Source organism: Pimephales promelas, chromosome 18 (genome assembly GCF_988280905.1).
Source record: "Pimephales promelas chromosome 18, fPimPro1.hap1.1, whole genome shotgun sequence".
Taxonomy (NCBI): Eukaryota; Metazoa; Chordata; class Actinopteri; order Cypriniformes; family Leuciscidae; genus Pimephales; species Pimephales promelas.
This window is the reverse complement of record NC_142786.1, coordinates 28,994,674-29,055,621: the sequence shown is the minus strand read 5'-3', so window position 1 is coordinate 29,055,621 and position 60,948 is coordinate 28,994,674. Positions and strand designations below refer to the sequence as shown.

Below are 60,948 nucleotides of genomic sequence, written 5' to 3'. Positions count from 1 at the left end.
AGCATAATCTTAACCTCGACACCTTATTTTAACCTTATCATATGTGCCTATGCTGTGGACTGAGTGAAGTGAAGAAATCTGAGCATGATTTCAAATAGACCGTCAATACACATGTCCATACACAGGCCAATGCATTGATTCACAAAAGCTTAACATAAGCATTAACACACCGTATCACTTGTACTCAAGGCTGTTTGTTCCTCATCATGGCAGCGCTAAAAGAAATGGTAACTAACGTGGGGCCTATTTTTGTTTCTGATTTTAAACCGGGACTGAACTTTTTATGATGAACTATTTATTCTCAGTCTTCAAAGACGCTTGTGATGCTTCAAATGTAAATTTGAAGAGAGATTGTTCACCCAAAAATGATGAAAGAATTATGGCTTTCATTCTTATGCAAAACATAAATATTTAGATTTTGAGGTAAAATATGAATCTGGCAGGTTATTAAATAGGTTAGGGAGAAAGTCCCCAAAATATATTGTCTGTGTTCTGCAGAAAAAAGGAAGCCATTTGAGTAAATGATGAGACAAGTTTTTAATTTTGAGGTGAAATTTCTCTTGAAGACATTTGCTACAACTTTTGCTCCCTTTGTTCACAAGAGTCTGTGAATCAAATGGATGATTTTAATAACCTTGTAAACTTATACTTAAACAAAAATATACTTGATTGATTTGTATCTGTCAGCTAGTAAATCCTGACCAATAAACTTTCTACTCCACAATAAGAGAAATATATTAAGCTATATATTTAGCATTTAGAGTATACCAGCTATGCTGTTATTGAATATAATTGGTTCTTGAAGTGATAGTTCACCCAAAAATGTCAATTATTTATTTAATTAACAGACTCTTGCTGATTCAAACCCTATGACATTCTTTCTTGTTTAGAAAAACAACAAAAAGACCTAGCAGAATATCCAAGCTGCTTGTTTCCATACATTCCCCATCCTCTTTAATTATTTTGAAAAGGCAGTTAGGAAATTCTGATAATTTTTATTTTCAACTAATATGGGTTTGGAACTAAATAAGGGTGAGTAAATGATGGCATAATTTGAACTATCCCCTTGAAAGTACATGTCAAGCATCTCGGATTAGCTGAGCTGTTTGTGTGTTTTAGTCGACGTCATTAGACGAGAATCAGAAGCCCGTCCAGCTTTTCTAACTGATGACACAAGCACAGGACCACAGAATGTGATTACATTTCCTAAATCTCTCCAACTGTGCAGCCTGCAAAAGCTCTCCCAAGTGTCACTAACTGGAGAATTATTCTCTTCAATGAGTAGCAAATGAGCTGCCTCTCTTACGTCTAGACGTTTACTCTCCTTCTATGGAGATTTCTCTTTGAAAGGGCTAGGGCTTTAGAGGTAAAGAATAGGATAAGCTTGGATTGCGGGAGGGGAATACATTGCTCATTCTGAAATCATTTCAAACTGCTCGTGTGAAATGTGGATCCTGATCATATGACACTGTCATAAGAGTCGACTGCTGGCTTTCATATGTAAGCTGATTTGTATGATTATGGCTGTGTTCAGAAGAGCATGTTGATTTTCGGAAGATTTTGAAGGTCATTATTCACCCGAAAATCATTCGAAATACATATGAAATAAGAAATGAATCTTTCATGGCCGTCAAGATTTCCTTCCAGCTCAAAATTCTGATTCTGATCCCAATTACTTCCTGATGTATTATAATTTTAATTTAACATAGGAATAATTAATTAATAATTAAAGGCAGTATAAAAGATACTACCATTATTTACACTACCATTCAAAAGTTTAGGTTGGTAAGATTTTTAAAAAATATTTTTAATGAAGTCAGTTAAAACTGTACAGACAAAAATACAGTTAAACTGTAATATTGTCAAATATTACAAATGAAAAAAAAACATTATTTGAATGTATTTTAAAAATGTAATATAGTGCTGATTTGCCGCTCAAAAAGAAACATTTCTTCTATTATCAATGTTGAAAACGGTTGTGCTGCTTCATATTTTTGTAGAAACCAAAACCAAGTTTTTTTGTTTTTTTTTTGTTTTGTTTTGTTTTAAATCTTCCTAACACTTAATATTGAACGGTAGCATACAATTTATTTTTTTGTAATTCGTTCATTTTATTCACATTTGGGGGTAAATGTGCTTAATTTAAAGGAAACCCTTTTAAAAATAGGTTAAATATTTCTTTCTTTAGATTTCGTGGGTAAAATACAACCCAGACATGTTCAACACAGTGTAAACACTGCAAGGAAAAAAATAATTGATCTTCCATTTCCAGTGTGACGAATGAACCGAATGTGATTTTTAACATCTCATTCTTCACTATTTGAAACAGACATATTTTCCATAAATTGGAAAGCAAGCAGTAAGTGCAGTAAGCAGTACACTAGAATTCCCTTCTAAACACAGCCCACATCTGTTCATTGTGGAACTTGTCTATTTCGCGTGAAATTATCATTATAATCTGAATGAAAGTGCTGCCAGTTAATACAGGACACAAAACCTCAGTACGTGTCTGAACAGAAAACACGTTGCCGGTCCTCGCTGGTTTAAGCCAGTCCTCACACCCAACCTTCTGTTCTTCTGCGTAAGCCGCTCAGACAGAATATTGATATGAGCCATTTTTCACCCAGCAGTCTGCCTGAGCTCTCTTCCCCATGGCCAAGGTTAATTAGCAGTCATTAAAGAAGAAATATATGCTTTCCTCCTCTGGCCGGAATGAAAAACGAAGGTGCGAATGACTCGTAGATGGCTGTGGAGTGAGAGGACAGTCTGTTAGGCTGTCACCATGGTGACAGAGATGAGGAGGTAATGGTCACCAATGCGGAATTTTTTAATTGTTCCGAGTTACCTTCAGGTGGCTTTCAACTTGATTAATGGTGCAATCCATCCCAACATTGAGAGCTTCTGAATATGAGTGGCGAGCCAACCAGGAGCCTCATGTTCTCAGAGTATTAGAAGTCTTAACTTTGCTTTTACATTCTTCTGTGCGTTTGAAAAATGAGATGGGTCCGTTTCAATACCACTGCTCATTGTGTACCCACATAGGTTGGTTTTAAGAATAACACGGGAGGTTTTGTTCTTCAGATCAGATACTAACAGTCTAATTCACGTCCTTGAAAAATGCATACTGTCAGTAACCTCATTAAAGTCGAACTGTTGCAGTGTCATTGTATTGAACTCGGATCATGTAGAATCCCAAATGACCGATGGCTGAGGGAATCGATGTTTTCTAGACCTCTGAACTCCATTCCCACTCTTCATTCCTGACACACGAGGACTTGTTTAGTTTAGACTAGCCAATAAAGACGATATAGACCATCAGACAAATCTGGTCTTGCTTATAGTTTGCTTAAACTGTCAGAAAGAACACTTCTTATAATTCTAGATTAGAAGGAATTTAAAGTCAACATGAAACAGGGCCATGTTACTTTTTTTTAAAGTGACCTCTGTTGATGAAAATGACATGAAAACTGCTGCAGAATTTTACCAATGCACTAATAATGATTTTGGAGGGGAAAAAATCAACTCTGTAATGTTGGTGAGTGAACAACTTGATCTGTGTGAGTGAAAGGGGTAAACTGAAACTTGGTTGGCTTTGTATCTAACAATTCTGACTTTTTTTTCTTTTTTTCCTTTTTTTGCTGAATTGCGAGATATTAACTTGAAATTGCGAGTAATAGTCAAAATTGTTGAATATAAACTTGCAATTGCGAGTTATAAAGTTATAATTGGAACTTTTATTTTTTGGAAATTGGAATAAAAAACCTGGATCAACAACAAAAAAAAAATATATATATATATATATATATATATATATATTTTAGAGTACTGAATATTACGTGGAAGAAGATAAAAGATATGGTAGTGATGAATTAAGAACTCATTTCCACAAAATAAATTAATTTGTGGGCATATTATACTAATTTGTTCCCTTTGTCTTTATTTAATTAAACTGTGAACATGATTGAACTAAAAGCAAGGAAACTAATTAATAATTTAATTAAATTTAATTCATGGCCAGTACTGTACATCTTTTCCCCTCTCATGTAATGTGCGACGCTACATAAAAATTTACATTGAAGGCGACATGTTAAAGAAGATATTGAACCCGAGGAAAAAATGAAGGATGGGACAATCTGAATTGGTTGCAAAATCAATGGTCTTCATTTATAACTTGTTTCTTCTTCCCTGTTTGAATAATAGAGGAATCATTCATGATAAAACATAAGAAAGATGTAGTATGAAAGTAAATAGGGTCAATTTTAATTTCATGTTGACTTTAAGACTAAAACTTTTGAAAGGGACGGTAATCCAGAAAAGCCTGTGGGGAAAAAGGCACCCAACTCTATATCTTAGCGGCACGTAAAAGCGGTAAATAGCCGAACTCATGCCGAATATGCTATTGAATGTAATGTGAAGACTAAAATAGCCATCGCTGTACAGTAATGTGCTCATTAGAGACGACAAGCTGTTGATTTACTTGAGACAAACAAGCGATTAAATAGGTTTTCTATCACTATTATAATATGGAGCTCTTCATCAATCTCTGATGTGCAGTTCGGTCTGAACATTGTGAGCCGCAGGTGGGTGAATCTGATCTGGTCCATCGTTTTCCCATGGATGTTTTCCTGAATGCCCTGAGAGCAAGAGTGCTGAGAAGAAAGATCCTACCGCACCAATTACACCACATCAAATTAGACGGTGCGTGATTGGCTGCTGGAAGGCGGATAGTGGAGAAAAGAAAACAAAACAAATCTAGGTGTGAAAAGAAAGAACCAAATACAAGAGATAGTGACAAGTATGGAGAGATAGTGAAGTGAAATATCCTGGTTCAGAGCTGATGATGATGGTGAGACCGTGAAAAAGAAGGAAGAGCATTTTTCAAACACAGCTTCCTGGTTTATTTAAGGTTTATACGTGGTGGCAGGTTTCTCCTCGTCTCTGTGAGCCTACACAGGAGCCAAAGACACTCCTAGTGGCACGACGTCTCTGGTCTTCCAGCTCACAGCAGGGTTTGAGTCCTTTAGTTGAGGCAGCTGTAGATCGAAACTCAACAACTCGCTTCAAACGGCTGAAACTTCCAGCATTGTAGTTCTGGAACCATCCTGTCCATTTCATCCTCAAGTTTGTCTCAATGTCCCAAACAGACAAGCACCAAAGAGTTCATGTTGGTCGATGGGAATACTTAAAGGTTGTTTGATTGAGGATGAGAGGTGGGCTTCACAACTTTGTGATTTGATGGCTTACTTGTTTTGTCTCGGAGCACTTTTGGGAAGATGAAACAAAATGAGAGTTAAAAGACACAAAGATTTGCATTTCCTCAAGGAATTACTACTAGTGCTTGCAAGGCAGCAAAATAACAATGTTCAAGTTTTAGGCTACAAACAGGAATCAATACGCACACTCTGTCCCAAAATCTAGTAAACTGCCTACACAGCCTGCATTTTAAGGCACCATACACTTGAAACTAAAGGTTCAAAAGGTGATTTTCGCTGTAAAACAACAATTTTGTTGTTTTGTGAAGAACAATTTAATTATCTAAAGAACCTTTTCCCATTAGTACTTGTGGAAATGAAAGGTTTAATGGATGTTAAAGATTCATCATGGAACAATCAATGTTGGTCTACGCAAATGTAGTTCTAAAAGGTATAGGTAAAAGGTAACATAATTATATTAGCATTGCATGTAGCATTTGTAAAGAAGGCAATCCCATAATGCTTTGTGACTGATGAGTAGTCCTACAAATCCAAAATGCCAAACAAAGTGAGAGTAATGTCAATTAAATATATATATATATATATATATTCAAAATTAACTATTTATTTAATTAATTATTTAATTTAATCCTATTTATTTATTCTTACTAGATTATAATGCCGTTAGTTTAGCAACATGCTAACATCAAATTCTACTGAATTCAATTGTGATGCTACATACCACTTCGCCTACTTATACTTCACCCTAGAAGTATGTACATGTAATGGATGTAGGCCAGTAAGATCTGTGCGCAGTGTTGTAGTACTCGAGACTCGGACTCGTCTCGGACTCGGTCTCGAGACCATATTTTAATGGTCTTGGTCTTGTCATGGACTCGTGTGCATTTGGACTCGGAATTGACTCGGACTCGAACATTTTTTTTTTAGGACTCGGACTTATTCCCGAGTCCACTCGAGTTCAATTCAAAATATTTTTCATGATTATTAATGTATGTTAATTAGGGCTGTCGCGGTAACCGCAATATTGTAGTAGCTACCGCGCTTTTGACAAGACAACCGCAGAGGATTGCACGTAACCGCAGCAACCGCGATATTCAATTTTTTTTTATAAGGCTATACCCTTCTTGTTTTGAACGTAATGCATGTGTATTGAATGTTAAACCAGTTCATAATGATAACAAGACTGTTTATCATGGTGATGTGTAGCCTACAGGCTACACACAGATAGTGAATGAGAGAGATCGGCAGAGCGCGTGCAATTACCTCTGTCTTTGAAGTCGTGAAAAGCTTGTCGTATCAAAGGGAAGCGAAATATTTGTTGCATCATCATTTTAACGTTCTCTTCACGTGTATTTTCCCATAAATGCGCGTCAGCAGCAGCGCTGTTCAACATCCCACAGCACAAGGAAGCCGAAATAAAATCAGTGAGTCACGCATTGAATCAATGGGTCTCTAATAAGTGAAGCATCAGCTTCAGCGTTGCCTATGCGACGCATTGCTGCTCAGCTGAGCCTCGAAAAGTTGAACATCAATGTTAGAAATAATTAACATATTGTTTCTTTACATCTCTTTTAATGAATCAGCTTTTTTAAACGTGTTCGTTGAATGAACGGTTCAATGACTCGCTCAAAGTCCGTTGTCATAACAATATGCGCGCTGAGTGAAAGTTTTTCAATGCGCATATGTAGACGCTGTTTAGTTTCTTTTACAATGCTTACTGAAAATGTCCTCGTTTTTGTCCACATCGTAAACTTTATTTATATAGCAACAAAAACATATAAATTAAATAAATAAATGGCGGTAATACCGCATATCGCGCTATTGAGCCACTCAATATTACCGCAAGGGAAATTCCATTACCGCGACAGCCCTAATGTTAATAAAATATTTCTTTAAATTGATTGACACATCCAGTGATTGGTGATTTTCTAGTGCGCAACTGCGCATGACAAATTGTAATAAAATTACTTTTAACACCTACTATGTGGCCCTTTTACCCTAAACTGATCAAGTAAATTCAGTAAAAAAAAAAAAAAAAAAAAAAAGGATTTCTCTAAGTAAATAAAAGTAAATTAGGTAATCAACCCTCAGTGGTCTCGGTCTTGACTCGGACTCGACCGTCTCTGGTCTCGGACTCGACTCGGACTCGACTCTCTATGGACTCGGTCTTGACTCGGACTCGACTCTCTCTGGTCTCGGTCTGGACTCGGACTCGAGTGAGGTGGTCTCGACTACAACACTGTCTGTGCGTGTAAACCTCATTCCCCTGGCCTCAAGAGGTCTCCCTCCTTCCACATCTTCCATGTTTGTAGTTTTTATATTCGTGTTTGTAGTTTTGGACTGAATCTTCCTCCAAATCACAATGGGTTGTGGGCAATATTAGCCATTAGAGTGTGCATGGATCCACACTTTGAAAATCTACCATAAATTGTAGACCTGGATCTGGAAAATATTGCCACACTCTTTTCAACATGCCATGCTTTATGGCACATTTATTTTAGTCTTGCATACTATTTAGGATGTCACATTGTGACAGGTATAGTCAAGTTTCTTATGTGCGTCACATGAGAATTGCTATTTGAATTACTTACAGATTTGCTGTCTATGAAGAAAGGTCACTTATTAGGTAGCATTTCAGTTAGCATGCTGCTATAAAATGTATAGGCAGCGAGGAAGCTAACTAGCTTTTGGAACAGAGCCACTTTGCTAAAATAAATAGTAAGTTCAAAAATTGCAATTCATAATGGAAATAGATGTGAGGAAGATGACCACTTACAGTTAGGTATGCAAATGTTTATGACATCATCATTGTTGGTAACATTTTCAATGGGAGTTTTTCAAACTTGAATTCTAAACTAAAACTAAAATTCTAAACTAAAAACGTATATATTAATTATAGTAAATTAACGCATACACTACATTTAAAAGTTTGTTTTAAGTAAATTATTTTATAACAAGTCTCTTATGCTCACCAAAGATGCATTTTGTTTAAGTATGAATGGTTTATGGTAAAAACAGTCATATTTAAAATATTATAACATTTTAAAATAAATGTTTTCTTTTTGATTATATTTTAAAATGTAATTAATTCCTGTGTTTTTCAGTATCCTTACCTCCGGTTTTCAATGTCATTTTAGAAATCATTCAAATATGCTGATTTGGTGCTCAAGAAACATTTTCTATTATTACTAGTTTCTTTGGAAACCATAATACATTTGTTTCAGGATTATTTTATGTATAACAGTTCAGCATTTATTTAAAACAGAAATCGTTTGTAACATAATAAACATCTTTTTTTTAAAAAAAAAAAACTCTTACTAACCTTTTAAATGGTAGTGTACATTGTAGAATATATTTTTTAGAAAAAAAACTAATAAAAAAGGATGGCACATATGAGACTGAATGTACAGTATCCGGTGTTTGGTTTAGCGGATTAGAACACACCTGAACTAGATTGAGAAATGTCAATACAGCGCTGCCTTGCAAGTACTTAACATTTTCCCATGTGTTTTTAACCATTAGAAAAGCAAACAATGAAACCTATCTTAAATACTACGAAAACAACAAAAGACGATAATGCGATATGTTACACTTTTGATTAAGTCAAGCAAACAATCAACCAACATACCTGTCCTGAGGCTAAAGCCTATTATTGCCGCCAGGGGAAGGCTAAATTAGACCTTGCTGCGCAGTAGTCCCCCCGTAGGGTGCTCTGGGGTACTGCACTCTGAAGAGTTCTTGGCTTTGTCCTTGTTATTGTTGGGCTCGTTGTCTTTGATGATGTCATACTGGCGGCAGAACAGAGCTATCACACCTGTGCACAAATAAAAGAGGATTTGGAGAGTTGAGGACAGGACAGAAGAGTGGAGGTGATGGATGAGACATTGTCGAAAGAAGGAAAGGAAAAAATTAAATGATGGATTGCAGCATGATTCTACCCAAAATAATAACATACAAATTATAGCTGGACTAGAACAGGATGATGAGCTGCACTGCGGCCTCGAGATGAAATTGTGCTAGTACTGTCCTGTCTGATGATTTATTCCCTCTTCTTCTAAAATACTTGATGTGGATTATAAAAAGATAAGGAAAACCTCTATAAGACCTAATCATAACTTTATATAAGCTCTTGTCTTTTCTCCACTCTAGCATGGACCACATTTATGACCACAGACTAGAGATCTTAAACATTTAATGACAATTTTATCAAAACCCATTATTTGCAAATGTAGACGTGAAGAGTTAGAAATGTCATTAACTAAATTTAAATGTTTTATATACACACACTCACGCATACAATATTTAAAAGTTATTCAACTTTATTCTAATATATATATATATATATAGTTACAAACTTGTATTGATATCTGAATGTTTATGAACTACTGATACGTAAAGCATTATATAATCTTAATGACTTTAACATTAATGTCTTCTTAAGAATAAGTGTAAGAAAGTAATTATAAGTGTTACTGTGACTTAAATCAAATGGGAATCACAAAAACATTCCTCACTTTGATCATAAAAAAAACCCATAGGACCAAGAACTTTAAAAAAAAAACTTGGTAATGGTAATATTTATAGTTTTTATAATTTTTAATTATAGAATTAATAATTTCAGAATATTTGTTAGAATATTATTTGAATATATTTATATTAAATATATTAAAAATATCTAATATATATATATATATATATATATATATATATATATATATATATATATATATATATAATATCTAATATAAAGTATATAATAAAGCTTTCTAAAAGCATGTAATATATACAGTATATACAGTGATGCTTGAAAATATGTGAACCCCTTCCAGAAAATGTGAATAATTTTAACAAATAGGAGGGATCATACAAAATGCATGTTATTTTTATTAGTTCTGTCCTGAATAAGATAATTTACATAAAATAGGCTACATATAGTCTACAAGAAATAGCTGAATTTATAAAAATGAACCCGTTCAACAGTTTATTTTAACAAAATAGCAGGGATCATACAAAATGCATGTTATTTTTATTAGTTCTGTCCAGAATAAGATAATTTACATAAAATAGGCTACATATAGTCTACAAGAAATAGCTGAATTTATAAAAATGAACCCGTTCAACAGTTTACACTTCATTCTTAATACTCATTATCTGGATGATCCACAACTGTTTTTTTTTTTTTTTTCGTTTTTGTTTTTTTGAGATGGTTGTTCTTGAGTCTTTTGTTTGTCCTGAGCAGTTAAACTGCCCAATGTTCATCAGAAAAAATCATTTTGGTCCTCCAAATTCTTCAGTTGTCCGGCATCTTTTGTATATCCGAACCCTTTCCAGCAGTGACTGTGTGATTTTGAGATCCATCTTTTCACACTGAGGACAATTGAGGAAATCAAACACAACTATAAAAAAAAGGTTTATACATTCACTGATGCTCCAGAAGGAAACACGATGCATGGAAACTTTCTGAATTTGAAGACCAAGATAAATTATACTTAATTTGCCTTCCGAGAAACATGCAAGTATCTTTTGTTGCTTCTGAAGGGCCACACAAATAAAAAATAAAAAAACTTAATAAGAAAAATGAATAAATCCTATCCTGTTTTTATAGTAATACAAATTATTTTATTGCCTTGTGGACTATACTGTATGTAAACATATTTTATGTAAAATATTGTAATAAGGATAGAACTAAATAAAAAATAGCCTGCATTTTGTATGATCCCTCTTATTTTGTTAAAATTATTCACATTTTCACAGATTCTGCAGGTTCACAAATTTTCAAGTATCACTATTTATAGAAATGGGAGACTAGAAATTCACATTGACTTTTCCACATTTGTGTGAATGTAGCCAATGTGAATTTGTCTAGTCAACATTTGGTCAAACTGTTTGATCACTGGTCACATTCTGACCTGCCCACATGACGAGAACCACCACAATGATAATGATCTCTCCAGCCCTGAGCTGGGCGGCCTGGCCAACCTCCTCCATGGTCACTTCATCTGTGTGGATTCAAACAAACACAGTTCATTGACTCATATAGTCAGAAAACAAGCACACTTCTGCAGTTATCAAAGTGACAACACGCAAAACCACAGTAGAAAACCATTTTCAAGGGTTCTTTTCTTTAATTAGCCTCAAGAGGATATAAGCAAACCATATTCTCTGCCTCAGATATATTTATTATTTGTTTCATCTCAAAAAAAAAATCCCAATTCAATTGATAAAAACCCAGTCAAAGCGGATGACTGTGAGGATCACTTTAGGGTTGAGCTCTCCTCTCACTGGGAGAAGACCTCAGGGGTCACTTTCTTAGCTGGAGATTTAAAGTGTCTTCTAATTAAAGCTTGTTATGTAAAAGAAACTGTATAGGGCCGCTCTGGTCTGTGTTCACTGATTAACCGCAGAGGGAAAAGCCAAGTTCTTCAACGTCCAGCTTATCTAAAGGAGTTGTGCTTCATAATGACTGCAGGCAGAAGTTACACTCGTCTCTTTGTGCGCCTCTTCTTTCTTTGAAGAAAAACTCGATACCCTTTAGGTGAAACTGAATGTTATTGGATGTCTCAGGCGTTTGAGTGCATTGGAAAGGTTGAGGCATTTTTCAGCTCACCATCAACATCAATACATGTCGTGAGTCCAGTAGAATAAAAAAAAACGCGAAAGCCACCCTGAAGCGATGGAGAGGGGAGCCCAGCGGAGAGAAAGATTTAACTGTCTGTGTTTATTAGCTCTGGTATTTAGTGAAGTGTGATGGTGATCACTTAATTAGAGTGTAACATGAGCACTAATGCCTGATGATTAAACTGTTTTTTGCAAATGCTCTTGCTGTCTAACTGACACATGCGTCAGCTAAAAATTAGCCATCTGTAAATTCTGTGCTGCGTGCGCCTAGGCACATTTCTACCCCTGATCCATCACAAATGGCATTAGTGCAGAGTTAACAGATTTAAGATGGATCCTGAAAAAGAGAACTTTAAACCTTAATGAATATGACACTAGAGTGTCCTTTAAATACAATAGATTAATCTACAGGCCAGATAGTCATTTTTACTTTTACTGTGAGTCCCAAAAGTATATATAAGAAAATATATAAAATTAAAAAAATATATATATAAAAAATATTACAAATATATATAATATTATATATATAATAATAATATAATATAATAATTTTATATATATATATATAGAAGACTATATGATCTAGAAATAGTTCAGAATATACTGTAACATATTTCGGTGACACTTTACAATAAGGTTTCATTTGTTAACATTAACATGACTAACTATGAGCAATATTTTTGTAACTGTAATTTGTTCATCTTTGTTTACATTAGTTAATATAAATACAGATGTTCATTGTTTCTTCGTGTTACTTCACAGTGCATTAACTAATTAACAAATAATTATTTAATTTTAATTTGTAAATTTGGATTTATCAATGTACTAATGAACTATTGTAATTAAATAATTTTAACTAATGAAACCTTATTGTAAATTGTTACTTTACCAAATTACATTTTTCAATTATTCAGGTTTAAATTAGATTTTTTTTTAACCCCACTGTATTTTATACTGTATAATGTTTAACAATATTTTAATATTGTACTATTTTGAGTGACATAAACATGAAATGTTGCTTAGTTGTCAAAATCAATATCTGGAGAGCATGGCCCATACACAAAGTATAATTACATATCATTATGATTTATTTTTTCTTTTCTTTTTTTGAAGAAGAATTTAATACTTTTATTCTGCAAGAATAAAAAGTAAAGAAAATAAAGACATTTATAATGTTACAAAAGATTATTATTTCAAATAAATCCTGCACTTTTGAACGCTCTAAACATCAAAGGATCCTAAAAAAAAAAAATGGATCACGGTTTTCACGCAACACGTATAATAATGAGAAGTGTTTCTTGAGGAGAAAATAAGCATATTAGAAGGATTTCTGAAGGATCATGTGACACTGAAGAGTGAAAAAATTATGCTGAAAATATTCCAACACAGGAATAAATTACATTTGGACAAATGGACAACAGTTATTTTAAATTGTAAAAATATTTCACAATATTACTGTTTTTTTTTTACTGTATTTTGCCTTGTTGAGAATGAGACTTCTTTCAAAACATTAAAAAAAAATCTTTTGAACAGTAAATGAGTTAAATGTATCACTTATTTTTCACACTTTTTTATGAGAACCATTCTTTGAAACTAAATCATTATTTTTTTTCCCCAAAAGCATTGATGTGTAAGATAGAGGTATCATTTGACATTTTACGAATGTCTGAGGTTAAACCTCCTCAAAACTCCTGCCCTGACTCTAACCTGCACAACTGATGGTTTGACACTAAATGTCATCAACATGGTCCAGTGCCAAGGACTGACACTCACCCATAAAATAGCAAGTGTTTCAGGAACACAATCCTCCCCGGCAGATGTTTGTCCAAGTAAGTAGGTCAGCGAAATGGATTACACAACATGAAAATTGGCTGTTTTGTGTGTTGCTCTAGATAAGACAAGCTCCTTAAGAAAATGCATTGGTAAAATGCACAAAAGTGAGCACTTCATGCCCTGAATTATGACACAACACCATTTTTAGAGCGGTTGTATAACCACCTCCCTGCTGTGGCTTTTTTTCCCTCTACAGAAATGATTTGACAGTTTAGTCATCTTTCAAACGAATCTATTTTTTCAACAAAGATATCAGTATTGTATCTCTGTTTATAATAGTTTATATAAGCTAAATTAAGCTAAAGATTCTGTCATCGTGTATCACGTTGAATATGTGCTGCTTTCCTTCTTTCTTTCTTGAAACATTAAGGAGACTTGTTTTAGCATGCTAGTCAGTTTTTAATACAATTGTAATAAATGGATACTGGAGATTTCAAGCTTCAAAAATCACCATAGAAATGTTTGAAAGGGTTATTCACTTCTGCTGAAAATTTACTCACCCCCATGTCATCCAAGATGTCCATGTCTTTCTTTCTTCAGTTGTTTTGATGAAAACATTCCAGGATTTTCTCCATATAATGGACTTCAATGGGGTCCAACAGTTTCATGGTCCAAATGAGAGTTTCAGTGCAGCTTCAAAGAGCTTGATGAATAAGGGTCTAATCTAGTTTTAAACTCGTTCATCAAAATGAACTAATCTTTTTTCAACGAACAAAATGAACGAAATGACTCGAATAAAGAGCATTTGTGCTTATAAAACACTTTTTTAATTTATTTTTGAAATGACCGATCGTTTCGCTAGATAAGACCCTTATTCATCGTCTGGTAGCGTTTAAAGCCCTTTGAAGCTGCACTGAAACTCTCATTTGGACCTTGAACCGTTTGGTTCCCATTGAAGTCCATTATATGGACAAAAATCTTGTAATGTTTTCATCCAAAACATTAATTTCTTTGAACTAATCCTTTAAAAATGTGGTTCATACATTCGTAAAGTTTGAATCATTCAGACCAGTTTTGTGAATTGGATCAATCTATTTACTGTAAGATATTACCTAAAAGGAATGATCTGTTCGTGAATCAGACTTTGCAATTCGTCCACTCAACACAACCACAGCTGACGTCAAAATGTTCAATCAATAATGAAGTGAATTTCATCTCTATTCCAGTTTTTTTCCTCTAGTATTCTCAGTACCAGTACTCCTCTGAACAATTTTAAACTTTTTATTTCAGCATTTCACATGTTACTGCCTCCCTGAATCGGTGAATCGGTTTGTTTTATTCCTTATTTGTAAGTCACTTTGGATAAAAGCATCAGTGGAATAGTGCATGAGGAATTTAACTAGCCTACTTTTAAGAATATTTTTGAGCTATACATTTTTCACTTTTATTATACTCACCAACATATTATTCCTAAAAGAAAAAAAAAAGAAAAACTTCTGTTTTTCCACAGAACGTTGTACAGTAGTCGTACAGATTTGGAACGACATGAGGGTGAGTAAATTATGACATAATTAATGGTCCTGCAAGATATAATGTTGACATTACAAGAAATTACATTGTGAATATGCGAAATAAATTTGCAGTTGCAATATGTTAACTCTTTATGATTCTTTTACTTTAAGTGCTTTAGTACTTTAAGAAGCAGTTTCCAAAATAATCCTCTGAAGTGCTTCAAAACATATTATGGGACTATTATGTTATTATGGATTATTTTGTCCAAAAATATGAATTTGGTAGTTACCTGGGCTTTTTGAGGCCAGTTTCTCTGACTCTTTGGGAGTGCGGAAGAGAACAGGTTCACTCGGGGGGCTGGTGCCGCTCATGCTAATGGACTGCACATGCACAATGTACTCTGTGTCTTCCTCCAAGTCCCATAATGCACATGAACGAGTGGTGGTGTTCACTTCCTGGATGAATCGCAGCATACGAACGTCCTTCTTCTATAAAAATCAAAATTAGAAAGAAATAATCCAATTGAGAGCCTTATGCTAATAATCCAAGGATAAACGTGGTTGATTCCACACACATCTAAGTCAACATGAAATCAAAATTCATCCTATTAACTTTTTCAAATGCATGTTCCTGGTCTAATTGTGATTAATTCATCAGTCTATGTTATTCCAGAGATAAAAACAGTTCATTGTAATATATAATCAGTATGTAATATTTTGCTCTGTGTCTACAACAACTTTCCTCTTTGGTTGACGTCACCAAGTCCTCTTATTTTCACCACTCCGTCCAGGTGTCATGGGGAGAGTGGCTTTAACAAAGCGCACGACGATGGAGAGTTCACAATAGTCCTTTTATTAAACAAAATCCAAGAGAAACACGAAGGAGAATAACTAGGAAATAGCTAAGGAGTAGTTCACTTTTGAAAAAACTTTTGCTGATAATTTACTCACCCCCATGTCATCCAAGATGTCCATGTCTTTCTTTCTTCAGTCGAAAAGAAATTAGTATTTACTCACCCTCATGTTGGGTCAATCAAACAGATCTCATTCCCCATTGACTTCCATAGTAGGAAAAAATACATACTATGGTTTGATTAAAACATTCTTCCAAATATCTTCCTTTGTGTTCAGCAGAACAAATAAACACATTGAGGTTTGGAACAACATGAGGGTGAGTAAATACTGACAGAATTTTCATTTTTGGGTGAACTAACCCTTTAAGTTTTATAAGCTCAAATGGTCGCCGTTCTGTGATGCACGTTTTACTCTCCTGTTCAAACTAGTTAATCAAAATGAACAAATCTTTTTCTGAGTCATTTGGTTCATTCAACGAACGAAACGAATGAATTGACTCAGAAAAAGATTTGTTCATTTTGATATACGAGTAAGAACAGGAGAGTCACGAACGCGCATCACAGAACAGAGCAAGGCGACCATTTGAGCTTATAAAACTTAAACTTTGTTATTTATTTATTTATTAAATGAGCGATCGTTTCACTCGATAAGACCCTTATTCATCGTCTGGAATCGTTTAAAACCCTTTGAAAAGTTTGAGGTTTGTACTGAAACTGTCTTTTGGACCTTTGAAGTCCATTATATGGAGAAAAATCCTGGAATGTTTTCATCAAAAACCTTAATTTCTTCTCGACTGAAGAAAGAAAGACATGGACATCTTGGATGACAAGGGGCTGAGTAAATTATCAGCAAAAGTTTTTTTCAAAAGTGAACTACTCCTTTAAAACCACAACGCAACACATAACCCCAAACGAGACTGAACACTGAACAGAAAGAACTCAGGGCTTAAATACATGGGGAGAGGGAATCAGCAAAACAGAACACAGCCAGATGGGAACAGGGAAAATAACAACAAAACACAACTTAACATGACCCTGACATTACACCCCCACTCCGGAAAGGCGCATACTCGCAACGTAACTATAATTAATAGTCCAACTCAGGTACGAAAGACCAAGGTGGTGATGACGGTGGATGGAGCAGGAGGACCCAGACCAAAGCCAATGCGAAGGCCCATGGCGTCGACAGATTTTGGGGTGATGGAGGAAACTTAGAAGGTTTAACGGTTGGAATCGATGGAGGTGAAGAACCAGGTGGAGCCAAAGAGCCAATGGGACAAAGTAACACCGATGGCTCTGAAGACTAGGTGGAGCCACAGCGACGAGCTGGAGGACTAAGGTTGAGCCGGTAAGACTGAGGACCAGCGGAGCCATAAGCGAAGTGTGGAGGGACAAAGTCCGTGGCATAGGCAGAGTGACGACTGACCAAGGCGGAGCCTGAGAGACAAGGGAGCCCGGTGGAGCCACAAGGATGACGGTCCTAGGTGGAGCCGAGAGAGAGAGCCAACTGGTCGACGAGCCGAGGTGGACTGATGCGCTCTGTGTCTGAAGGCGGAGCCAGGGAATTCTCTTGGTTAAGTGGAGCTGGTGACCGGAAGATCTGGGGACGTCCTCCTCTCCTTCACCCACTCGGCAAACGTGGCAAAATCCTCTCGAGGAAAACCAACACCAGGTAGGCATGCATTACACCGCACATTTAAGCTTACTCAAAAAAATACACACAGGGAGCAGTCAAGGAAATTGGTAAGGCACGGCAGGTCTAGAAAGTCATTGGCATGGTCCTCGAGATTGTTATTACTTTGCTCTGAACAGAGAAGGCAAACGGTCTTCTGGCAAGGGGTGTGTGGCACACAATGACTACTTCACATTAGTCCTTTATTCAACAAAATCCAACAGAAACATGCAGGAAAATAACTAGGAAATAACTCACAACCACAACACATAAATGCAAACGAGACCAAACACTGAACAGAACGAACTCAGAGCTTAAATATATGGGGAGAGATAATCAGCAAAACAGAAATAGCTGAGTGTAACTAATTAACAAACAAGGAAACTAATAGGGAAAACAGAACACAGGCAAACAAGAACAGGGAGAATAAAAACAAAACACAAGAAATTAAATATAACCCTGACACCAAGCTATCTTTCTTTATTTTTGAAACATAAAATTGGTAATTATAGCCATGTAACATTCCATTATTTTTAACATTTAATGGAAAAAAATCGGGTTTTGCTTTAGAAAATAATCACTTTTGTGTTCTATGCATTTAATACCTTCAAATTACATAAATAAATTAGTAGCAAACTTCACCCCCAATAGAATCTCATGAATCTCCAGATTTCCACTCTGTTTGTGCATGTATCTTTCACCGTTTTACTCAGAAAATGAGAGAAAGGAAAATAGATCCTATCCAATATATTTCCACTTCAAAGCTTATAAAGCATGCCACTTTTCTGTAAAGCAGAAAATTAATTTTCACGCAAAATAAATGGCAAAAAAAAAAAAACAGTTAAAAATGAACACCTGACTGAAAAATATATGTGATTATCTCTCCTTTTGATACAGCATCAATATCAAAAATGAATAGTACTTTGTATGTATCTTGGGAAAAAAAGATATCACATGGTGTTTAATGTTTACTTAAATAATGTTTTATACACTAAAGACCCGCATAGATGATGTCATTGTCAGAACAGATTTATAGTGTGCTAAACAGTGATATCACTGCAACTCTTAGTGAAATCATCCCATAGTTGTGATAAGAGGCATGAGAAATTCATGAGGAGATAAAATTAACACACACACACACACTGCAGAAACTCTGTCTTGCTCATTGGTGACAAGCTGTAATGGCTTTGTACTCCAGCAGATGGTCACTGCAGTCCTTATTACTGAGGTCTCCACAGTGACTGCTTTCCTCAAATCTGCACACACACACACACACACACTAATGCATGCACGCATAAAACATTTACAGAAAGATCAAGGCCACCTAAAATATCAACAGCATGTGCCTTTGAAGAGAAAGCAGACCAGTCTACATTGACACATTACCAACATGCTTACACAAGCATGCCTCCATGATATTGCCTCATTAAACTTGAGTTATGAGGTGATTTCCCCCTGTTTTGCGCATGTAAGGATTTGAAATGGACCATAAACTGGTTCAGTACCTGCTGGGTGATGGCAAACCCAATGACTGGGTCTCCCTCTAGAATCTCCCATGTCACTATCGCTGAGTTCCCCTCCAGTGCTTTGATGGTCACATTGAGCGGAACAGATAAACTGTCTGAGGAGACACACACAAAAAAAAAAAAGACATAAAGGGATAAAAGGTACTGATGTGACATACTCCAAGACCTCTCTCATTTTATAGTCCCTCATTTATGCTCAAGAAAATTAAGGCCACAGAAAATGCGAGTGTTTGCCGAATTACGCTTTGTGCTTGCGTGTAATGTTGTGTGTACTGTGCAACAGAAAAGATCATTCTTGTTCTTTTTCCTATTGAAACTTAAAAGGATTGTCTAAAAGATAATGATTATTTTGTTTCAACTCCTCACTGTGTATTATGACAATAATAAATGAATTGGACCAGTCACAGTCATTGGTGATAATAAATGATTTTGAATAACCATTTTATTTAATAATTTAACATAAACTGCAGGGATATATATACACATAGATATATACAGTGTATATATATATATATATATATATATATATGAAGAGTTCAGATGCAAACGCCTCTAAATGCCATTTGAAATTTTCTTCTTTAATGATGATTTTTATCAATCTTGTATATTTAAGTTTAGTAATTTCACTTAAATAACAATTAATAGGTAATTATCATTGCCATTTAAGTGAAATCACTGAACTTAAATATACAAGCTTGATAAAAATGATCATTCTAGAAGAAAATTTCAAATGGCATTTAGAGGCTTTTGCATCTGAACTCTTCATATATATATATATATATATATATATATATAACTGAACTAGAGCCCGACCGATAAAGGATTTTGAAGGCCGATACCGATGCAAATATTTGTTGGTTTTTAAATCCGATATTCCGATATATCGGCCGTTTTTTTTTTTTGTTTTTTTTTTCAGAAACGCGCAACAAAACATTAACAGATTTCCCTAACATTAGTTATTTGAAGTTATTTATGAGTTTTTACTAAAATTATATGATAATGCATTTTAAAAAGAAAAATTGTTTCTGTTATTGTCACAACAGAACAGAGGAACATAAAAATTTATTAAAGTTCTGATAAATAAAATAATAATTAGACCCTACATTGCCTTATAAGCTACCTGCAACCTGGATCAGCAGGTTAGATGTGTGGCGCGTTATACACGAGTGTTGCCAACAGGGACAGTGTAGAGTGCCCTCTGGTGGACAAACTATACAACTCCAACACTCATGACATGGTTGAAGCATGTTTCGTCCGTTTTTATTTTATTTTTTAAATCGGCCATTATAACTGCCGATACCGATAGTTTGGAAAATGCCTAATATCGGCCTGCCGATAAATCGGTTTGGCTCTAATCTGAACTGACTGACCTGCAGCCAATGAGATTGCTTGCTCTCAACATTTAAATATTCTGGCTCAATGTTTTCAGTAAGCTGGTCCTGCATGCCATCAGAGTTTTCTACTTCCCCCAGCTCGAGCTGCCTAGATCTGATACATGATTTTTGTATGCCAATCATACAACGGTAGCGCATGTTACATGCTCACAGCATTGCAGATGCACATGCATATAGTTGTGCAGAAATTGCTTGCTTATTTTTTTGTACACATACTTTAGCAAACCAACAACTACTGGCTGTAATATTACCCGTACAACTTATCTACAGTTCATAAGACGTCACAGAAAATGCATTTCTTCAGCAAAACCCTCTTGGTTGTCTTTGGCGGTTATGATGTTAGTATGAAATTATTTACCTGACAAATGATTCATTCTGTCTCGGTTAACATCTTTATGTCATTCTCTAGCTATTTTGTCTAATACTGAACTGAAAAGTGCGGTTTGGCTAATGGAAATGCACTGATGTTCAGCTCCATGTTTGCTCTAGATCAATATTTCCACTGCTCTTTACTTTTATTTACTGTGTGGTAGCTCTTAGATTGCTATCTGAACCAGCCTCTTTGTCTTTGATGGTCATCAAACAAAGAAAATGGCCTGGCACAGCGTAGAGTACACAAAGCCAGCCGCTGTTTGGTCATTGGGCATTTTGTTCATGAATTAAATGGAAATGTTTTGCAGCGAAGATGTCATGAAGTTGTGTTGTGTGTCATCACTAGTCAGAATGATAATATGGCGTTGCTTAAATCGGTGCATGAAGATCTAATCATCAGTAATGTTTGTTGACTACAGAGTGAAATGGTTGTCTGGTTAACGTCATCCATCACAATGTAACAAATTCACACCCTGCAGATGGGAAATTGTGTATTTAAAGGGGATGACAGACAGAGAAAGCCAGTCATCCCTGAGGACACAATATGTTTCCCACTGGGCAGGATGTGTTTGGAACAGTTGTATATTACACTTTAAATAGGGCAGGAATGCAACATGCATTAAGAAAAACATAACTTGGCTGTGGGGTGCTCATTCGCTTCCCAGAATTCATGGTTCAAAAAATCTTGTTGCGCAAAAGGTAAGTTCACTTCAAAATTTCAATTTAAACATGAAAATATACAAATAAAAGATCATTAAAAATATTAAATAATATATCACTGGTCTTTTGAAGTCAGAAAATAGTGTAAGGAACTGACCAATATTTAAATCACTTACAGTGATGCTAAGTTTGAATATCCATAAAGCATGAATATAGTGCATAAAGTCGTATGAACCACTTTTATTTACTTTATTTGGGGTCTAATTTTAAGCTCCGGGTGACTCATTTTGGTTTCCATGGAAGAAAGGCATTAGGGTTTAGAATGATATGAGGCTTAAGTTTCATATTTGGGCAACTATTCCTTTAAATGTGTTTCAAGAAAATATATTCAAGCCTTTTGTAGGTTGACCGTGAGAGTATTTGTGGAAGAAAAAAAAAAATGGTAAAAATCATTATTATTCTTCAGTATAACTCAAGTTACACATTCCACCTTTAATGAATGGATGTGTTTTATAATGTGCCTTTTATTTGGATAATTTCCAAAAGTCTTCAACACCAGCGCTTCACCTAATTAAGCCTTTTAACCCTCTGGGGTTGTTCGGCCCAAATGGACCCGAAGAATTGAATTTTTTTTTTTTTTTAAATCACAGCTTCCTCGGAATGGTCTGAAATTTGGTGACTTTGTTGGTATTTGGTATTTGAACACCCAAAAAAAGTGGGGACAGGATGTGAATAGTCTAAGTGGTTGTAAAAAAAATAGTCACACTTGGGGGTGTTCGGGTCCAAATGGACCCACATGGAAAATGAATGGGAAATTGGCAAAAAATGTGAAAATACTGAGTTTTTTTGTGCGTACAATCTACAAATCAGCCACAATCTTGAAAAAAAAGCACACAACAGTGAAGGGGTGAATCTATAAAACATCAAATGTGCAAAACACACACATCCAGACACACACACACACACAAACAAACTAACACACTTTTATACACAAACACACCAAAAAATTCAGATATTTTTAAAAATATTTTTTCTATTATGTTCAATGGGGGAAAATTTTGTCATAATTATTGCATTAATACTAATTATATATTTTTTATTTTTTTTTAGAAATTTTCTCAAAACACCAAAAAAGAAAAGAAAAAATATTATAAAAAAACAAGTAAAAAAAAAAAATCATGATTTTTAAATATGAATCCCAGCCTTTGGGTCCATTTGGACCCGAACACCCCGAGTGTGACCCTGAAACGAACAACCCCAGAGGGTTAACTTGAATTACTTTCTTAAAAATGAAGGTCAAGCTGCCTTGAATATATGTGTTACCACCAACTGAAGAGTTGAGGTGTCATACATGATGTTAACACATACTTAATGTTATCTCAGGACAGGCAGAAGACGTTTATTCAGTCTGTCTGAATCCCATCGGTAGCTAATGGGCTTCATGTGAATGTTCTATAGGACCGTGGCTTACAGCCAGACTCCAAACCTAAAGTGTATTAGCCTGTCGGCTGAGACAAACGTGTTTTGAATGTATAGACGTCAAGGCATTCACTCAACCGGCAATCTTGCAATGAGCACTGCTTAGGAATACTGGCCCTTTGGAAAAGTTAATTTGATTCATTTTTCAACTAGTCACATTGAACTCATGCATATTTGCTAGTCGCCCTTGAAGGAAGCAAGAGTTTTTTGTTCTGGTTGTCTTGTGTCAGAGGATTGTGCAGTCAGGCGGGCACTACATAGACCTGCAGCCCTGATTTAGAGAGCCAAGGCTATGAGGTGAATCTCTTGGCTTGGCTTGACTGCGTCCTCTGTCCCTGGACATGGCAGTCCTCGTAAATATTTAACTTAGCACCGCTGTCCCAAAGGAAGCCTAGATGGATATTTATCGGGGTAAGTTTTGGTCAGGAGTTGAAGCTCTGTCACAATGAAAATATAATAGCATGAAGCTATTTAATGGAGACAGAGGTTGCCATTTAGTTTCAGAGTAAATGCAAAGATTTTTTGTTTGTTTATATAAGGCCATCAGGTACTGTAGGTTTTTAAAATCAGATCATGAGTCTGAAAAAAAAGAAACTAGCAGCTTAAACCAAATGTTTCAATAATTCATTGACCTGTGTGAACATATTTCTTACTGAAGGCTACAGTAATTTAGCAAATCTCCCTTATTATGGAGAGCAAAACACTGAGCCTCTAATAAACAATTCAGTGATGACAGGAGGCAGTTTTAAATGAAGTTTATAAGCTCAGGCTGACCTCGACTGCGAATATTAAACCTTGAAGTTGAGATTAAAATCCCAGTCTGATCCACACATCCATGGCCTGTCTTGAACTCAGAGGAAGCGATGCAAACTGCTCCCCTCCAGCATCTAATAACATCTTAGCTTGGAGTCTGCACTCCACCTGAGTCTGACTGCCTCTTATTTTCAGAAATACTTAAGTATACTCTTGTGTGAGAGTAATATCATGCAGTGAGAATCCACCATGCTAATTTTATGTAATGACCATGCGTCAGAGACAACATTATTTCGTCAAGAGGCTAACATAGCATAATCAGAAAGAGCTTAATTTTAGCATTTTCTCCAACACAATTGCATGCCATTTAGCAACACAAGTTATCCAGCTTTTAATGATATTCTAATATCGATCTAGCCAACTGCAATGGGAAACAATTGTCTCATACCAGCCACCGAGCGAATGCAGAGTAACATTATAATATAACTTTCAACACAAATGTATTTTAGCATGATTGTGTTGACCAAGTAAAACAGTGATGCGTTAGCCCACAACTTTAATTCGTCAAATAAAGTGACCCCTGTCTCATCAGATTGTGCTACCAGTATGAAATAAACGAGTAGTATGATTTTACAGTGCAAAATGCCTCATCAGATTGTCCTACCAGCAGGGTTCTCAAGTCTCACGCATTGGCCGTGAGACACACTCATTTCGACCGGTTCACACGCTCACACGCCACACTGTGTATTTCTCACGCTGAAAAGGCAATGCCAACCAAGTTGTCCTGGCTGAAAGCTTTCTAACGTTGTATACGAGGCGCAGGCAAACAAAGTGAAGTTTCCTGCCGCCAGCGCGTATCTCCGCCAGATTGCGTTCGTTACTAGGCAACATATATGCGCGCTGCGTGCACCACTGATCTATACATGACATGTCATTCAGTAGCGCGAACACACGGAAATGGACGGAACATCCTCGGCCACCTTACGTTCGTTACTAGGTAACCAAAAACATCGCGCGAACACATGTGTCGTGATGGAGAAGAAGGTAAGTTGGAAGAAGCTCGTCTAACATTTTTGGGCTAGAACATTTAATATGTAGCCCATCGTACATTATTATTGATGCAGTCAAAAACTCTACAACTACTTTGCAACCAGGCTCAGTTTGGCTATCTTATGTTATCTGAAACTAAGAGAAATGTTAGTGGGTATGGAAAGGAATGAAGATTTACTGATTTTATTTTAAATTATATTATACTGTAATATTAATAGTCTTTCTAGTTACATTAGGGATGTATTACACCGCAGATTGCTCTGGGTAATATTTAATCATTGTCATAATGTTGCATTTGTATTTTTCAAAGATGTCAGGAAAAAAGCAGAAAGATATTTTGTCATTTTGGGCACCAAAGGGTAAGCCCCCTAAAAAGGTTGCCAGATTAGAGGAGGACACAGTGGAAGAGGTGGTGCACTCTAATCTGTCCATTTGTTCTCAATGTCCCACCACACAATAAATCATTCGTCTAGATAGAAGACGCATTCAAAAATCAAAATGCAATTTTTAAAGATTTGTTTGAAACTGTTTGGAGCAATTTGTTATATTTTTGGTTAGCTATATTTGTAATACTTCATTAAAGAGTATTTGATGTGATGAATTGCTCTGTCATTTATTAGATTTACTAGGCCTAATTGTTATAATTTTAATTTGTTCTGGTTAATTATGAACAATGGGTAAAATTGGGGGCGGGGATGGGTGGGGCGGGGCTTCATTATGGCTCCTCCCCTAACCGCGTGTGATCTCACTCCAAGCTTTTGCTCAAACTTGAGAACCCTGCTACCAGTATGAAATAAACGAGTAGTATCGTGTGTGTGTTTATATTTTACACCAAACAATCAAATCAATTCGCCGCCAATTCATCAATTTAATGTGAGAGTAAACAGTTCTCATTACTGCTATTATATCTTTGTATAGTAATAATTGACATAAATAGTGAAAAAAGATCTCGCGCAAGTAGTAAAATATTATGGGCGTGTTGTTCAGCGTGACAAAAATGACGTATTATTGATGTGCGCATGCGCAGTAAGACTTGGTAGGACAATCTGACGGGTAGGATGGAATGTCAGAACACCGGCGGTCCAAAGTGTGGCTTCACTTTTCTAAAAATTAACGAAATCTCGGCAAAATGCAAAATTTGTGACAAGTATTTGTGACAGAAGGATTATTTCCTTCAGAAAGACCGTTGGTTAGCAAGGTTAGCTAAACTTTTTTGACCCTGCCTCTTAAAAGAATCGGAATCGAGAATCGTTAGGAACCGGAATCGAAACAAGGAATTGGAATCAGAATCGTTCAAATTCAAACGATACCCAACCCTACCTGTGAGTGATAAGTCAGTACTTGAACAGTTGCATTATTTCATTAGAACTAGATAAAATAATGTGAATTTAAGTGATCAAACGTAACTAACAAAGATCAAGTTCAGGGAAGGAGAAGCATTAAAGGAGCGGCATGTCATGATGTCATGCTTTATAGTTCCAGTATTTGGCTCTAGGTTTCTCAAGCCTTATTTATTTTTTTGGTTTCTATTTTTATAGATGTTTTATTATGCCTTTCTCTGTTTGTAGTTTCAGTTATTTATTCCTAGTATTTCTTTATCATTTTCTAATGTCAGTGAAATTAGTGTAGTCCCAGTGCTGAGTCAGTTTTTATTTTTGTTTTGCTTTTTTCTTGTTGTTCTCTCTTGTTATCTTGTTGTGTCTGATCCTGTCCTCCATCCAGACAGTGAGACTGATACAGCATCCTCTGCCTGATCTCCAGTCATTATCTGGAGCTTTTCCATCTCCTCAATTTTTCTCCTTTTGACTCCCCTTTCCTACTATTTGGATCATCCTCAACTTTAACCATCCATATTGTGCCTTGTCAATCAAATTCAATCCCTTGGTCATTCTGCATCTGGGTCGTCTTTCTCCATAAGACTGCTGTGAGACAACCTGACACGGCAGTGGCCGACTGCGCCATATAAGCATATTAAAAACTGTTCATTTACCTTTCATCAAATCAAAGAAATCCTGGAAAAAAAAAAATATCAACCTGTTTTCAACATAGATGAACATTATTAATAATAGAGCACCAATAATAACTGAAAATTATTGAGCACCAAATCCGCAATGATTAGGAGCATAAAAGATAAAAACATTAAGAAGTCTCTTTTTTTCAGTTTTTTTTGCTTTGTAATTACAGTGTATGGAGTGCAGATTGATGCGAGAAAGAAAAAAGTAATTTAAAGCAGTTTAGTGTAAGGCAGCAACATAAACATAATTTCCCAATAAACAGCTTTGAGTCTGAGCTGAGTACCATAATGTATTAATATCCTGTGCACCAAATACCGCATCACAGCTCTAAACCAATGAGCAATTCAGGCTTCATGCACCTCACTAAAATACACTTAAAGGGTTAGTTCACCCAAAAATGAAAATTCTGTCAGTATTTACTCACCCTCATGTTGTTCCAACCCCGTAAGACCTTCGTTCATCTTTGGAACGCAAATTAAGATATTTAGGATATTAAGATCGCTCCTGCATACTAGTCCATAGGCTTCTTGAGGGAATGACTTGCTGTCCTCGAAAAGTCATTAAAGACATCGTTAAAATAGTCCAAGTGACTACAGGTGCTCAATCTTAAGTTTATCAAACGACGAGAACACTTTTTGTGCGCAAAAACAACAAAAATAACGACTTTATTTCAACTATTCGTTTATTTCTCCCTCTGCGCGAGTCAGGTTACTAGTTTAATAGCGTAAGCTTCTGTTATTGTACGTCACACACATCACACACATGACCAGTGTCGGCCAATAGTGAGTCTATGTGTGACGTAGCTTTACGCAATCACACTACGATAACTGACTACAGGCCCATGGAGAAGGAAGTGAATAGTTGAAATAAAGTCGTTATTTTTGTTTGTTTTTGCGCACAAAAAGTGTTCTCGTCGCTTGATAAAGTTAAAATTGAGCCACTGTAGTCACTTGGACTATTTTAACGATGTCTTTGATGACTTTTCGATGCCAGCAATAGTCATTCCCTCAAGAAGCCTATGGACTGTATGCAGGAGCGATCTTAATATCTTAAATATCTTAATTTGTGTTCCGAAGATGAACGAAGGTCTTACGGGGTTGGAACAACATGAGGGTGAGTAAATACTGACAGAATTTTCATTTTTGGGTGAACTAACCCTTTAAGACAAATAACAAATAATATACTAAATTCTAGTCCTTGCCTATTTGGGGGCTTTTGTCAATTAAATATTATTGTGATTAATTAATCAATTTTTTGCCATTAAAATCTTTCATTGTCTGACATCCCTAGATTAATATATCAAACACAGAATCTCAAGAGTGATAAATGATAGATTTGCTCTAATATGCAATGCATAGCCCCACTAAACAACATCGGACTCATTACATATTCGCAATGTCCTCCCATAGCTTTGATGAGATGCCTGACACTGTCAGATGAAACAAACATGCGAGAGGAGCGAGGAACTCCGCGTTGCACATTGCGTGGGCATCTCTGCCTTTCATCACAAGCGTCATGACAAAATACAACAGGCCTGTAATAAGACTAAACCGTCATGCAGCCTTAAAGTTGATCAGTTATTCTCCGACATGTTTGTTTCACCTGCTTCCTCTTGCTTCTCTGTATTAGAAAGGGTGTTTGAAACCGTGTTCTTTTCATAATGGTGTGGAAATGTCACTGGCTCTCTTCATTAATATTCCTCCGTCCTGCATCACTGCCAATACCTCAGTATAAAGATGTATGGACAGAGGCTTTGTTGCTTCTCTAGACAACATAAAAGAGAAAAGCAGAGTTCGATGTGCTTTATTAGTGTCTGTTTGTGTGTGTTGTGAGCTGTGGATGTCTATTACTGGTAATCTGTACATAATGTTACACATTAGCAGCTCAGAACAGCACAGTAATCATGTAGCACACGCTGTGCTCTTATTTCAACAAGATATATGGATTGGCCATATCACTTCACAGCATCTCTTTTGATAAAAGAGCCTTTGTTGTGTATTTCTACGCTATTGTAATTTTCAGAATGTCGAAACAAGTGCTAGTGCTACTGATGTGAAATAGACTGTTCTAGCAGACTGCCCTCCTTTACCAAACAACTGATATTGAATAAACTCATAGGTGACTTCCTCTCGAAAACCATGCATTTCAAGTCACCATGAAATCAAAAATGAGTATTTTATATATGGAATATTGCAATGTTTATTATAAATGCTTTAACCGTGCACATCATCATTTTTTTTTATGTGCCCTGGTAAAATCTATCTACAATCACAATAATAGTGCATATTTGGTGTTACATCCACATAAAGCAAGCAGCATGACATCTAGCAAATTCTAGCAAATAATTTAAAATTACTGCCGATACTTTTCACTTTTAGCATTTTTAGGTGTCAGGTGATCCACTCATTTTTATATTTAACCACAAAAAAACAACAACAGAAGTTTAACTTAAAACACACACGCCATATGTGAATCAAACTGCTTAAAACTTACTCATTAGAACCAGTTATTATGAATATTTAAATGTACAAGATGAATGGCCATTAATTGTGGTAGCCACTGGTTTACATTTGTCATAGAAAAGTATTGGCACTTTTATTTATCTCAGGTTTCATATTGAGAAACTGAGTTATACAGCACCTTTAAAAAGGTAAATTATCATTGTAAATCATTTCCAAGCGGTTTAGTCTCAGCTATCCAACAAATTACATCTTAGACAATCTGATATTGCCTGCATGCATTTTTCGTATAACTGAAACCAGCTATTGTTTTATAGGTTTAAAAATAAATAAATAAACAGAATACCATGATTCTTAGATTGTATACAGAGAAAAACATACTAATACAAAACATTGATAGGCAATTTAATGATATATTGCTTAGAAAGGTTAAATTAATGAAGAAAGATAAATGCAAATACAATTGAAGGGGGTGAATTTGTGACCTTGACAAAGTAATCATTATTCTGCTGTAGTTATTTAGCTGTACTAGTTATCAGATCATTAGCCATTTAACGAATTAATTCAGTAGCCTCCTAATCTATGTCTCTGCATGCATCCAGACAAATGCCCTAAATCTCAAATGTGATCTATTGTGCGTTCAAACAGTAATCTCAGTCTACCGGCCAGATTTCTGTCTCTGTGAACAGAATCAATTAGGATCACATGAATTGTCCTCAGCATTTACATGCAGTCTGAATGAACAGTGGAGACCCACGAGCGTCTTGTGCTTCCCAATGAAGGGCTGAACAGGTAGTAGCGCATCATTTATTCATCTCATACCCGCAACCTGTCTGTTCTCGGGAGGGGGAAAATGCTTTTTACTATATATATTGTTTGTAATATAAGGATAAAACAGTTGTCATTCTGTTTATTCGTGCAAAAATAGTGTGAAAGGGTTTCGTATCTTTTTCTGTCTCGCGCAAAAGCCCAATAATGACCATATAGACAAATAACATTCCTGACTAAATGAATACAATCACGCAAACTTACCGGCGTTAACCGAGGAAACGGAGATATAAGCCAAAAACAATAACAGCGCAGCGCACGAGCCTTCAATTCCCCACATCCTTCAAGGAATTCTTCACATTCTGTTCGGAAGACGTTGAATCCCATTTACTCAAACGATTATTAAACTTATAAATCGGCGTCTATGTGTTTAACGTTGACGACTGGTTGCTGTCTTTATTCCCGCATCAGTGCAGAACAGCACTGGATCTAAACTCCGTACTTGCCGCAGAAAGTCGACATGAGGAGACTGTCTGAGCTCATTGGACGACATTTGTCACTATCAACAATGAGGCATAATGTTGTCTTCCTCCAGGGGGCGCTCGGTGGCTCACAAAGCCATCATTTCTCTAAAAACGCATTCAAATTTTAGTTCATTGAGAACATTTCCAAGCTATTTTGTTTTTAAATCGATAAATTCCATATGTTCTATAAATATTCTATATCTGTCATATAACGGAGGTCAGTAACAACAACAGCTGTACAAAGGCTAAATAAAATACCTTATTCTGTAATCACAAACGATTGTGATTGGCCCGTCCTCATATCGCTGAGAAAAGTGGCAGGCTCCGCGTGACAACGCTTTCCAAGTTCCAGCGGTGATCTGGATGATAATTTACACCCGAATAAAGACACTTGACGATCTTCAAAGTAGAAAAGGAATTGAAAATGAAGATTAAGGAGTACTTAGAGTATTATTTATGGGGTCTAAATAATACTCTCCAACTGAGGCTTGCTTGACTCAAATCCTGGTTGAGGCTTTAAATCAAAATTAGAACGGTATTAGCCTAGCCTATAAATAATTTATCAGTACACATCATTATATGTTTTTAACTTCATAATCTTGAATTAAAATAAATTAATTTCCCTCTAGTCTAGCAGCATCTATCCTCTCTGATGACGTGTTTGCTGACGCTAGGGCGGGACAAAGAGTGCCGAAGTGATGACGTCACTTTGTAGGACAACTCGGAAGCTAGCGGCGCATGGGTTCCTTTGATCGAAAAGTTATGCATTTTCCCCCATAGACTTTTGGAAAATCGCACAAAATAAGAACTCTGTGTTTAACAAAGAGTTTTGACCCTTACACGTTTTGTCTATCAAGATAATATTCAAGACTTTAGAGCGAGGGAAACAGGAGTGCTAAAATGCTAACTCACTTCCGCGTTTTGGCCGACAGAGTGACGTCGTAACTTCGGCACTCTAGCAAACACAACAATCAAATCAATTCCCGCCCTACCTTTTTTATCTTGTTTGAGAAGCTACTATTTCACTTTCGATAGGCCTATATGTCACAATATGGAATAAAACTTCCCTTTATGTTAACAACGTCCCCAGTGCGTGACTACATGTAATGTCCTTCCGATATATATCCTTGTTTTCGCATGGGTCCAGTTGCAGTCTCTTTTTTCTGTAGCCACTGCATTTTGCGGGTGAATCTGGTGTCACTGGTGATTGTCATTTAAAGTTTCTGGATCCGCCATCAAATTGATAAGTTGAATTATATCAAGTACTGTGAGATAAGGGCATAAATCTCCACCTCCAACATCCTCACACACAATAGCCTACGAGCCGAGACTCCTTGTTTATGTGTACAGATGTGACGTAATGACGCAAAGACATGCTCGAATCTCCCGCGGAAATCCACCAGTACCACTGGAATTAGAAACATTATTACAAGCTAACCGCTTTGAATCGAGCTAAGACAAGCAGATATTGTTGAACACTGGTTGGTTGTGTATTTTCTTAAATATGTATTTTGGATCATTTTGAACCCAAAAAAATCTACGTACTGCAGCTTTAAATGCCATATTTGAACTCAGGCCTAATCCATGGTTTAGTTCAAGCCCTGTCAATGAATCCGGTCCTTCCTGTTAGGATAAATGATTATCTGGGATAATCCGGCAAGACACACCTCAACCTAATTTTTCCATAGATGTTCCTTTGTAAACCCCCTCAAAGTTATTGTAGGCTATATAGTTTGCAAACTGATTGTAGACAGAAATAATGTCTGGGCTGTTAAGCTCCACCTATTTTAGGACTTCTTTTGTCATGGTGATTTCCATTCTACCCGTGTATTCCATTTCTATGTTGTAGCCAGTACCTAGGACAGCGCAATGAGCGTTGCATGACAGCCTCGGCTTTAATACGCATTGACGGTTTTCGGTGTACAATATAAACAAATGCAAAACAGCTCAAGATGTGATGACTAAGGCTAAATGGATGGTCCAGTGACTGCTGATCTATAGTCATCCTTTGCAGCCCATTTAGTCTCCAAATGAAATTCAGAGTGAAAAGTGCTGGCAGTGTCTTCATCGCTCCCTCTCGCTTGTTCTTGCCAGAATGCTTACTGAGGGAAACCACTCTTCCTAAATTTGTGGAGGTCTTTCCAGCTCTCTCCTTGAACTCTCATGCCAAGTTATGAGAAATAACCTCTACATGTCAAAAGCAGTTGCCACAGAATGACACCACTTTAAATTCACACAACGCACTTTCCATTCATCTGAAACGTTTTCTTTATTCTAATGTACAGTAGTGTTTGTCACTATGCCAAACACAAATATCTACATCTTCGTGTAAACATTAAGATATGCTGACTTTTACAGTTGCAATGCAGATTTTATCAGGCCTATTTACACTTGTGATTTGGGGACTGGTAACGTTTACATGTGGGCTAACCACCTCCTTTGGGATAAATTCTGTTCATCTTGGAGGACATTTTGTTATTTCCTTGGTTGGATAGTTGATAGTCTGGATAGTGACTAAATGTAAATCAATATTAACAACAATGTTGTTATTGTTAACTAAAACTATTAAAAATGGCTTTCAGCAATTAAAATAAAAGTGTAATGTAATGTAAATATAAATAAGAGATTAAACTTAAAAAAAACTTAGAATTAAACTTTGGAAATTATGAGATAAATAAAAAAAAGCCACATAAATAAAACTAATAAAAATGATAAAAGAACACAAAAAAAGTAAAAAAATAAATAAATAAAAGCTCATTCAAAATATTATTAAATAGCTTACTATAATAGTATGCGAATAATATTGAAATAACAGACCCTCACTATCTGTGATGGATGTGTTCAACACTCTCTGCTTTTAATGATTGAACGAGACATTACGAGAGGACAACATTTAGAGACAGCATGTCCCCATCAATTCTGCCATCGATGTGGGAACTTTTTGTCCATTCTCTCTTATTCCTGCCCTTGAGACAAGTAACTCTGGTACAATACGGGACATTCGTCCATCGTTGTGCCAGATACTGAAGGGCTTTTTTTCAGTGTACTGAAGAAAAATCTAATGTTCAGCATTATCCTTCCCTCCTCTCTCTCCTCTCTCTCTCTCTCTCTCTCTCTCTCTCTCTCTCTGCATGTGTTTATATGGCTACTTTGTGTTTAGAAGGCATCACTGGTAAACTGGAAACTGGAGAGAGATTCTGATCAAATGAGATTTTACGGTGTTTGGTTTGAACAAAAACAATTTACATAGCATTTATTGCTTATCACTTTATTGTGTCACACCAGTGTGAGCTGAAGCAGGTTTTATTATTAGTCTCTAGTGGCTTGGGTCACTCTTGACCCCCAGTGAAATTTAATATAGTTGGATCATGTGCAAATGAAATTTTAAACCCGTAACACTCCATAGTACTTCTTCTGGCTGCTGTATTATGATTATTGAGTACAAGAGGCAAATAGCTCTTTTTTTAAAGATCGATACATAATTAGCATTTTGATCTAACAGTTTTACTGAAAATAAATAAATGAGAAAAATCGAATGGCACTTGAGGGAGAGTTTGACCCTTGCTTATAGTTGTTTGTGAGAGAAACATGCTTTGTAGTAATGGAGTGTCCCCTCAGGCTAGAGGTTATGGGAACTACAGTATCAGTAAAAAGAGCTGTGCACAGGAGACGGTGGCTGTTTTCTGTGCCGTCTCATCCAGAAAATACAGAGAAGGAATGCTGAAAGTAGCCTTCGAGGGACTTGAAGTGAGACTGCCACATTTATGTAATGACCATATGGCTTCTGTTTCACTTGGATGCCCAGTTGGATTCTCTCTTTTTTCTTTCTTAAAGGGATAGTTCACCTAAAGAAAGAGCAGTTTGTTATTATCCACCCTCATGCTGTTCCAAACCTTTATTTTTCTTCTGTAGAACACAAAAAAGAGAATTATCCTGGTTGTTTTTTGTCATGCAATTGGTCCCCATTAGAACTGAAGCTTTCGAACTTCAAAAAGGAAACAAGCACAATAAAAACATCCTCAGAAATGATTCATGTGGTTTGTTACTCATCACGTCTTTTGACCATATGTCAACATCCGGCTTTTTAGGGTACCCTTAAACATTGGTTAGATGACGTTATCGGATCCTAACCCTACCCCAGACCTAAACCTACCCCGTCTCCTAACCAACGTTAAAGGTAAAGCGTCAGTTGTATGACGGCCCGGGATCGTCATGTATCCGACGTTTAAGCCAAGGGTACCCTAAAAAGGCGGATGTTGACGTATAGTCAAAAGACGTCAGTTATATGACTTCTTAGAATGAGACTGTGTTATTACTGTATATAAATGATGTCAGAATTAATTTTCTTTGCTGGACTAATTGTTTCATCTCGGCCTCTCAGTTCTTTCCTCTCTCAGGTTCTCATCCTGTATTCGTTTCTCTCTTGCGGATAGAAAGAGAAATGAGGGCACGGTGGTTCTGCACACAGTGAAGTTCAGGGCAGCGGTTTTGGAGAGTCTATAAATTGGCGTGAAGGTGAATCTGTGTCTTGCATTACTGGGGCTGATCCTGAGGGATAACCACACATCTTTGTTTTTTCCAAGCATGAGGCCACAGCTACTACTTCTTCCTGATCCATCTCACGTTCCCCTAGTAAAGGTCCTTGCACACTGACACGAATTCTCGTCCGGATTTTTTGCACGGGTAAAAAATAAATATGACCTCACATTTTTTGCACTGTAGCAAGTATTTTGAATGGTGTATTGACAATTCAGAGCCACCGAATGACAAATTCAAAAAAACGCATACAAAAATTTCGGACTCAAAGTGTGACTTTCAGTATGACTCATATTAGAAGCTTTTAACATGAAATAAAGCACAAATACCTGGCTGGGATTATCATTGTCATACTTTGTATATTTTTGTTCCAGCCGCAAAAAATAGAACATCATTGAACATCATTGTCTAAAAGCCCCGCCTTCTCCGCTACGAAACTAAAGCTGTGACAGTTCAGCTAGTGCCCAACATTTCACACTACATTTTTTCCGGGTTAATTAAGTGCATCATCAGGGTATTTAAAATGGACTTTTTCTAATTGGAATTTCCAGTGTGAACGCACTATTTTTTATACTTCAAAATGGCATAGAATAACATACTTGAATTGGGATGCACCTTGTTTGTAGCATTGCTTTGCATCTGTTAGGACACAGGTTGCTTCTCATTTCTTATTTGTGTGTCTTTGTTTCCTTCCCTCGCTTCCTTTCCTTGCATCTTACTGTAGCTCCACACCCTTTGAATGCGAGGAAAGGATCCATTGTGTTTCCTTACTCATGACTCCGTTGAGTTCGATCGGTTTCCGGGTCACAGCTTGAGGTAGGAGCGAGTTTTTTTTTCTATTATCCACAAGTTTCCTACGCCCCATGAGGCCTTGCGTCAAAAGTGGGCGCGACTTCCGGTTGGAAGTAAACAAAGCGCGATTTGTCATACTTCACACTCGTTCATTCAACAGTTGACAGTCATTCAAGTTATAGCGATCCAAACTAGCTAACGATGTGGGAACACGACCTCAACGAAATTAAAAAGGGTGAAATAACAGTACCTTTACCCTCCGCAGTAGTTGATTGGGAGTATTATAATAACATTATTAATAATCAATACTCATCAAGGCATGGTGACAGACAGTTGTGTGAGCTGACAAACAATTAAAATAAAAAATACACACTTAGTCATTGTGCTTTGGTCGGAGTTTATTCAAAATTATAAATGAATGTGCTGCTTAAATAGATTAACTGGCACATTTGGTATTCTGTCAACACAGGCTTTGATCGTGAGTTTAGGTGTAACATCAGTAGCGAACAGCCAATCACATGCTGATAGAGTTTATAGAATATTAAGAATTTAAACAAATGTACACAGGAAGATTCGTCGTCTTTTGGGAGGTGATGGAAACTACAGTCGTTGGCAGGATCAGAGACGGGCTCTGCAGGATCACTCTGATTTCGTTTTCAGCTTATGTTCAAAACAATCACGTTTAAGCCACTGAATTAGTTTAGTCCGGTTATACATACACCCGCGAACAGCACATGTTGTCCCTGAGCTCCGTAACAACATCTCTCATAAAGATTTGCGTCTTTAAATAGTAAAATAATTCGCCGAAAAACAGCTAGCCTCTTCGCTAACTAACACACAAAACACCATTGGAATGCTACTTCCGCCGCCTCACCGGAAGTTTCACCCACTTTATTTTTTACAGGAGCGCCCCTCGGAAACTTGTGGATAATGTTCTCAGAACATTCTAAACATCCAGGGTTTCGTTTCTCCAAAGCATCGTAAGCCCGAGTTGATCGTAGAACCATTAGCACTTACACTCTCAGAAAAAAAGGTACAAAAGCTGTCACTGGGACTGTGCCTTTTCAAAAGGTAAACTTTTGTCCATTTTAGGTGCTATTATGTACATTTTAGGTGCCAATATGTACATTTATGTGCCAATATGTACATTTTAGGTGCTAATATGGACGTACACTGTAGGTGTTAATATGGACATTTATTTGCTAATATGTACATTTTAGGTGCTAATATGTACATTTTCGGTGCTAATATGGACATTTAGGTGCTAATATGTACATTTTAGGTGCTAATATGTACCATTAAGGTACTAATATGCACCCTTCCCAGATAGCAAACTGACATTGAATCAACGTGGAAATATGACATCGAAACAACGTTGATCTGACATTGTTTTGCTCATCGAATTAACGTTGAACCAACGTCAGATGCGTCATTCTTTCAAAACTAACGGAAAATCAACCTGAAATCAACGCGTTGTTTCAACGTTATGAAAGCAAACCAATTTTCGATTTCATTTAGCTTTGAAGAATGCCGCGTCTGACGTTGGTTCAACGTTAATTCGATGAGCAAATCAACGTTGTTTCAATGTCATGAGAGACGTCGTTTCCACGTTGATTCAATGTCAGTTTGCTGTCTGGGTAGGTACAAAAGCGTACCTTTTGAAAAGGTACAGCCCCAGTGACAGCTTTTGGACCTTTTTTTCTGAGAGTGTGGTCACTATAATCAAATTAGCTCACAATGTTTTTGAAAAACGCAACCCAGTTTAAAATAAATAAATAAATACAAATAAATAAAATTTCTTGGCTATACGAATGTTAAGGGAACAGTCCATCGTCCAGTTTGCAAACATTATGGGAACATTCTGAACCAAGTTAGTAACATTTAAAAACAGACAAATGTATGTAAAAACTAAAACATTTATGACAAAAAGTTCAATGAATGATGCGTAGATACTTTCTTGTGCTAATATTTTAAGAACGTTATTAAAGGTCAGACAACCCTGAACAAACTTTTATTAATGTTACTGGAAAGTTTTAATGACTTTTAGAAACAATCAATTCAATGCATACATCAAAACATATGTGTGTAAAAAACAACAACAACAACAACAGCTATTTCTGAACCCATACGAGTTTAATATTGCTAGGGGTGACAGTGACCATATATTGCAAGTCAGAAGTCTGGTTGTGTGGAACTGTGACAGTGCACAGTGTGTTTTTTTTATTGATTCTACTCATACAATAAAGTTGAAGTAGGTGACAGCCACTAAAGTGAAGTATTTGTTTTTAATGTCTGGACTCCTAGACCTCACATACTCAGTGGGCACTACCTTAGTGAACAAATCACTGAACAGGTTTACAAGATGCCATTTGCTTTATGTTGCAGACGGTCCTGCTGACTCACTGATGGGCCGCAGTGGTTGTGTTGACAGGATGAGAATCTCTGAGTGTGAGCAATGATGGATATGCAGAGGTGGCGCTTTTCTTTGCATGCAAATGAATCATTTTCTTTTCCATTTTTTTTTTTTTGTCTTCTTTGGCCTCATATATCTGTCTTCTGTTCCTTCTGGAGGTGCTTCAAATGATTCATGCACTTTAGAGAAACTCACCCATTTTAGAGGATTTAATTGACTGCTCCGAAGAGAATCATAAATATTGAATGGTGGTCTGGTGGTCACTATATTTCATAATTAAGCTTCATGTCAGAAAGTTCACAGTCATCCACAGAGCAAATGTCAGGATTGCGAAATTATTTCAATGACACGGCATATTCTACTTTGTTGGAATGCTTTCCCCTACAGCAATTCAAAGAATATTGATGTATTGATGATTTGAGATATCATTCATGTCTAATGTCTAGCACAAACAGTTCAGGATGATTTACATGCGAAAGTTTAAGAGGTTTCTCAAATGCTTCATTATAACCCTTGTCAAAAAAGAAGTGCGCCTTAAATATATAAAACTGTACTTGCAGATAATATATTATTAAAGGAGTCGTATGCAAGATTGTGGCCAAAACTGGTTCTGCAATCACTTTCAAATTACTGTAGAGTGGTGTATCCAAAAATTCTGTTCCCAGTTACTCAGCCTAATGTTGTTATAAACCTGTACGACTTTCTCCCGTCTTCAGAACCCGAATGAAGATATTTTTAATGAAATCTGAGGAATCTTGATGACAGCAACTAGCACTTTGACTTTACAAAGAGATTGTAAAACTAAATCATATGAATTGAGTAGTTTAGTCCAAATTTCTGAAAAATCACTTTATATGCGCAACAGATTTAATTTAGGCTTTTATTCACATAAACATTTATTCATATAAACATTTATCAACTCACAAATCAATTGTGATAAAAGGAAGCTCAAGCATGTTCACATGATCTGCAAGAACCAACGAGATTAATTCTCGTGTTACGCCGCACGTTCTGCAAGAACCAATGAGGTTCATTCTCGTGTTACGCAGCATGTTTGAGCTTCCGCAAGCTTCTGTCTCAGCGAGGATGGATTATGATTGGTATCAATGATTTACAAATATCTGATAAATGTAACATACTGAAACATTAAAAAGAGATGAAAGGGAATATTTTTTTCAACAAAGAAAGGTTAGACAAAAAGAAAAAACTAGTTGTTGGGGAGAACAGTGGGAGAAATGTGTGCTGTGAGCAAAAAGATAAATGCATGCATGGATTTTCATCAGACATAAGAGACCTGACATTCAGAAAATTTAGTGCGAGAACGAGAGAGAGAGAGAGAGAGAGAGACGAACAGTATTTATATGTTGTGGTTACAAGAGGTAAAACAATATAAATGAGTACTTTCATTTACGAGTCATTAAATCATGTTTAATTTGGGCTTTTCTGTGCATGCGCTTTGAGGTGGACCCCATAAACCTCCATTATATGACTGACAAATGGTTTGACCTAAAAATATCAAAATTGAAAATACTGCAGAAACAAAGACACCTACATCTCGGATGCCCTTGAGGTAAGCTAAAACATAACAAAAATTCATTTCAAAGTGAACTATCTCCTTAAAAGATAGTTCACCCAAAAATGTAATGTGTAAATAAGGAAAATTTAAATAAGTAAATTTGCTCCACACAACCAATCATCCCGAGGAACAGATCTAGGCCAGAATCCCTATGGGTTTGGACTTACTTTAAATTGTCCTTAGACCCCCATCTACACCTGCTATTAAAGGGATAATTCATCCAAAAATGAAAATTCTGCCATTATTAACTCATTCTTAAATTTTTCCAAACCTGTATTTTTTTTTCCCTGTGGAACACAAAAGAGTGGAGAATGCTGGTAACCAAACAGTTGACAGTAGCCATTGACTTTCATAGTATGAATATATATATATATTGCATTTTGCAGATGCAAAAGCCTCTAAATGCCATTTGAAATTTTCATCTTTAATGATGATTTTTATCAAACTTGTATATTTAAGTTCAGTAATTTCACTTAAATAACAATTAATAGGTAATTATCATTGCCATTTAAGTGAAATTACTGAACTTAAATATAAAAGTTTGATAAAAATCATCATTAAAGAAGAAAATTTCAAATGGCATTTAGAGGCTTTTGCATCTGAACTCTTCATATATATATATATATATATATATATATATATATATATATATATACTAGACATTCAATAGTCTTTTATGTGTAACAGCAGAAATTAACTTTTGTTTATAACAACTTGAGAGTAAATGATGACAGAATTTTCATTTTTGGATGAATTATACCTTTATATTATACCTTAATGGCTCCAGCTAAGTGACAAAATAAAGCGAACATTTTCACATTTTTCATGTTGTGATTTGTATAGTCACAGCGTGTACAAATAACAAGGTCACATCTTCTAAATGTATACATACTGGATATATTCTCAGAAGGCAAAGCACTTCTACTTCTGAGGAGTGATTTGCTCACAGCACCTGAGATGCCCCGTGGTGAGTTACAACACGCACAGAGATGGATTTATCTCAGGGTATGGATTTATCTAAATCTGGGCGGGATACAGTGAATAAGCTAAAGTCCCAAAAAGTCTCCTTTAATAGCAGGTCTAGATGGGGTCTAAAGACAATTTAATGGAACTCCCGCCCCAAATCTTCTACAACTTCCACAGTTGTTGTCTCTTTTTCACTCTCACTGACCATGTTTTTCTTCACAGTGTCCTCCTTGTCTCCCTGCTTGTAGGGATTCTGGAAGAGAGCTGTTCCTCGGGGTGATTGGTTGTGTGGAGCAAATTTTCTTAAGTGAAGTTGGAATGCAGAGTTAGCATGAAGCAGAAGGAGAGGCTGTCCTCCTGATAAGGAGACTGGAGCAAATAGCTGGAAGAAGTTTGTAAATGACCCTTTCCTGTCAGCGCTTTTCTCCAGCTCTCAGAAAGGGCATACATAAAATGCAGTGTCAATGAGAGCATCCCTGGCCCTGTTCCATCATCACAGCATCTTAAACACACTGGATCTTCTAATTAACCTCCCTGATTTTAATCTAAATTATGCACACACACACATACACAGTTCACCGTGAAGGACAACACTCGTGATAACATAAGCCCTTGTGATAACACAAAATTATTTAAAATGTTTACAAAATTTGTATGGCTTCAAGAATATTTTATTGTATGAATATTTAAACATATAGTTGTGGTAAATTATTGGCACCCCTGGTAAATATGATGAAGGATGGCTGTAAAAATAAATCTGCTTCAGTGATTGGGAAGGTTAGTCAAAAAACAGGCAGACTGGGTTTCCATACGGATGGAGCCAGATCTGCGTTTGATCTGTCAATATTAACCCAGCCTGTGAGTGGGTGCTACAGCATGCAGAGGACAGTCAGCTTTGCACACTGGACAGTGTGTGCTGAGCTCTGCCACCTGGGTGCGTGTGTGTGTGTCCACAGTTCAGCATCCCTGCGCAGAGATTTAAAGAATTGACTCCCCATTCACGCCCATGCTGCACTGTAAATTTGATTTTCCCCAAGACTCATTTGAAACACACACACACACACACTCTGACATATATGAAACATTAAATATTGTATCTGCCAATCGGGGGCAGTGTCTCAGTAGACTGGCCAAATCAAAGCATGCCGACATAGACAAGAGGTTGTTCAAAACCAAACAGCAGAACAGGGAAGAAATGTGAGCTAAGTGTCTTTGACTGTTACACAATTGTTGGTGCCAGACGGCAGTTTGAGAATCTCAGCAACTGATCTTCTGGGACAGTACAACAGTCCCTGGAGTTTATAGAGAGTGATGGAAAAACAACAATAACAAAAAGTACAAAAGTTGGTACAGAGTACCTCCTGAACCTCATCCTTTCCTTCTGCTTTCGCACCTCGTAACCGGCGTTTTCAGAAATCTCCACTTTGGCCGGATTTTTAGAAATAATAGTTTTTTTTTTTGTGATAAAAACGGGGGTTTCGTGTAAATGAGAGGCCAATCCGCAGGGAAATATCTGCAGTAGTAGTAAAGGATAAAAGAACATGGAGGCAGCAGGCTACTGCAAATTTTGGGGGTTTATTTCCACAGGATGGGGTTACAAAAGTAAAGCCAATGCTAACCCAATGGTGGTAAACCAAACATACCAAAAAAAAAAAAAAAATACAATAACAATGGATCACTGTATTTGCCTCTCAAACATTTACAGAGGTCAAGGGCTAACAGAACCTGTTCTCACATACAGAAACAGTTAACAAATGTATACCTTGGTGGCCAGCACCAATTAACACATAAAGGGGGATACACAGACATATAATGGCCAGTACACACAATAAACGAATATGAAAACACCCAATATACATAAACAAACACCTCAAAAATACCATAAAATGACTTCACTTAATAAATATACTTCTTATAAACAAACAAAAGAAAGGCAAGCAAAATAGCCTAGTCCTTGGAGTTCCCCCGGAGAAGAAACCGGAATGGTTGTGCCCAATCATCGGCCGGAAGCTGGAACCATATATATACGTCCAATGTTTCCACTTGAACCCATTTTGATGGTGCACCAGCTCACGGGACTCTGACGTATCAAACAAACAAACAAACAAACAAAAAGAACGGTAAGAATAAACTTAAACTACACGTTAAAGAGTGTGCGCACTCAACTCCAAACGAAAGTTTAAATAAAGTTTATTAAACCAAAATAATGTTGTTGTGTATTCTTTACTGTAAACAAATTCCATTAAATAAAAACTCAAAATGACCTCACCAACATCTGCCACAGTCACGTAGACAGGTCTTTACAGCTTTTAGTTACGACGTTCAGGAGCCGTTAACTATGAACTAAATTAATATTGTTATTACTGGTACTACCGGTTCCCAACTCTCAACATGCACAGTTGCTCACGCACCGCTCATGAACCTTGCCATTGACGCCAATTGTCCACTTTGTATTAACCTCTTAACCAGCGCCCCTATTTTTGAGAATTTTCTGAAAACGACATACCCAAATACAAATCTTTGTAGCTCTTGAACCCTATGGTCCACATTCATAACTCTGATATTTTTTTAAACTAGACACTTGAAACTTTGTTACCCAAGAGTCATTATAACTCAAAGTAGCATAGGAACAGAGTAAAACAAGGTAAAATATACATGAAATTAATTCACGATTTCTTTGAATAAACTTCATTTAGGGAAAAATGTATCAGAATTTTATGTTAAGGCCTTGAAAACACCATAAAGATAAAACTGAATGTCTGACCATGTTTTGATTCAAATTTGAGGAAGATACTCCCAAAAATGTAGTTCCTGTAAGCTTTTATTCAAGAAAAGTCTAGGCGTCCTTTCCAAAAGGCCACTTGGAGACTCCAAATGGATACCTGGTTACCAAATGACATAAGGAGTAAACACTACATACTACATACATGTTTATCCATTCAGAACTATTCTGCCCATCAAACTACACAAGAAAAAATTATTTCAGCACAACATTTTAACATTTTAACAAAATAGTCTTTATTTTGAACATTTATAATAGCAAAAACAGTGAAAAAAAACCTCACTTCATTTATCCAAAAGTGATTGTTTTACTAATGAATAAAATATATAAAAAGAAAAAAATAACATTTGTAATTGCAACAGTGTTTTTTACTCAAATAAGTTACAATAAACAATTACAATGAATATCCAATTACAAAAACAAAAAGCAACTGCTTACAGTATTTACAAAGTGTAGGAAGACATGTTGATCAAGGCAGTCACCACCAAGGTTTGTTCTGGAAACCAAAGCCACTGAAAGACAGGAGAAATAAAGTGTGTAAGCAGAACAAATAAAATTTGCACAGGAAAACACACACACAAAAGAGGATTTCAGTTTGAGTCACATTCATCTATTAGCAGCATCAATATTCCATCATATTACAATATCAAATGTCACATACCTTATCGTTATAATGCTCAACATTAAAAATGCTTTGTAATTATTATTTTTTCTATGTATAAAATTATATATATATTTACTATATCTTCACCTGACATCTTGTAATCCTTTCCTTCCATTATATTTATATTCATTACACCATTCATTCATAAACGTATCACTGTTTACGTCTCATATCTTGCTAGTCATCTCCACTGTTATTTTATAATCAACACATCTTCACCTGACTTCTTATAATCCTTTCCTTCCATTATTGTAATATTCAATGCAACATAAATATAATGTGTGTGATAAAAATATTTTCTCTTTATGTATCGTTATAATATAACGTTACAGCTCTATCACCTGCTCGTGTAGCCTTGTGTCTTTGCTAGTAGCTAATGTCCATCGTCATTTTATAATCAAAAACATTACATGAACAGAAAAACTGCCAATAATAAACATAACAATAAATGACAATGTGTTGAAACTTACCGATCTAAAACGGGATCGAGTCCATGAACAATCTCCTCTCGACAGGCGCTCGACACCGTGTTCAGATGCATCTCTCTGCATCTTTGCTCTTCGTCGCTGCTTCTCATCACTTCCTCCAAAATACTCTCAACACCACAAAAACGCTTCTGTAGACGATGATCCATGATGGAGATTGTCAAATATAACTTTGGAGAAAATCTATGAGTTGATACGAGCTCCGTGTAGCGAACCAATACATAGCCTATGCGCTCCGTGCGTAAAATGGCGAAAGTGCACGAGCGAATAACAACATTGCGCACTTGTGTTTGACAAATCTGCTTGAGAACTGTCAATCACTGCAATCGTGTTTTAATTGGTCAATACTCCCATCCATCAAAACATTGCCGATTACACATTGGCTGGCTATATGCAGACTTTATCCAGCCAAAAACCAAGATGCGAGATTGACAGGTTTCTAAGCCTGTCAGGCGGTCCCTTGGCATTTTGATCGATTACAGAGCCTGTGATTGAAGGAGAGAGAAGGGGGATGACTCATTTTATCCGGAAGAGTCTAAACTACAGGGGTGAGATGGCTTCTGAGTGTTGGAAAATGGATAAGAATCGATATTTCTTTGAAAATAAACATGACGCGAACTCTATCTCGAAAACGCTCATGCAAACAAAGGAGGATATTTCATTTTTTTCCCTATTTTTTCGTTGTTTTGGATTAAAAAGTGGGATGCATTTTGAAGAATGGACCCTTACATTGAAATGTATGCTGTTGTTTCTTGGATTCGTCCGAACTGATCTGAATCATACGAGATGAAAGATGAGTATAGCGGTTCATTTTACTCATTTTCAAATGAGAGGTCCTTTTGCATTTAATTTAACCCTTTCCTCTCTGTTGTATTGATTGCAAAAACAAGTTTAGAACATGATTCTTGAGTGTTTTAGCTTTCAAATGATGCATAGTTTATGATAGTCAGTTGAATATTTGTTATAAAACAAAGCTTAAAAAAGGTAATAAAAGTTTAGCCACGCCCTCGACGGCCCGTAATCGGGCCGGTGCTTGATAATGGCTTCTTTTGCTTTTATTTTTCTCATCATCTTTTTTTGGTTGTTTGTTTCAGCTGGCCTCTTTACCCCAGTAATGTGCCGCCACATTTTAGCTAAAGTCCAACGCAATGGCGGACTTTTGAAATGTAAAAATGCTATGAATCACTCAATACTCATCAAATTCACCAGCATTTGGCAGGTGGTCGGGTGTCAAATTCAGGCCCTGCATGTATAAAAAATGCCTAAACAGGTTCTACACAATTAATTATATATTCCTATACCCCCCTAATAAATCTACTGCAATATAAATGACTAACATAGTATTCAATATTAATATTCCACATGTATGGCCAAACCATGGTAAATTATTACATTCATAGGCTATTGCATGGTAAATGTTTCTAAGGGTGTTGATTAGGGATTTATAGTCTTCTAACTTTGTTGATGTTTCATCTATTTTCCTCATCAGTAGTGTTGGGAATGTTAAGGCTGTTTCATCCGATTTAAAACTAGATAAAATCATGGAGTAATTTGTGGTTTGTAAGAGAGGAGTGTCCGATTGAAACGCTTCTCACTGGATGTCGCAATGCTGTTTAATAATAGTGTCTGGGACATTTGAAACAATTGAACTTTCAAATGATGACCATATATTTGACTGACAGTTTTATTGATCTTTGAGACAGCATTGACTGGAATGTTGGTTCAATATAAAAATGAAATGTTCAATTTGCACCTAAGTTGCACAAACATAATGGGATTTTTTTTTTAAAATTTAAATACAGAAATGCATTGCCATTTTACATCGCCATTTTGCATATTATATTTCAAATTGGATATTGCTACCCATATGCTTCCATACTAGACTGAACTTGAGAGCAAGGACATCGACGAATATTTTTACGTCATACCATAGGCCCCGCCCACTTCAGTCACGAGCGTTGCGTCGCGTCAAAAGGAAATAGGCTAATATTACCAATGCTGTCTACTCTGGATAAAGTACAGATGTCTGTTCAGTTTCTGACATACTCCATAGTTATCTACAGGACAAATGGATAAGTAAAATGTTCTCTTTGACATTCTTGTTTGTTTCTCTGGACACCAGCGTCAGGAACAAGTGCAATGGCGTCCCCAGATGGATCGCGTTGGACTCATTCGGAGGATTATGTTTGTTTGGAGAATTTGACGGCAGATTGTTTTGAAACCATTGTTAAAATATGAAGCTGCCAACGTTACTGGATCTGACTGACAGCAGACACACTGCAAACCGTAAGTAAACAATTTCATAATGCTTTGTCCTAAATGGCTTTATAGGGATAATGTTTTCAAAACTTACGTATTTATTATGAGGTAGCCAATCATAACCGTTGATGTTTGCTGATAACTTGAATTTTTTTTAGAGGGTCAGAATGAGGATTGAAGTTTAAAAAAAAACATTTAGTGAACCTCAAGGAACACATTAAATTAATAATAAGAAATAATTTCATGTCATGACCGCTTTAAATGCAACAGCGTATCTGACCAATTTATGGCTGCCAAGAGTCAATTATTGTCACAGTTTGGCCATGTTCTGGTTACTTCTTCTAGCAATGTTCTGTCAGATTGCACATATTTGGCTGGTTCTGGTGTGTTCAGGAACATGAGTTTATTGTGGTCCAAACAAATGGGCAGGTTACATTTACAAGACCCCTCCTTACTTTTAAAAAGAGCGTAAACAGACTTATTTTTTCCTGTCTGCTTCATTTGGCCTGACATCACTAGTGAAGTGTTTTAGACATTGTTTGTTTTTGTGTTGCCATCAGTTGGTGTCATTTTCCCTCTGCTCCAGAGTGATCATTCACATGGCTTTTACAGCTCAGAATATAAACATAAATTATAATTTATTCTCTATACTGTTGCAGGCTTAAATTTGCTATAGGAAGGATGGCTTAGCTCAAACTCTAAGAGGCTTCTTCACAGTACTCAGTCTCAACTCTGAACCTCATTTGGTCCCCTGTATTGCATATCTGGCTGTTTTGGTATTAAAGAAGATATATAAGTCCCACTCCAGCAGCATGAAGAAGGGCTGGCTGCTTTGCTGAATGTGGATGTGAATGGGGTTTAATTAGCTCGTAGGCCCAGAGGACGCAGTGAAGACTTCTTGGGATTAGTAAATTGCATTCCTACGCTGCCAGCATTCTCCCATGTCGGGTCTCATTTGTATTCATGGGTATTTGGGAGGGGGAAAAAATCACATTCCCCCAGTATGCTTTCTGTCTCTGTGTTGTGAGGGGCATTAAACGAAATTGTTGCAAAATTTTTACGATAGTGGTTGGATGGGCTAAATTGTACTTAGTGTTTTACTTCTGCTTAGTCTCTTGGACATTTTTCCAAGTCTTCCCTTGTGTGGATTCAAGGTTTACTGTAATTTAGTGTCATTCAGAAGAAGCAAAATACGGTGAATCCTATTGCCACAATTACATCTGTGTAATAAAAATACAGACAAATACTAAATGTAGCAACACATAGAACAATTTAATTAGGAAGTATTGTTTTAATTAATATTGTTTTCAATTAGCCTATAGAGTTTATTTATTTATTTATTTAATCCATTAAAATAAGCTAACCCTATAATAATTTAATAAACATTAATATTCAGTTTTATTGTCAGTTACTTTTGTCTATTTTTGCTTTGCAAATGAAAAAAAAAAAACAGCAGAATAAACCATTGTGAGTGGCACACACTTTCACTTCTGAATCTATACTATATCTTAATTCACAGTACTCATAAAAGACAGGCAAAAAGTACTTGGATGACTTAGATCTGGTGAAATTGTGAGCAAAGTGTGCACATACTAACCCATGAGGCCAAGGGAGAGGATTTGTGAATGGCAGTGAATCGATGTAACTGACACTGTTAGGTTACGGCAATGACACTATGATGAATGTAGACTGTAGTATAGTATTACTGGATTACATTCATATATAGAAAATACTTTTTTAGCAGACCCAAAGTATTGTACTTAAGTATTGCAAAGTAAAGTATTGTACTTATTTACAAAGAGTGTATGATTTTGGACGCAACCAAAGAGAGTCATTTGTTTTGTTCCTTAATGAATCAGTAGCTTTGAGTAAATTGTGTTGAGTAAATGATTCATGACTCATTCAAGACAGTCACTTGTTTAGTTTTTTAATAAATCCGAATTTTTGGCTGTATGTTTGAGTGAATGATTCAGTGACTCTCATATTTGCTATCACTTGTTTACACCATCTGGCATTGTAGTGTAACCTGCAGAGAGAGTAACTGTAAAATTTACATTTGAAGTTAATAGGGCATGACAAACCCTGCCTGTAAACCAGGTCAATTTCACATTAAATAAAGGAAACTCTAAAGTCAGCAAGAACTAAAGAGCTAAAATGACATAAAATAAATCATTTATCTGATGTACTGTATCTCATAACATTAAAAAACCCTCTGGAACCCTTTGGAATGCCCTTTAGACTTCTAGTGCTGTCTGCATACATGATTGTTTGTTTGTTTATACAACCAAATTGAGGAAATATTCAGATTTTATCTGAAAATGGGAAATTGAAGTGTGGCTGTTTTAGTTTGCATTTTGAGTTTGGCTTCATCAGACTCATTACTCTAAAGGTAATGGCACTCTCACGCCACATTATGTCCTGCTCTGCTCTCCTTCCCACACCAGTCCACACCAGCCGCTGTTTAATAAACAGTGTACCGCACACACAGCATCACTCATTCTCTATCACACACACACTACACACACATTTAAATTTGCCTCCTTAGGGGAATGAGAGTGTTTGCACTTGTTTGGGTAGGAAGAGCAGCAGGGAAATAGCGAGCGGAGGAGAGAGTCAGGGTGAATGCTTGTCGATGCACGACCTTGTTGAAAACAGGGCCGCTTATGTGTAGGCTCTGATGCATATTTATAAATGTCATGGTGTGGCCCAGAAATCCAGTCTATGTGGATGTGTGAATGAGATCTACACAGACATCAGCCTTTTACCCACAGTTCCCTCTCATGCTGATTATACAGCCTGTTGTAGTTTCTCCTGAAACATTGATTTCTTTTCATTTTTTTTAAGTTTGTTAAATATATTTGTTATATTTATATATATATATATATATAAGTAATTCTTTAATTTTTATTAACATTATTTCAGACAGAAACTATGCCTATTGAAATAATAATAAGTCATGTTTTTAATAAAAGATTCAGAAATACAAGAGACAAATATATATTATGCTTACAAGGTTTTGACTTTTGACTAGGAACATATTAAAATAATCAAAGAAAGACTTTTAAAATTACTGTTATTATTCTCAACCCTGCCATGTCTGAGAAAGTTTTTTATGATATATCAGTTCAACACATCTCACCTGTAAATATTCTCTGGATGATTTCAGCTTGCTTTAGTGCATTACATCTACAGTATGTAATCTGTGTACTGTGTATTTTGAATTCTCCTAACATCTCTGGGGATTACACTCCTGTAGGTTCAGATTATTTGTGAGCTTTTCTACTGATGGTTGAAGGCAATGAATGGGCTTGATGAATAACTACGGTGCTGCAACTGACAACCGACATCAGAGTTTTGTTTGCACTCCTACTGATGTGTTTGTGTATGTGTGTGAGAGAGTCACGCTCACTGCTTCTAATGCCGACCGAGACAAAAAAGCTGTGTCTGCTATACTGCTGTTATCATTCAATAGAGTTCATGCTCTAGAGTATGTTTATAAGGGCTGCAAATTTCAGTTTTAATTAAATTAATGACTTGAAATGCCCAATAATTAATCAAATGAATCGCATATACTTGTAATTGATGGGAGCAGCCACCATATTATGATAGAACATTGCTATGACAAGTATGCCATATATATATATATATATATATATGAAGAGTTCAGATGCAAAAGCCTCTAAATGCCACTTGAAATTTTCTTCTTTAATGATGATTTTTATCAAACTTGTATATTTAAGTTCAGTAATTTCACTTAAATAACAATTAATAATTATCATTGCCATTTAAGTGAAATTACTGAACTTAAATATACAAGTTTGATAAAAAATCATCATTAAAGAAGAAAATTTCAAATGGCATTTAGAGGCTTTTGCATCTGAACTCTTCATATATATATATATATATATATATATATATATATATACAGTATATTTTGTGGTGATTCTTAGCTCAAATAAAGGGAATATAATTTTAATAACTGGTCAGTAATTGCATACATAGATTAAAATTACCCTTAAAGGGAATAAGTGAATAGTTAATGATTGAATAACTGAATACAAAGGGAAAAAAAAACACATTCAAAGTTGCTTAAATCATCATTGTCTTGACCCAGGACCCCTAAATATGGTTGATTTGATTATTGCAGTAATGAGAAATTGAACAGGCGTTCTTAATAATCCATTAGGTGAGTGTATGCGCGAAAGAGAACAGCTTGCTCCTATAAATCGCTATTTTATGCACTAAACTAGTGATTTTTCCCAAGATATATTCAAAAATGATAAACAAGATGTTATTGAATAATAATTTATTGAAAACCCAATTTTGACGAAAAAAAAAACAAAAAACTGGCATTCTATCTATTTTTAGACCTTACTGAAAACGTACCAGCGCGACATCCGATGGGTTTTTCCAGATCACATAACATATAAAGTGCGTAAATTTGACCTAATAGCGTAGCCTATTAATACTGTAGTTATGTGTAGCTATTTTGATTTAGTCTTTGTTAAATAGTAGAGAATGTAAGCATTATTTTGTGTGTTGTTTTCAGTATGTTATTAAGTCAGCAGCTGAGTGGAAATTTTGTTTGCTGTTATTCTACCCAAATACACTCTTTTGTTCTGCTTTACATTTGTCAGTCAGCCAAAATTGCATTGGAAGAAGTGTTTAGTTTGCTAATGAACATTGGTCTGATTATTTATTGACACTGCTTCTAAGTTTCCAGAGCTCATTCCGCTGCTTAGATTTAAAACAGCCAACAGCAACAATCAATCCACTTCCTCGACAGATAATGGGCATACACACAATATGCTTGATACTTTACTTTGGATCCCGTTGTACATACAGGTTGTAGGAACACAGATTAAAAGACAGCTAGGTCAGGTAAGATATAGATAAAGAGGGAAATAAAATCTGCAGGGCTCAAGTCTTTCTCTCTTCCATAACACTTTAGCAACAGCAGAGTGGCAAACGCCAATCATTCAACAGCCACCGCAGGCCCGCACATCCCCATTTCTCCTTCATGTTCACTGAATCATTCTTGCCCTGTGTAGACTCAGGGGAAGGCAGATCTGTGAAATCCTCTTTCTCTTTGTCTCCTCGCTGGGTGCTCTGCAGCCACCCTGTCCTCATTAAAAGGAAATGGGAACAAGTTTGCTATCTCTTCTGGATGATGGAGCTGACCTCTCTTTCGGCAGTTTTTCATTGGCTATTATCAGCAAATGGTTTCATTTTCCCTTTACCACCATGCTCTGTCTTTATTTTCTTTTTTTTTCTAATTTCCATCACCAAGAAGCTCTTTATTTCTCAAGCCCACACACAAAGCGACATATTGCATGATGATATATTCAGATGTGACATGAGGTAATTCTGGCATGTAAAAATGTAATATATTATCCAGTAAATATAATTACTTGCATTACATATAATGCATGGAATTGCTTCATAATAAACATTTCTTTACTTAATTTAATGTACCACCAGCTAATCTTAGATCATTAATATATGTTCAAATACTCAATGTCATGAACTACTGTTCTGTTAAGATTTTTGTAGTACAACCCATTTTTACGTTCTTCCATAAAACTTGCCAATATGTTATTATAAGGCAGTTGCTAAGGTGTTAACTCTATACCCAAGTCTCTATGATATTTTGGACTCTGCATATGGCTTCAAGTCTTTTATTTTTATTTTTTGTCATCCACAAGATTAAATTCCAATTGCCCAATTGCCTAAAAAAAAGGTTCAAAATCCTCAGTCTGGTTTGCTAGCTGGTTTATAGTCTGAGAGCTTGTTTAAACTGGTTTTGGCTGGTTTATGCCTTTTTCCCACCTTGGCCAAGTTGGTGTTCAGCTGGTTTATCTGGCCGGCAAACTGGTCTCCCACTCTGACCAGGTACTCTAAGCTCCAATCTAAATTTAAAGTCTTAACAAAAACACAAACAAAACAAAACTACATAAAGTTAAGATATAAACTGAAATCATTTTTCTTTTTTCCTCTTCTAATAAATATTGTTTTTATTGTAGAACATGCAGTTCTTGAAACTCTGATCACCCAAAGATAAAAAATTCTGTCATTTACTTCCATAATTTTATATGGAAGAAAATGGGGCCCATTAAGTGTTTTGTTACCAATATTCTTTAAAATATTATCTTTTATGTGCAGCAGAAGAAAGAAACTCATACAGATTTGGAACAGCTTGAGGGTGAGTAAATGATGACAGAATTTTCATTTTGGGTGAACTATCCCTTCAAGCTCCTGTTTATAAATTGTTATAGGTTCGGTTGTAGTAAAAACAACATTGTTGTCCATTGATGTGGGCGTTAACATAGATATCGTTATAGTTATCTTCAGTTATAGTTGTCGTTCTTGGCGTGAACAGGTCGATAAAATGCGTTTTCACAAGTGTGTTTATTTGCATTTTACAGTGGCTTCAGGAACAACACATTCAGACAGAATTTAATCTGAACACCTTTTTTGTGTCTATTAATTCATGATTATAAAGAGTTTCCATATATATTTTTCCATAGTGCTTTAAAATAAGGTTCCACTTGTTACATTAGTTACCATAAACTAACAATTAAAAATATCTTTAAATCATTTGTTAATCTTAGTTAATATTAACAAACAAACTAAAAAAGATTATTACTTAATGAAATTGAGCTATCGTGAACTAACAATGAACGGTTGTATTTATTTCTCTAACGTTAACAAAGATGGATACATACTGTAACAGATATATTGCTCTTTGTTCATTTGAATGCATTAACTAATGTTAACTAATGGGACTTGATTGTAAACTGTATATTTTCTGTGGTGTTCTTTCCAGTTTCTAGCTCAGAGGAGAGTTCACCTTTATGGCCTTTTGAACATGTCTACAAATGCTCATTTAAGCACCTATTCTTAGGTTTTCCACACATTCTCCCTGGGGCATACAAACCTCTTACGAGAATGTGCGTTTGCCTCTTATAAAGCTCAGCCAACTGATCTCGCTTATTCAGGGAAGTAAGTTATTAACTCCTCTGCAGTGAGAGGCTGATGATGTTGTTTGTCTTTGACCTTGCAGCACCACACCAAACTGAGGTGAGCACTGCATAAAAACACAGATGAGACAGGAACTTATAAGGTGATGAAATCACACACAGTAAATAAATATAATATAAATGTACTATAATGAATGAATAAATCCAACAATATTCTTATAAATGTTTTGGATTAGCAATCTAATTTTAAAGAAATTGGTACTTTTATTCATCAAGTATGTATTAAATTGATCAAAAGTGTAAAGACTCTGGGTCGGTTCTGATCAGGGGGGGGAATTTGCATATCATAATTAATAATTGATAATTAATAATTATTCATACAGATTTGGATCAGACCGGTCTTACATGTTAATTTATTAATTTTACCCATATGCATACATGTGCATCCCCGCAATCAACCACAAATTAATTGTTATTGATTGCAAGGACCACGTTTTACAAGACAGGTAAAATCAATTAGCTCAATTAAGTTATATAGCTTGTGAAAACAAATTCTGTGGCCACTAGAATCTGCCTTCCCTGCTCTATAACCAAATACCCTCTTAGGTATTTATAGTTCTGTAAAGCGTGTAGCTTTAAATTGACATTTCATTGACCCGTATTATGAGCAAGACAATCAGTCAAGGTAAGCATATTTTGTATTTAATAAAGTTACTACTTAAGCATTCACTACGTTACAATGATACAGGTATTTACAAACATTAAACACAAACTAAGACGACGCAGAGCGTTTAGACAATGGATACGCGCAAGTTAAGTGAGTTGGAGAGAGTGAGAGAGAGTGAGTTGTGAGAGAGAGAGAGTTACGTTCATCAAAACAGTCAGTTAACCTTTCTGAACACCACGAAAACACTTTCTTAACGCTTCTTAGAAGCTCTAAAAGAAGGTATACTTGCAGGGCACAATTGGGTCTGTGTGAGTCGTGGGCTCGTTGCACGTGTCGGCTAGAGGTGCGCCGGTCCGGCGCGCGTGCGTCACGTGAAGCGCGGCCGCGGCGTGTTTGCGCGGCCCGTCCCGACTCGTTCATGGCTGCTTTGTTCCGTGGGGAGTCACGTGGCGTTCGTCGGCATTTAGCGCCAGCGTTTGAAAGGCTGAGAGTCTTTGAGGTTGCGTTACCCGAGGAGATAGTTCGGCAAAGTCCACTCCCTTTCCTGGAAGACGAACTTGGTAGTCCACTTGAGGAAAAGATGAAACTTTTAGACGAACAAAAGGAAAGATCCATGGTTGGATCAGAGTCCCATTAGGTTTACATGTTGAGCGCTGGAAAGTTCAGAAGAGAGCCAGGGCGGACCTGCGTTCTCACATTTATCACCTTGGAGAAATCCATCCCCTTCCTGTTGGCTTGAGCCAATCGGAGAGTGGATGTTGCACGCGGGAAGCTTTCTTTTGTTCCTCAGCGCGCGCTTCTCGTGGAAGGGGGTGTGTTAAATGAGGGTTTTGCAATAGCAATTTGATCTTCATTGGCAGTACAACGAATTAAAAATACACTTTACTTTACATCTCTATGCATATTCGAGTGTTTCATTCAATAAGCATTCTAGAGATATCAAGGAACATTATGTTATATCAAAGGAATATACACTTATGTTTCAAATGCATGACGAAGGTATTTTTAATTCCTATTTAAACTGTGACCAAACAAAGTTATTTCACTGTGACATGGGGAAGACACATATACATAAAAACCATTGAAAACATTTTGTTGAATGTTTTTAAACACCAAAAGTCCTTCTCTTTGTTCAAAAACATTCCACACATTCCGATGTGTGGGGGAAGTGAAAGGTTTGTGTGTGCGTGTATGTGTTGATGTAATTCGCCTGGCCAAGATTCATTACAAAAGCAACATTAATCAATGACATTTATAATGCTACAAAAGATTTCCAAAAAAGATTCAACATTTGTAATAATAAGAAATTGTTTCTTGAGCACCAAATCAGCATATTAAAATGATTTCTGAAGGATCGTGTGACACTGAAGACTGGTAGCCTGGTTAAAACCAGACCATTCTCATTTGTAACTGAGATATGGTCTGGCAAAGCGTCATAGACAAATCATTTCCAGAGGGGTGTCACCAATCGACGTCGCTGATAGACCTAAAACCAATCAGAGCAATGAAGGAGATGATGTATGCAGAGAAACATCTCTAAATGTTGTTGTTTGCTCGGTTTTTAACAAACAGGAAACATTCAAATCGCTTAAAAACAGACGCGATAGCTGATTCGAGCGAGTGATGTTCGACGGCGGCATCCATCTTTGTAATGTATGCTACAAAATCTGCTTCAAAATCCCAGCGCTGTTGTCATCGTGTAAAGCCCGCCCCAACGTTTCTGATTGGTGCCACGATTTCGACGGATTGGAAATGGACTTGAATGAGCTCTTTGCCAGACTAACTTTCAGAGCTGCCAGAAATTGTCTAGGTTTTCCCAGGCTAGAAGACTGGAGCAATGATGCTGAAAATTGCATTGGCCTCACAAGAATAATATTTTAAAATATACAGTATACAAATGGAAAAGTTGTTCTGTTTTTACCGTATTTTGATCAAATAGGGAAGCATAAGAGCATAAATCTCATTCTTCTCTCTTTAAGTTTCTGATGAAGACAGGAAGCCTTTTTTTCTTCTTTGTGGAACAAAATGAAGAGCAACTAGGTGTGTAATTGATGTTTTATGCAAAATTGTCATTATTGTGCTGCCACAGAAAATTATGGGGCCTGTAGTTTTGTCACTTCATAATTATTTTCTGACAGGCTATTCTTCATCAACCGCTCATAAAATGTCTGCAAACAAAATTGTACATTCAACATTCATAATCAATTTGAATTTGCTTCCACCATGATTCTTTAATAAATGCAAGGCTCAACAAAATGGTAGTTTCAACATGGTGTTGTTCACGCCCCGTCAGCAACCTTATATGAGGTTGTCAGCGAGGTCTTGTCAGGTTACTGACATTTGAACTTAAACACTAGTTGTATCTACAGTACCTCAAATAAATTGTTTGGATTATGATGCCACTATAAAAAAAAAAAAACAGCAGCTGTGGTTCACCATAGGATACAGTGACAATGTTTAAAATATTATGAGGCAAATTGGTGCTTGTAAATTTTACAACTTACAATCGTACAAAGTTTTTTTCATGAAACTAGATGGCGCAGGCTGATAAGTCCTTAACTAAATCGGCTTGCAATCACATCATTCTCTGTAGGACACAGCTGATTGGTTCCCTGCCCCGCTCTCGCTTGCTCTAGCAGTTTGCGTCACCCTTTCAGAAAGGTTCCCGCACACTTCCAGTTCCTCTGTGAATTTCAAGATCCAAGATAAGTGAATAATGTGAAATAGAGTGATAATGAAGTTACTTCAAAATCATTACATTACATTTTGGATCCATGGCCAGGCAACTGCCTAGTTCATAATCCCGTAGAGAACCTGTGGTCAGTCCTCAAAAGGTAAGTGGACAAGCATAGGTCCACAAATTATGATTAACTCTTGAGCACTAAGGCAAGAATGGATTGCAATCATTCAGGATTTGGCCCAGAAGATGATATCCAGCATGCTAGAACATTGTAAATATTGAGCAATTTTATGTAAAAACAAGTTCAATTTGAGAAGATATTAGTTACAGTTTCAAAACATACTGCATTTTTGGGATGATGGATGCTGCTCTGAACTTTGGAATTGCAATGAGCTGTTAAGAAGGAACTAGATCTCATTAAGTGTAATGAACCTGTCTGGAATCATCAAATCCTCATGAAGCCCAATATATAGGCTAAGTCTGAGAAACCGCACTCTCCAAAATCCTTTCCACAATCATTACCCACAATCCCTCTTCCTCCGCCTACATGTCCTGAGTTCTAAGAACAGATGCTCTCCTTTCCCTTCTGATGGCCCCCTCCCCAGCCAAAGACCCCTGCAGAAGAGTGCTGAATTTCAGTGAGTCATCCTTTGTTCTTCCCCTGACATTCACAGGGATTTTAATAGCTCAATAAAACCGAATTCTTCGATTAACGTAAGGAAGTTAAATTAGCTTGGGGCCATCTTCTTCAAAGTCACCTTGATTTTTGACAGCGCAGAGCATATTTCATCCCGCAGATGGCCATAGGTCATGTATGAACTACATTTCCCAGAGTGCACTGAGTGTTTGTGGAAGCAGATGTGCGGTGCTCAGCATGCTTCATTAGGTGCCCAGCGTGGTTTGACGTTGACGGGCAGATGTCGTGACCACCGTCTTTGGTTTTAGAGCCCTGGGAAGGGTTTCTAATTAGAACAGGTGTCTCATTCAGGTCCTTTCCTCTGATGTGTCATTACCTGCCGCTTCCAGTCATGAACAAGTTTTGCCTGAAGGTGATTTTCAGGAGATTGTGATAATTTCCTTTGCTTTGTGTCATCCTCAGAGAGTATTTATCGTCGTGAATAATTTACACGGGCCTTCTGTAGGTACTTGTGATGTAAGTGAGCATGTGGACCGAGGGCTGGTTTTTAATGATCTAGTGTTGATGTGCTGTCCAGACTGCAGACTTCTAATGAGGACTGTCAATGTGCCCTGTCCAGCATTAGAGAGGGACTGTCTGAACTCCATCTGTCGTCCTAGTTCTTAGGACTTGTTCGCTCTCGCTCTGTCATTTAACCCGTTTATAATAGCAGACTTTACCCACCTTAGGGGATAAAAATAGTGAAAATGCAGTAATCATCTGCACACCAAATGTTTTAATCATTAGTGCCCGCTATGTTCCCAAAAGCATGCTAAACTCACAGCACATTTTCAGAACTGTAATGTTACTAGGGATGCACGATATATCGGCCAGCATATCAGTATCGGCCGATATATGTTCATTTTTAATGTTATCTTTATCGGGACGGCCTGGTAAGAAAATGTGTCCGATATATTAAAGCCGATAAATAATGTATTATTCCCTTCAGCTGAGACACTTGTTGAGAACTGTTTGTTTTTGAATTTCTTGAAATATGATTTAAATCTCTTAAAAAAAATGAAAATCTGGTTCGGGACAACATGTGCAGCGCAAATCTGTCATATCGACTGAGAACTTGATTATAATTGTGCGCTTGGGACTCAAGGCTCTCAAAATCAGATAAAAATTTGGATTTAAGTTTATCGGCCGACATATCGGTTATCGGCTTTCAGATATAAAGAATTATCGGTTATCGGTATCGGCCAATATTTTCATATCGGTGCATCCCTAAATGTTACAGAAAGAAATGCAGAACAGAAAGTGATTTTTAACCGCTGATAGAAAGTACATGATGAAGAAGTACAAACATAATGCTCTTTATTATAATTCACAAACTAAAACTCAGGAGATCGCTGGAGACTAATGTAAAACAACCACAAAAAATAGGAAACTGAGGACTTAAATACACTGGGCATGATTAACTGAAATGGTACAGGTGTTAACTAAATAAAAAACATTGGAACTAATTCACAAAACGGGAAAAGAACCGAGAAATTAAAACCAAAACCACAGGCTACACGTGACATCCAGCCCAACGGCCCATGAGTTCCCCAGTTCTCACTTTCTAATAAGTGAGAAAAAGCAAATTCCTATATTTATTGTTGGAGAGATTTGAAGCTATTGTGGAGTGGTCCATGAGTAATTACCATCATGCCCTTGAGCACGGTGCCTGTCCTCGGGATGCTCTGAGGGCTCTCAATATAATAAGTCACTCTTATATCCTACTGTATTTTTTTTATTTTATGTCTTTTAATAGTTTTCATTTTAGTTAATGATAACACTGCTTGGGAGCAGAATATTTTTATTCCCAATCAAGATGAAATATAAACATATTATGCAAAAAATTGGGGAAATATTTAATATTTTGTATTTAGGATAGACCTATGTAAAATGCAAATCTCATCACTGTCACTTCCACTACAGAATGTTATCACTCACAACACATTCATATGGGTTATGAAAAAAATAAGCCATTTAAGTGACCATATTTGGTGAAAATTAAGTGTAACGTCAGTTTTGGCAATTCTTGTTAGACAAACTCGCATCAGCTGACTCTCAGCTGATCCACGTCTACCTATAGGAATGCAATGCCTATCACTGTATATACATAAGCTCCTTCAGTATTATCAGCCGCTACCGCATTTCTCAGGAATACCCAGCAACACCTCTTGTCAGTCAGGATTTAAAATTCTGATTTACCTTGAATCAGAATCAATTCTCAAATTATGCTGTACTTTAAAATCTTGAATTAATTACAATTAATTAAATACATTAATGTTGGTTCTGTTCTGTTTACCCTAAGGGGGGTTATTGCTGCTCTTCATGCTAGGCTGCATGGATGCGCAAGGAGTTCTCGCCCAGAACGGAACCATACCGCGCCAATCCAAACTGTATGCTAATTGTCAATCGTATTTGACGATAGTGGTCCTGACAGAACACCTGAATCAGCGCAGTCTCATCCCAAGACATCAAATAACTGACGTCTTGGGACGTCTTTTGACCATACGTCAACATCCGCCTTTTTAGGGCCCCCTTAAACGTCGGTTAGATGAAGTTATCGGATCCTAACCCTACCCCAGACCTAAACCTACCCCTAAACCTAACCGTCGTTAAAGGTAAAGCGTCAGTTGTATGACGGCCCGGGATCGTCATGTATCCGACGTTTAAGGGTACCCTAAAAAGGCGGATGTTGACGTATGGTCAAAAGACGTCCCAAGACGTCAGTTATATGACTTCTTGGGATGAGACTGTGTTACCTGAATAGGCCTATATTATTTTTGATCAAAGTATCCAAAAACCACTTTAATAATGTTATTTTGTTGAATGTTTAA

General features: G+C 36.4%; 1 protein-coding gene and 1 long non-coding RNA gene across 3 annotated transcripts; both read right to left on the bottom strand.

Annotated features, from left to right (window-relative positions):
* Positions 1–681: 681 nt before the first annotated feature.
* Positions 682–30,673, bottom strand: fndc5b (fibronectin type III domain containing 5b). Of its 2 annotated transcripts, XM_039681008.2 has the most exons (6): positions 30,382–30,669; positions 19,147–19,262; positions 15,406–15,604; positions 11,123–11,212; positions 8,842–9,027; positions 682–5,262 (listed from the first exon to the last, which is right to left on the bottom strand). In XM_039681008.2, the coding sequence occupies exons 1-5, from the start codon at positions 30,455–30,457 to the stop codon at positions 8,888–8,890; spliced, it is 621 nt and encodes a 206-aa protein (XP_039536942.2). In that variant the 5' UTR covers positions 30,458–30,669; the 3' UTR covers positions 682–5,262; positions 8,842–8,887. The 2 variants fall into 2 exon arrangements, with proteins under 2 accessions (XP_039536942.2, XP_039536944.2); XM_039681010.2 differs by lacking the exon at positions 19,147–19,262 and having other exon boundaries at positions 30,382–30,673.
* A 13,054-nt stretch (positions 30,674–43,727) lies between these two features.
* Positions 43,728–45,885, bottom strand: LOC148971001 (uncharacterized). Its single transcript, XR_016147462.1, has 2 exons — positions 44,841–45,885; positions 43,728–44,218 (listed from the first exon to the last, which is right to left on the bottom strand). It is a non-coding gene; the product is annotated as an uncharacterized LOC148971001 (long non-coding RNA).
* Positions 45,886–60,948: the final 15,063 nt, after the last annotated feature.

Bases quoted from the DNA above. Each gene is read 5' to 3' on its own strand.
- fndc5b (XM_039681008.2), bottom strand. From the start codon at position 30,457: ATGTGGGGAATTGAAGGCTCGTGCGCTGCGCTGTTATTGTTTTTGGCT. The intron at 19,263-30,381 runs GTAAGTTTGCGT...GTGTCTCCTCAG, and splicing joins CGTTTCCTCGGTTAACGCCG to ACAGTTTATCTGTTCCGCTC. The intron at 9,028-11,122 runs GTCAGAATGTGA...ATTTGTGCACAG, and splicing joins GGTTCTCGTCATGTGGGCAG to GTGTGATAGCTCTGTTCTGC.